A 72,089-nucleotide genomic window follows, 5' to 3' on the forward strand; every position below is an offset into this window, starting at 1 on the left:
CCTGCTTTTGAGTATCTGCTTGTATTTTCTGTATCCTCTTTGGGACAGGCTGCCTTGCTATTACCATGCTGCAGTTGCTGAGGTCTCCATCTGCAGCACGTGTTGGTGTTGGACCACTCTGGTACCTGCATTTTGTACCTCCAATGAGTCAGAACCTGTGTGCAGGGATGGGAAGGAAATGCTTGTCTGGCGCCATGGGGGAAGAACCATGCTGGTAAACTGTGGCTGGTAGTGCATCTTCCTGTGAACTCTCTGGGTGACCTTAAACTATGGTTTCCCTACTCTGGGCCCTGAGCTAAAACACTTGTATGTATTTATCTTCTCGTTTTTGGTTTGGAAATTCTTTGTATGGGGAAATTTTGTATGGAAAAATTAAGGAAATTTCTTTCTGAATCCTATGGAAAATATTTTGCCAAGTGCTGTGTTGTGCCCACTGACCAGAACTTCATTCTTAGTTTCTTTTTACTCCAAGGAACTCTTTTTACCTTCCTTCTTTATACCTCTCCTCTTTTCGTGCAAGAAGTGTATCAACTTTCTTAACTTTTCTCTCTGTCTCTCTGCCTAAAATTAGATGACTGCTTTCCTTATCTCTAATCACCTCTGTAGTGCTATACTTTTCCATTTTTTCTTTTTTTGTTTGTCTCTGTGATTTCTTTCTAGAAAACATGGCTTGCAATGAATGTTTACTAATGGTGGAAAGGAAGATAGGACAAAATAAGAACTGGACTCTGTCTTACTTTCTTTACTCTTCACATTCCAGAAATGCTCAGTTATTTGTCCTTGTGAATCTCTTCCAAGGCCTTATATTTATTTCTTGCCTCCAAATGAGAATTAGAATCTCTGGTTTGAGGAGACTAAAAGCAACATGCCACTGCCATCTGATGTGCTCAGGTCAGTCTGAGGTCTGCGGCAGGGTGCTCTGCGTGTGGATAGTCTAATGGCATTTGGTGTCCTTCGCTGCTTCAGAGGGGTAAGGCTGCTTGTACATGACCCCGAGCCTTGCTTAGCAATTCCCTTGTGTGGTTTTAGGCTTAAACTGGCGATTAATACTGTTCTTCTTTCAGTTCTTTCAGTGCGTCAGCATGATTGTCATGCAGAGAACACTGCTGTCTTGGAGTGGTCCCAGACCTAGCCTGGGGGGAGCAGAGGGGGGAGAAGGAAGAAGGAAATGGGGGTGCTGAGGGTGGGGGAGAGAGGCCAATCACCTCTGGCATTATGAAACTTATGCCCTATAAAATACTGCAATTATATTGTTTTCTAAATCCAGTGGGAACCGTTGTTTTTCAAGCAATAAATATCCTCCTGCAGCATTGGCAGCCATAATATGGCAGCTCTGACAACCTGATAGCGAAATTCATTCCAGTAACATGAAATGAGACTGATGCTAGTGACTTTCCATTAGCCAAGCTGAGAGAAACAGTCAAAAAGGTAAATAAATTGAATGTTCAAATTTGTTTTCCCTTTAAATAATCTCTTTACAAGGGATAAAACCCAAGACCTTCACTAGCAATATCTTTTTGATAGCATTGTGATAATGCAGCCTTGAAAGACGCAGAAGGAACCACTAATGACTGATAGACCCAAACCAACAATTTTTGTTAAGATTGATGCTCATTTGTTTTGTAGTTCAAATATTTCAAGACAAGGTGATGTAGACAATCATTCATCCTTTGAACACTGACAATATTTCCTTTTCCCATCTCTCAGCTGTTTTGGTCTGGGTTATGCAGCATATTCTATTGATATTCCTCTAGCAGAAATTCAAATGAATAGCAAATACATAATAATGAAATATAACAGAATGACATGATTAAACTGAGATTCTGTCGAAGCAAAGCCTTACTCAGCTCTCAGCAGCACTACAGTTAAATGCTTCTAAGAACAAATAGGAATGAATGCCCAGAGCATTTGACTGTAAAACGCTGTGCCTAAGCCACATGCACTACTGTGCTGTTATTATCAAACCGCTTTGTTATGGAAACATATTTAAAGGTTGATCTGTCATTGGTTGAATGACAAGATCAATAAGCTAGGTTTTCATATTTATGGAGAACTTTCCTTGTGCAAAATATCCCTAGTTTGCTGCAACCCTGGACCTTCAGGTAAATCAGTCAGGTCTGGGAATACAAACAAGCCAATTAACACATGTTAGACCAGATAATAAAATCGCAATACAAATGTACCTGACTCCCTAAGGTGATGGTTTTGATATCTAGCATTCCTTGGGAAAACCCTTACCACGGTGCAGATGTTGCAAACCCAGGTGGATCTCACATGTCTTGTTTTTCCTATGGGCTGTACACACTCAGAGCTCTTGGCCGTCATCATTGCAGATCCCAGCCTGGGCTCTGACACCAAAGACAAGGGTGAACCTAGAGGAATATAATCTCATATTATCTAGTTAAAAGGGATGTATTTTGCTCTCCAAACTATTTGTCTCTAGGCTTGAACTCCAGCTGAGTTCCATTGTTCCAGGGACGTTTGTGAAATATATCTGTAGTTCTCGCACTAAATCTTAGTTGACAGGCTATGTGGTGAAGTAGTTGATCCCAAATTAAACCTTTGAGGTTTGTTCCTTTGTGTCCGACAATTTAGAGGCCACAATTGACTTCAAGATGTGCTTAAATGAGAATAAAGTTTGCAGTAAAACCTACCCTACTGCAAGAACCTTGCATATACATATGTAATTATTAGCCCATTACCAGAGATGTTAGCATAGACATAATGAAAGTTTTATTTTATTTTCCTGCCAGCCCATGTGTGTGTCTTAACTGTATATTGAAGACTCTTAGAATCCTCTCACGTAAATATACTCATTGACTAGTAAATATTAATGCCGCACCCTGACTCCAGCTGTGAGAAGATTTTATTGTTGTGTTAGAGCTTTTGATTAGCCTCCGAAAGGTTTTGCAGCATCTACTCTATTTATCTGAAACATACAGAACTGCTGCAAGCAAAGCTTGCTAAAAAGAAAATCATGCACTTTCTTTCATTGTTTTTAATTTAGTCTGTGCAAGTGGAATTATTTCTGCCTGTTAAATGCTTTTGAGTCACCCTCTATGAAATTCCAGAGACAGAGAAGGAGCTGCCTTGTACTTTTTATTTCTAGTTTTCAGCAGACAGTGCTGAAGTGAAAGAAACATATGTTATGTCTTCCCGTTATTCTCCCTAATTGTCACGGCAATTTACCCACAAGCTGACATGATAGCCATGGAGGGAAATGGAGCAAAACCTTTTGCATAACTCTGGGCTCCGGGAAATTGTGGAGGCAGATGGAAGGGGGAGTTCAGTGTCTGCTGGGCTGGGCTGCGCTGCGGGGGCTCTCCCCCATGAGATCAGCTGATGAGCTTGGTGGCCTATCTTGACCTCCCTTCATCCAGCTGAAGGAACAAAATCCTCCTCAGCTGTCCCTGCCATATCCCTTACAGCAGGGTACCTCGCTGCTGCAGAGTTACCCGAGCCGCTGCTGCTGAATGTCTCCCCAGCTGCTGAACTGGTGACTGTGGGACCAGTGTCTACGCTGTTCAGGGACCCTGGTGCCCGTGCTCGTGCCAATGTGGCTTTTGATGGTGAGAGGCATGTTCTGTGGCTCTCAGTTTTTACATGAAGAAGGTTGTTCTGAGTTCCTACATCATAAAAAGCGGGGAAACTGTGCTATATCTCTCCTGGCTCTGAAGGGGCTTTCTGGAGAAATGAGCAGCAATGATGTGCTAATCATCTCCACTCCCTCACCCGGGTCACTGCAGTCAAAATACTGTGCTAGCGTGAGCTCTGGTCTTTGCTTCTTCACAGACAACCTCAGAAGAAAGGGTTTTGCAAGGAGGTATGTCTTTGAGCTGGGGCAATCACTTGTTGGGACAAGCCCAGTTAATCTTGTAGGAATGATATGCCTTTTACCCTGAATTAAATGTGCCCAGTAGGCATCAACTTCTGAGCTGGGAAGCTGGATGCTCTCCTCTGACAGTGGAACATCTGGGACCATTAGGAGTGTCTGCTCTACAGTGAGCTCAATCCAAGTCAGATGAGGTACACACTTAGCCTCCAGCTTCTCCTGAAACTGATGGTGAGGGCTTGTGTCTGTGAAAAACTCAAACCATCACACCCTAGCAGAAAGGAGCTAACTGCTTTTATTTACTGGTGATTAGTTTTGAATTTGAGCCAGTTGCTGGATCTGAATTGCTATTCCCCAATGTCTGGTAGTCCTCTCTAATCTGCTGGATGTTAATTTTCAACATACAGGCTTTTTGGGGGCAGTACTTTTCAAAACTTGATGCATTGGTGGGGCTGAGTTCTGATGGTAAGTCAGTTCTCACGTGGAGGTCACCAGAATCTCTAGCCTCCTTTACATAAACTTTAAATATAAAACCACAGTAACTTTTCATGCTGAAGAATAAGTCTTGCTTCTATTATGCAGAAATTACCACATTTTCAGCTGATCTTTTAAGTGGTTCCTAATAAAATTATTAGGACTGTAAAATCTTCAATAATATTTTTAAATACAGCCCAGCTTCACAGTAATAAACTCAGCTTTTAATAGTCCTCATTTATAACAACTCCAACAGCAAGAACTAATTTTTGCTTTCATAATGAGGCCTATTAGCAGGACTGTTGACACAGAGCTGACCTGGATTCAACAGTCATATGACTTTTCTGTTATTTTGAAGGCACATTGTGTTTAGCAAGTAAACATACAGCTTTCCCTCTTGTCCTTGCCTCTACTTGTCTCTTTAAAGGTTGTTTGAAGGTTGTTAAATGGAAAGCACAGAAGTAAAATGCAGGGATGTTCTATGCAAATAGCAGGTTTCTTCGTTATTCTGATGCAGCTAGTTGCTGAACCCTGGCTACCATGTGTACTTTCACAACGGGAACATTTATCCTGTTCCCACTGGGATTTGTTATGGTGAGAATACACCACTTCAGCTTTTAATATAGGCAAAGGACATGATTATTTTAATATGTTGACGTAATTTATCATTACATGTGCCTTCTGGCTGTAGGTTTCAGAGCTGGAAGATGTTGTCTCCTGAAAGCAGCGGTGAAACTCTGATTGCTTCCCACAAAACAAGGTGGGTGAACAGTTCCCACCAAGCTTCCTGCACTAGAACTGGTGGTGTCCTCTCCTTGCTGGGCCCCATACAGGACCATGGGAGCAGATCAGCATGGTGTCTCTGCCTGTGACCTGCTCCTGGCTCCTGAGTGAGGCTGACTTGGCTGGGGGCTGCAGGACCAAATTGATGCTCCTAGCCCAGGCATCTCCCTGACACCAGGCAGTTCTGCCTACACACATGTCCTTCACTGAGCAACCAACATCTTGCAGAGATGAGTTTTGCACGTACCTCCTTTCTGCTGAAAGGGACATCTCATCCAGAAGTTAGGTTTAGTCCTATTGCCCTCTTGTGGCTGCCCAAAAGAGGCTACAACACTGCAGCTTGATAAAGGCTACAACTGTCACTGTCTCTCATTTGCAGAAGTGGTACCTGCCCATTCAAGCTGACATAACCTTCCTATAACTTAAAAACACAGTATTGGTTCCCTAGGAACCGCTGCATAAGGTAAGGTGGAGCACCAGTCAGGAAATCGTGACATTTCTGAAAGGGATTTAGGGGTGCCATTGCTGTGATAGCAGAAGACCAGGCCCAAGGATGTCTTGGGCCAAGCCTTCCTTCCCTTCTCCTCCCTCATGGTCACAGTTACCTTGTGGCTATTTTTCAGCCACATGAGAATGGGAAAAATGGTTTGTTAGAGTTCTCCAGGGTTCTTATATCCAAATATGACTATGAAAAATGTCCTGGTAGCACTGGCAAGACACTTTTCCTTGCAGTCTGACCTGAAATGAATTAATGCATTAAAAATAAGACATCTGAATCAACCATCACCCTCAGCCAAGATTAGAGACATAGGTAGAAAGATTGAATATAAGTTTAACAAAGTACAAATTCTAGTTCATGGAGCTGTTTATGAATTCAGACTTTATAAATTAGAAACAAAATCTCTCCCAGGATCCAGCAGTCTCCAGTGAAAATGTGTTCATGTCATTTTGTCTGTCTATAAGTTCTCTTTCCCTTTGGTATTACTATAAGGCAAAGCAGACTAACAAAAATATTTTGTTTTGTAAGGCTGTGTAAGCTATTACATAGGTATCTGTTTTGGTAGCAGGATACATACTCGTTATGATGCAGAGGGCTGTCTCCCTGAAGGATTTCTCTTTAGTCCATAGAGCCTAGTATTTCCTTCACTGTGGTGTTGGCCCAGCTTCCTAAATTTATTTTCTGTTCTCTGCTGTGATTTACAGACACTGGCTCAGAGAGATGCTATTGCAACATGATCAGCCTGCAGCAGGTAGTGGAGTTCCAGGGGGATAGCAGATGATGGAGCAGGGCATTGTCCCAGAGCGGGCAGAGGAGCTACCTGCCTGCCTGGCATAACTCTCACATGGCAATAAGCCACAAGTGGTGTGGTGGGAGTGTCAACACATGGGCAAAAGAAGGGCCTGCTCAAAGATTTTTGGCTCTGTCATGTTCCTGCCTGAGAAGTGATGCCAGGGCAACATGGAGAACCAGTGGCAGTGCAGTCAAGCTGGGTGGGATTTACCTGACAGCACTCACTTTTGCCACCTAAAAGTGGGTTATCCTGTTGTCACTGAAGGGAGGCAGGTAACCTACAGAGGAGGGTCCAAAACACCAGGCTCAAGCCCCTCACCTGTGTCACAACTGTATTGGAGTACCTAGCTCTCTACTGTTCACAGAGGGGCCAGAGGCAGTGAAGCACCCCAATTTTAGACAGACAGAAGAAATTAATTCTGACATGGTGATGAAACTGCTTTAATGTCAACCATGCTGCTATTTTGGAATAAAACCTTCAGATTTCTGGGACTTTATGTGCTAGGAAGCAACAGGATTAGAGGGTTTGTGGCCCAGTTAAATAATCTGCATAATTCTCTTTATTTTATTCCATTTCCCTCTGAGGTTTTTTTTGCAAGTCGGTGACAACCATTTCCCAAATGCTTTCAATAAGGAAGTAACTGATGCTGAACCTCATCAGCCTGCTGCAAATACATTGATATTCATGCAGTGACTTCAGAGCCACAGCCACATTCCTGAGGAGGAAGAAGACACTTCTCCAAGAGTTGTTTCTGCAGCAGCCCATCTAGGGACCTATCTTGAGAGCTGGGACAAGCTAAAAAAAAAATTTGAAGGCACTGTTGCAAAAAGCTTTGTTTTGTGCAGTTGGGTTGTGCTCTCTTACTTGTGTGCCCCTTCTTTTTGTACCCTGGAAGGATTTGGACTTTCTCGAAAGAAGCGTTTCACAGTGGTGCTGAAAGGGGATTGTTGGGGTGAATTAACTAATTTTTAAAAACCACTGGCAGTAGGGTATCAGCTACTTTCTGAAATGGGCAATGCAACTTCTGTATTCATGGACTTCAGTGCTTTTCCATTGCTCTGTTCATTTTGAGGAGCCCATTTACTCTTCCAGAGAATTAAATTGAGAGGCAATATGGGTTTCTTTCACCATACCCTGAGCAGCTGAATGACCAGAAGAAAGAAAGGTGTATGGAGGCTGATGAGAGTTGTCAGCCTAACACAGCAGCTTCCTGCACGTTTTGCTATCTAAAAGCAAGGAGTGAGGGTCCTTTGCCAAAGGACGGAGAAGGCATATGGAGAAAAAAATGTATCTAGGATATAGTTCCTGGTTTGAAAGCACAGTGGTCCTAGTCAGAAGCCACATTTCAGCTAGGTGCTGAACTGGTTTTATGTTAAACACAAGTCATCGTAACTTCCCATAAACTAGGGTATAACTGCAATAGCATGAAGCTTGCTTCATACTTTGTGGAAGATTGTGGTAGGTTTAATTAATCATTCTTAATTGTTGGATGAGCAGAACTATGAGGACAATTTCAGTTAGCTCCTGATATGTAGAACTAAATACGTAAAGTTTAAACGTATGAGATGTAAAAATGTTGGACAAACCCAGAGCTGGGCAAAGCTACAAAAAGTAATTTAAGGTTGTGTAGGGAAGTGTGTGGTTGCACAGAAAGCCTGCTGTGATTATCTTCAAAACTTTCTCAATGCTAGGGAAGGGAGTGGCTCTACACTTGCCCAATGTATGCTGGTGGCTGAGTTAATGTGGTTTCCTCTTTTTTTGAGGGAGAGGGAGGGAGGGAGGGATTACTGTGCAGTAGTATGCACAGTCTATAAGAACATTTGCTTTATATTTTCTTTATGAAGAATATGTCCAAAACTACATCAGTACCAGAGGCAGGGAGGTTCACTTGTAGGTTGTAGGCTGGTCATGAAAAAGCTGTGCTAATCTTCTTACAACCCAACCAGAACATTTTACTACTTCAGTGGCTTGGCTCTGAAAATGTGAACTTCGGTTTTCCCTTTCCAAGAAGCTCACTTGTACCCTGGCTAGGATTCAGGGGAATTCTTAAAATTTCTACATGTGAAAAATTTTGTTGTCTCCAGAAAGGAAGAGTCTCTTGGTTTTCATCAGGGAAGCAAGAAACAAGAGAAGAATTCCCATGGCTTTTCAGACAGGAGCCATGGCTAAGGTCTGGCTCTGCTCTACTTGTTGCACAGGGAGTGTAAAAGACAACTAAAAAGCACAAAAACCAGAACAACACAGCACACTAATGATCAGGCTGTATGATGGCAGCCACTGGCATAGCCCTGTGTGAAAGCAAGAGGCTGCTGGGGGGTGCAGAGGCTGTTTCTAAAGGATATTCATCCTTTTCTACTGTGCGTGAGGATGCACTATCTCACTATCTAAGTTGTTTGCAGATTAAAGAACTGTAAAATGGAAGGTGATTTTTGATAAAAGTGATAAACAAGTGCAAGTCTAACATGATAGATCACATATCAGCCTGCAACAGATATTCAGCATAGGCAAGCCTTAGGTCAGAGACAGTGAATAGAGCAGCACCACAGCTAACCAAGCACTAGTGATAATGGAAGATGAAGTTTTCACATATGTAAATCTCCAGAAATACTAAACGAGGAGCCTGGAAAAATCTACAGATTTGTGAATATTATTATCTGTGAACTTTAATTACACTGACATTTAAAATGAAAGAAATGGCACTTTAATTGCACTGTAGCCATACTTTTATTACATACATTTAAATACATTAGAAAGTAGTTAGATCTGTACTATACTGTATAGGACCAGTTCAGGCAGTTAGACATTAAAAATAGGGAAAATAAAGGAGATTTCAGAGCTGCAGCTCACCTAGGGAGAACTGGTTCAATAGTTCTTTCTCAGTATCATAGAGGAGCAAAAAGAAATCTTCTCCCAGCTTTCTGAAATTCTTCAAGGAGCTCTAGGGCACTGGATTCTGAAGTCTGCTTGGATGAAACTGCTTGTGGGCTTTAGACAGATGACCTTCTCTGTGATGCCATCATCAAAACAGGCAGAGTTTCTTCAAGTACAGCTTTGCATATCCCTGCGTAATTATGGCCATTGGCATAGGAAGGAGCTCCATCCTTGGAGCCAATAGACTAGATGAGATGTGTGACGCTTCATATCCAGTTTGAGAGGACTGTTTTGAATTTCCAGATCTGAGGATCCACTATCTGTGAGGCTATGATAGAAACCAGACTCCTGCTGCACTTCCAGTTTTTGGTCAAGAATGCTGACATAGAGGGTCTGACATTGCACTTCTTTGCAAACCTTATTGCTGTTTGTGGAAAGTTGTTAGCAAGGAATTAAAAAAAAGTTCTGCTCTTTGATGAACACTTAGAAGTTATGTTCTGTTAGTGGTTCAGGCACTGAAGAACTTTATTCAATTCTCTAGTTTTTAACTGACTCTGGGCAAGCGACTCCACCTCAGTAGTCTCTACTCAACTGTGCAGCATAAATGATTTCAGAACAGAGCTCTCAGCTCGGCTCTTCAACTGTAGAGTCATACTGGTCCTTAATTCATAAGCATTTTTTGCAATCAGACATGCTGGCAAGATGGACTACATAAGAAGAATTCCTTGCTTAGAACTTCCAGAAACCACTGGTTTGTGCAGCTTCTGTACTACAGGCTAAGACTTTGAAAGTTTGAAATGCATTATTGCAGACTCCTCTGGGGACAGCAGCATTTGGTTCCTTGTCCAACATATTTATCTGGTGCCCCGAATGCACAAACCTGAATTCTGCCCTCATGAAAGTAGAACATTTGACAGTAGTACGAATGTCACCACTCCTTTCATTGAGTAAGCAATCACACTGACACTGCAGATCTTAGGCACTGTTATGCATATGGTGTCATATGACACCTTGCTGGTCAGAAAGTATCTGAAAGAAGTGCATTACTGGCTTCTGAGAAAAATGAATTGTCAATTTAATTTTAACTTGGGAAATATTTATATAGGAGACATTTTTAAAAGATCCCATCCTTGGATGTTTTTTCTGTTTCACGATTCATTGCTTACTTATGCGAGGGTTGTTGTTATGCCCTGCTGCTATTTTTTTTTCAAGATGCCTTTTCAGGGGGTTAATTTTGAGGAGAGTCCCAGTTTCAAAAACACACTCCCTCATCCCACAGGTGTGACCGCCATTCTTCATTGCCAAATATGCTTGTGATCTGCATTTTGACATACTTCTCAGATGAATTTGGTTTACAAAGTTATCCAGATCTCTTTGTGTCATTGATGTGTCATTATTTAGTATGTTGTTGGAGGTGGCTTGGACGAAGAAGAGAAGTTTCAGCAATGGAAAAAGAGATTGCAGGAGGCTCTAGGCTAAAACCTCGATGAGGAGAACATTCTGTGACCAAACTTTGGGCAGATTCAATGGACTGAAACAGTTTTCTAAGAGAGTTCCAGTTTTATTGTTAATGCATGCTTAAATGTACTGTACCTCTACGTTTTTATAAAATCTTCTAGCCGTCTTTCCCTCATGTTATATTCCCCTTTTCCTACTGGTTAATTTCTGCCGCAATGCAGACCTCCCTAATAAGGTTATATCCTTCCCCATTTCCCTTATAAAAATGTAATCCCTCCTATGCTTTTCCTATTAAGTCGAGTTCCCTCCTTTCCCTTCCTTACATGTACTGTTCACACCCCCATTTCTAGAAAGTTCCTCTCTCCCCCTATAGAGAGAGCCATTTTGAATAAACAGGCCTACTTCCTTCGTGAACCTGAGTAGGTTGTCACTCCTTTTGGACTGTGACAGCATGTCACTCTTTGTACCACCTGTAAATGTTACTGGTCATGGCTTTAGATTTTCTTATAGATAAGGATACTAACAACTATTCTGTAAAGAGATGGTATGACGATACCATATCTCTGATCTGTGTTCCCACCGATGGTTTGGTTGATGTATGTGAACCTGTGAGGGACTGCTAACTTGCTGAAGGAAAGGAATAGAAATTCATAACAGTCTTCCCCAATGGGAGGCACAGTCTGAAAATAAAGAGGATCAGTTTCAAGAAGGAGAAATTCAAGGTAGCACACTCGGGTAGAAATACCCCTATACAGGAATATCTAATGGCAAATACTTGGTTTTCAGCAGAAAAGACTGTAGTTTTCAATGAATTACAGGTTCAACAGGAGTTAACTATCTCTACATGGTGAAAAAAGAAAAAAGTGTTACAGTGGGGAATATAGACAGCTGTTTAGCCTGCAACACAAATTAAATATTCCTCCTGCTCCGGTCAGCACTGAAAGGGCCTCTGCTGCAGCTTTAAGATCAATTTCAGATGCTGCACTTCAAAGCAAATGGAATTGGCTGGAGGGAATCCCGAGGAGAACACCACTGCTGACACATCTCAAACACATGGGTTCCACAGGAGGCCTAAACTAACTGGGTCAGCAAAGTGTACAGAATGAAGGACTGAGCCTTCAGATTTGTTAAAAGTGTCTCTAAAGAGAAAGACAACAACTTCCTTGCCATGTCTGCAGGATAAGAAGTGCACAGCTTACATTGCAGCTACTGGGGTTTTTTTTAAATATAGGCTAATCAACCCCTTGTGGAGCTGGTAAATGTATCATTGGCTCTTCCTTGGGATGAGGGTGATTTGGATAGCCTCTCAAGTTCCTTCTTGTCCTCTTCTGCACAACTATTAACATACAGTTCTGTTGTTGATCTATTTTGCTATATTTGCTATAAAACTGAGTTTTGAAATCACAAATGCCTTTAGAAATTGTCATTGGATTGTGGCTCTTTATTTACTACTGATTTTCAAATCCATCAGTACATCTAATGTGTGCTACTCTGACTTGTTCTTGTGTTGACTCTACACTGAATGTCATGGCTGGATAAAAATACAGTAAGTTCCTTTGGTTTGAGACCACTGTTTTGGGGGATTGCCAGTGCACTTTAGAGATATACTCTACATTTTTCTTATGCTCTAACATTGACCCTAAGCTTCTACTGAGCAAGGTGTTAACGTATGCTAATATATGCCTGTACGTCTAAACACCTTGAATAAAATCAGTACTTTCTGAACTACTTTGTATTAGGTCCTTTTTTTTTTTTTAATGGACTTAATTTGCTGTATTTTCAGGGCAAACTACCTGATATGTGGATTTCATGGGACAGAGGCCAAGTTCACTTCTCTTTTACACCTTTGAGTGTGCTTTCTCAAAGTAGCAATTGCATACGACTTGCTCCTGCTACATTATTCTGGGACTTTTGAAATCCTGAGTAGAGTTTTCCATAACTGGAGGCAGCTGGCACAGGAAGATGGGGAAAGAGGGATATCCCAGCTGAAGAAAACACCCCGAGACTCTCACACTTGAGGTGGTTTCTTGGGCTTTCTAGAGCAGCTGCTTCCCAAGGGACTAATTTGATCTGTAATGCCTGTCTTGGGAAGTACTGAACCTGTATTGCTTTGGCCACATGCACAAGGTGCCAATGCTCACCAAACATGAGCTGGTATCTCTGTTCCTACAATATAATTTGCACACATCCAAGCTGGACCATGGCCTAGAGTTTGCCTCCATACTAGCTATGCTTTACCAGTCATTGTTGCTCCTGAAGTGCAGTAGCATGAAGCATCAGGTGGGATGGGGGCATTTTGGGGGCCACTGTATCATTTTCTTACTCATTTGCTTCCCTGGCGTGTTTGCCAGCTCCTCAGGAGTGAGTTGTTTCAGGCATCTGTTAAATTGGCAGTGACTGACACTTATTGCAGGCACCCAGGGATTCCCTGTCACTCCAGAACTACTGGGACCTGTCTAAAAATCATACTTTTCATATGCACCTTCTCATCCAACCCTTCCTTCAGCTGCTGTTGTCTAATGTGATCAAAGCCTTTACCCATCACATACTCCCTCTCCACTTTGTCGCTAGTGAGGTCTGATGAATCTCCATCATTATTATTCTGAGCCTGTAGGTCACCCAGACAGAACACAGTGCTCACACAATGGTAACAACTGAATTATAACAACTTCTTTGCTTCCTTTGCAGCACAGATAGAATATTTATGACACTGTTAGTGCACAGTGCTGTCAAGATTTTTCAAATGAGAGTAACTCACCTGTCCCTGTCACACATGCGTATCCTCCATGTTTCAGAAGTGTCAAGAGAATCCTTATCAGTTTTTCTCTCTTAATAGTCTTCTGCCATGAAGCCCAAGTCAAAAATGGCAGGCTGTAGCACAGGCAATTCTGATGGATCTTTCTGTGGAGACAGCCAGGATAAAACTTTTGGCTGTGTTGCTTAAGCAAGCGACTTAGCCTTCAGGCCATGGGGATGTATAAACACTTTTTTCCTTTATCTCCTGATTTTAAGCAGAATTTAAACTCCCAAGTATCACCACAGATTTGTTCCATAAGCTTACAGGCCATCTGATATTTAACAAAACCAATATATAATGCAAAATTCACTCTTCTGCATCAGAGGGACCAAATTATGTTGGGAGCTTCATGCCAGCTTGGATGCCAGTTTTCTCCGTAGAGTCAGTCATGGATCTGGCATCAACACTGCAGTTTTGTGCTCTGGCTACAGTAGCAGAAATATGACTGATAGTGGGTGATCTGGACAATATTTGTACTCTGAAGGGATGGGAAAACACATGCATTTAGAATGAATGAATATAGCACCTTAACTTTAAGCTCCCACCTCTTTTTAAATAGGACATAGACTTTGCTAATGCATAAAACTCTGTACAGTTGCAAACATATGTGCAAGTTTCTCCTATGGCCAGTGAAGATTAGCCAGTAAAAAGATTTTATTTTGATAGTGTTCCTTAAAGTGCTTCAGAGAGCATAATAATTCCTAGTAGTGAAAACATCACATGTGGGACACAATGAATGCACTGAAGCCAGTCCCTTTGGGGTCCCTTTGTAGTTAGATGAGATCTGATTAACGTAAGTGATGGAGCCTCCACTGTGACTCACCTCAGCCTAAAGTAAAAACTAAAACAGAGCACAGGATTTAGAGTTCAGAAGAGCCTTGCTCTCCAGCAACTAGGAAGGAATGAAACTCACATGGTTACACCTACACTGCTGTTATTGAAATTAGGGGAGGTGCACATTTGCTTCTCCTTAGCCCTGGACTCACGTAGTAAATCCTGCCGATGATTGATGAACTTGTTTGCTGCTCTTCTTCTGGCATGATGGTCCCACATTACAGCCTGCAGAGCACTCCTGTCAAGCCAAATAATTGCTCTGGTGATGGGATTGCCATTCTGTGATATTTCTTGCAATTCACTTAGCTACCATCATACCTGATTTTAAACAGAATCAGCTGATTTTGCTTGGAGTTGAATAAAAGACCATGGTCATGAACTGTTCTGCAGCAATACAGCTGGAGCTGGTCCCCACATTCTACCTGGCTGAGGTGGTAAGGACTTGTATCTACAGCCAGAGACTCTCACAGTAACTTTGCAAAAAACACACTTGACTATTTCCTGCCATCATTGCTTTTCCAGCAGAAGTTTCGGTGACCAGTGACCTGCTCTTATGTTGTTTAGTTACTTCTGGATTGCTCTTCTTTAGCCTTTTGCTGTGGGTTCATATACAGCCCTGGGACAGAGCCAGGAGAAAACTGGAGAGGAAGGGGAACCAACGTACAACTAGCCTTCCTCATAATTTCTTGTAAGAACTTGCTTTTATTTTTCCTCTTGAAAAACTGGTTATTAAATTTCTCTCATGTCTTTGCACTGACCTGGCCAACAACTGAACTCTATTATGGTCACTAAAAAAATCTGGTCTGAGAGACGCCCTTGTCAGTATTGAAGGGCCTTTCATGGCACAGCCTTTCAGTACCCTCCCTAGCCTATCCCTTTTAAAATGACAAACTTGCATTTAGGAAAAGGAAATTTACTGTGACTTTTCTGTGCAGATGGTGATAAGTGTGAGTTAGCATTTGTAAGCTTATAAGCACATATGGTTTTGTACATATCAATTAAAGCAGTTGGCTAATCACTCTAATATCATTACTGATTCATCTGTATTCCTTCAAATAGACATTTATGCTCAGCCTGCTGGTTTTCATACGTATGGACTGGATTGTGCAATCGTCCCTGTCACCATTTGTAGTCAAAAACATTTCCTTGGCACCAAAAGGAGTAAAAGGGTACATTTCAGAACTGTGTGGGCAAGTCGTTTGGCCCATGCCTTATACATAAGGCATGCACATAAAATATTTGTGCGTGTGTGGTTTCTTTTTAAAGGCTCTGCTAGTCATGCCGTGGGTTGAGTGACAACAGCACTATGTCTGTGCACGTGGGACATACATGCAGACTCATGCATGCACTCATCCCGGTGTTTGCAATCCTGCTATGCATGATCAAGCATCTTGATCCTAACCAGCCTCTCCTCACAGCCCTGACAGGGTTCACCACTCTACCTCCACCACAGAAGTCCTGACAAAGCTCATCTTTTCACCCCAATCTCTCTGTTCTCCATGTAGATACAATAAATTCCCAAAGAAGAGCCCACATACCATCCACCACCTCTCTGGATCTCTGTGGCTTCCCTCCAAGCCCACTGTTCCTACTTCCTTGGCCATGGTCTCAGCACGATATGCCTCACTTGCCTCCCTGCACATCTCAGGGCTTGTACCACTCCTCATGCTGTTTCAGTTCCTGCTACTGTCTGGATCAAGCTTCTCCTGTGTCCAGACACAACCCTGAGCAACCCTGAGATCCACATCGTCCAGAGACAGCCCTGAGAGCTGGCAAGCATGGCATGGTTTGGTTGCCCTGTCATTGAAGATTTTATCTGTGCCTTCCCCTGGAGGTAATGGCTCTTCAGCCTCCTTGTATGCTCTTTGAATATGGGATGGATGTACAGTTAGCTACGTTCACTGTTGAGGAAGTTCAGCTCGGAAGATTGGGGATGAAGTTTTCATATGTTGGGCAACCCCTTGCAAATGGCAGCTATGACCTTAAATCCATTTTATTGTCAGTAGCAGTTAACAACCATGAGCCTTTGAAAATCATCGGCTCCTTGAGATAAGTATCTTGATGTGTTCCAAAGTATCAGAGTCTCTGTTTTGGCTTCAGGAAGTGTTTGGGATCCAAAAAACTATGTGAGTTGTAGCTGTTGGAAGGCTTCATGAATTGGATTGTTTTTTCATTGTTCTTGATGAAATTCCCTGGTACAGAAAACCTGCAGTACTGGAGAGCAGTGTGACCTGCAAGGCCACCCATCGACCAGAAAAGGTCCATCCCATCTACCCTGACCTACCCCATATTGTTCTCAGAGCTCGTCATCCTGCCAAAAAAAATGATGCATGTGCATGCAGGCTGTAAAATGACTGCTCTTGTCAAAGATCTTAAAAAGGAGACATGGGGATTTTTCAAAGCTTTAGCTTCAGATAGCAGGTAATATTCATACTATATAAGTGCTCTTTGGGTTTTTTTTCTTCCTTTCACTTTTCAAAATTTCATGCCCGCTTTTATTTGGCTTACAGGTTAATAATGCATAATATCCCAAGGGAAGTGGTGGATTCCCCAACAGTGGACACTTCAAGATTCAGCAGGACAGGATGCTACACCATCTTGTCTAGATCATGCCTTTGCCAGGAAAGGTTGGATGAGACAATCCTTAAGATCCCTTCCAACCTGATATTCTGTGATTCTATAATTACAGGAGTCACAGACAGGAGTTACAGAATATTTTGGGTTGGAAGGGACCCACAAGGGTCATTGAGTCCAACTTTTAAGTGATAATGACACTTCAGAACCAGGAACTGATGCTTTTTAGAGAACACAAGATTTTTTTGAGGTGTCTTTACCTCTGTCTTCAAATTGTTTTTAAACCTCAACAGTACCTTTAGTCCAGGGTTTTTTTTAAAGAAACTGTTTTTCTTCAAAAATTATTTCTGGTTTTGATGCTGAACAGCTCTCACTATCTAGGAAAAAAACCTTAAATTCTCATAAGAAAGAAAATTAAAATGGACATAAAATGAATGAGAAGTTTGCTCTTCCAGCTGTGGTCAAAAGGAAAATTTCTATGGTAGCTCCTCGCAGGAATTTATTTACAGATTTTTGCAAGCCCCAGTGTTAAAACTGCTATGGAGAGGTTGCTAGTCCTATGATGTCCCCATAATCCTCTAGCAGCTGCATAATAGAAACTGCATCTTAGCTATAGCAAAGCAAGGATGAAACAGACAGGCCTGCAAATGTCCAGCATGGAGCTCTGCTTTGAGGTGGCTGTGGGTGAATTTGCCTGTAATGTAGCTTTCCTAGAGTGCCAGCAGTGTGATGGAGCTTGCAGCTCTCCTCATCTCCCCTGGTACTCCATCCTTAGTTAACAGTGCAATCAACTAGATCTTTGTTTGCCTAGAGGGACCTGAGTCCTGTTGGTGCCACACATTTCCAGTTCCTCCTGATGTTAATTGAAACTGGGGGCACACAGTGCTCTGGAGATTGGGCCCAGTAAACGTCTGGACCAGGTTCCCATTGGAACATTTGTCGTGAAACTGAGACTTGCCCTGGGTACAAACTAGACCTTGACAGCAAAAGGGTGTTTTGCTACGACATTTTTCAAAGAAAGTGAAGGGGAGGTGGGCAAAACTGTTCAGTAGAAAATGCTTATGTTTTTGAGAAAAAAATTTGAAATACTTCTGATCTGAGGTAATGGTTAGTGAACAAAGTAGTTTTGATGTGTTGCACTCCCACTTTGGCTCTGTGGGGTGATCATGTCTCCGTGGGGGTGTCACGTGGCACCTATCAGAAGAGGTTTTCTGGCTGGTGGCTTTGTTTACACAAAGCACAGGAACATGAGAGAAGTGGTCTGTGTACAACACTTTAACATCATTTCTGAATCAAAATACCTTAATTGTCATCTAAAAGAATAGTGTACTTGCTCATAAGTTTTTGCAACACTAAATTAAAATCTCTGTGGAAATTAGACAGTGGTAAAATATTTAATAGAAATTTAATTCCAGCAGTTTTTCATCAGAAAATTGATTTCATTTCATCCCAGAGCTAATCTTACTGTCTTGATTAAATGAGGCAGAGAGAATACTTGCTGGCTGCATGCATCTCTCTGGTCCCTCATTTAGCATTGTGTTTTTGGAGGGAGGAGGCTTCTTGCACAACATCTTTCCAGCTTTTGGCCACTCTGGCTACTTTGTGACACAGGGCTGAGGCCAGCTGAAACTGCTTATTTTCTCCAAGATGTCTATGCCCCATAGTCTTCACTGGAGTGTTTTGGAGGAGACATGTAAAAATCACAGTGTTGACAACTTTCCAAGGCCACTGTCTCCTGGTTTCCTCTCATGTAAGTGTAGCTACTGAAGCACAGGGCACTTCATCCAAGGTAAATGACTAAACCTCCTCTCCAGCCAAACAGAGAGGGGCACCTCTCAGAGATCTGGCTCACTCATCTCTTTAGGAGGGGTTAGTTGGAAGTGCCTCTCTTCATTGCCAGTAGGGAGAGACTGACATATAGATGGATGATGTCAAATGAGATAAATCATACTGAAACTGGTCTGAATTTTGAGCCTGTGCTTTATTCTCACAGTGGCCCCTTGTTCACTTCTTAGAATTCAAGGCTGACTGTATTACCCTGGAAAAGGGTGCATTTTAGTAGACAGATGGAAGGGATCTGAGAAATGCAAACACACTGTCATCAGAAATAACTTAGCTTTCCTCACCCCCTTAAAAGTTGCATCATCTTCAATGGGTTAATGCATTAACCACAATTTTGGCATTACCAGATATGAAGAATTTCAATCTCGAATTGGAACGTTTTCTTGACAGAGTAATTTGTACAGAGCACTCACAGAAAAAAACACCTGCTCACTTTGAAACTGCATCTCACCGATGCTTTACTTTACTTTGAGCAAAATTAGTATGCAGGAGAAATCCTGCAGTCAAGTAATGGAGAACAAAAGGGTATGTGGCCTCTATTGCAGTTTAATTTTCAAAGGTTCATCTCATACAGTTATAAAATAGTTTTTGGCATTCCAGAGGATCCAGTCAGCCCCAAGGCTGCCCCTTGTGATCAGGTTCATTGCAGCAACATTTCTCTGCTGCCATCTCCCATCCAACGCCCATCCCATGACCCAACAGGACGGGGGCAGGCGAGCAGTGGCTGGAGGACGGAGAAGCAATTCCCACCTGCCCAGGACTTCTCCCCTACACTCACAGTCCCAGTGGGAAGGACCACTGTCCACCCCCAACCTCCCTGAGGCCAGGCCAGTCTGAGAGGAAATGTGGCTCCCAGTGCTCTGCCCTCTGGCACTGAATTTTCAGCTAAGATTGCCCATGCAGGGCAGCTCTGCCCTCCTGAAATCCAGACTTGCTCCAAAAGAGCTGTGAATTTTCACAAAAAGCCTTCAGAGATATGCTGTATGCTGACCTGATTTCGTGGCTAATGTATATTTCATGTTAGGGTTGCTACACCTCAAGTATCCGCACAAAACCCCTGAGCTTTTTTCTCATGGTTACCAAGGTGTCCACTGAATCCTTCAATAAAGTACATTATGGTGGTGGCTACTGGAAATATTATACCTAAACTTTAGGAGACCGGGTCATTATCATGCTCTGGTTTCACTGATTTCCTCACCCTCCTCACAGGAAAAACAATTTCTTCTGAGCTGAAACCTGTCTCAGAGGATCTCTCACAGAGACTGAATTCGATAATATTCACTGCAGACATTTTTGACTTAGAGAAATACAACATAAACCAGGGTTTGACAGGTTTGCATTTCTTGGGGGATGCTTTTATATACTCACAACTCTTCTATCTTGAAAAATTAGTTCTTTTGAAGAATTAGATCATCGATGTATATCTTCTTTTATTAGGGAAAGAACCAAAGATGTTAATGATAAAACAATAATAATTGGATTATATTTTAATTATATTTTAATTACCTTTATTTTGCTTTAGAAAACAGAATTTTTCTGGAAAAGAAAAGCTGGTTTTGGGTATTTTGCCACATTCAAGTCATGAAAAGCACAGTTTCTGGTGACTCTGGACTGCCATAAACCATATTGCTCATGTAAATAATTTGTCTCAAAAGCTGATTTTTCTGACTGATTAAAAATACATATTTTAAATCCTTATCAGAAGAAAGGTCATTCATACAGCAATGTGATTTTACTGGTAGAGATTCCACTTAGTATAATGTCTGATGAAAGAAATTCAATCTAACATTTTGAATGACTTTGGGAACCTGAAGAAATATCATGGCGCTATTTCCTTTAGGTGCTGTCATCTTCAGACTCTTTCATATCCCATCTCAGCTACTTCATCTCCCTGTAACAGTAGCCTATAAGAAATATGCTTGCTTTCCTTCACATTCTTTGTTGGCATTTAAAAAATATATATTGAGCTTTAAGAAGTTCTTGCTTCTGTTTATCACTGAATTACAGAATGGTTGGGCTTGGAAGGCACCTCTGTGGATAATGTAGTCCAATCACTCTGCTAAAGCAGGTTCACCTAAAGGAGGTTGTACAGGATTGCATCCAGGCAGGTTTTAAATATCTCCATGTTTTGGTCAGCTTTGCTAATAACTCATCCAATTCTCCGTCTTCCCTGCTAAGTGTAATGGCCATGTATTTTTTGATAGAGAGAACACAAAACTGTAAGGAGAACAGGGGTTCAAAGAAAGGAAATTGACTTTCAAGAAAGCTTTGCACTTCTTCTCCAGGTAATCACACCATTGCTTGTGGGTTTTGCAGCTTGATATTTTAATAGGTCTCTCTTCTCATTTTTTTCAGTGTTCCAGGTTTACAACAGGTTGTGCCAATAGAACAGATGTTATCTGAGTAGCCTCTCTTCTAATCTTTTCTAGAAATTATATTGTTGCAGTCACTGATCAAAACGGATCATCTCCTTTTTCCTGTTTACCAAAGATGGTTTTTTCATAGGCATTGTCCTCACAGGAACTGCAGTGCTGTCTGCTGAAAGTCTCCAATTTTTGTGTGAAAACTTTCTGCTTACTAAAAGCATCTGTAGTGCCTTTAACAGCTAAGTAAATGGACTGTAAAGTCCAAACTGTTTTGACAATATGCACTGATTTGTACTAGCCGAGCATCTCTCTCTCCAGCAGCATACCACAACAATACCAGACAGCCTCACTACTCTAAGCAATGGAAAACAGATCACCGCTGCACTGCCCTGAGCCCCTGAAACAGCTCTCCATGGCTTCAGCAGCTGTGAAAGTGGCCTCTCAAGTTGACACTGTCTCCCTTCTTATAGCTATGGTGAAAGAACAGTAATTTTTAGCCCATGGTCAGAGACCCTTATGGGGGTTGTGGTGTACTTCAAGGAGTATGTTAAAGCCAAACAAGAGAACTGTCATTTGCAGTTGACTTACACCTATCTTCTGGGCTTCTGCACCTTCCTGGAAATCTTGGAGGGATCTGTGGTAAATAAAATTCACAGACTGAAAATCACTGGAACAACTAGTTGGCAGAGGTCCCCATCTTCCCCTTCCCACCACTGCCCTCCCTTCCTCCGCCCTCCCCCCCTTTTTTTTTTTTAATGTTTCCAGAATTCTGGTGTATTAGTAACATATTTCCTCCTTTGTGCATGGGTGAAAAGTAAATCCTGGGAGCAGGGAAAATGAAATCCACTAAGTCATTTTGGACTCTGTCAAGTGGAAAGAAACAAGCTAGGTACTTTCCAAGGGCTGGCAGTGCTGCCCAGCTGCCCCCTTTGCCAGGATGGGATGTCACTGACTGGAAGGTTTAAGGAACTACTTGCTCAGTTTTATTTTGAATTTACAAGTTCTTAAATGCCACTGAGTGACCAGCAATTTCAGTGTGTCTCCAGAACTGGTCTGTTAAAACCCTTGAGCACCTGAAGGAGTAAACACCAGTCACTCCTGCCCAGCACTGCCCACAGCAGTCCTCAGTAAGGTAGCTTCTCTCACATGCCTGTGGAGGTAGCACATTCCCTGAGAAGGGCAGGCAGGGGAACCACTGCATGCAGATGGAAGTCACTTTTTCATTTAGACTGTCCAAGGGAAAAGAGCATCAGCCTTCTGATTACCCAGGTGTCTGACCCATCCCCATGCAAGGAATCTGTGGCCCTTTGATTTTGGGAAAGGCTTCCTCCCCAGGCCCTTTTGTGGTTCCCCTCCTGGTTTCCTACACTGTACCCTGGTGCTCAAAGAGCAGGGACACTAATCCAAACTTTATTGACTACCCTTGTAGCCATTTCTTTCAAAATACTCTAAGCACTAAATTGCATATTGCTCCTGCAGATGGGGGACAAGTGGTACTGCTGAAAGTATTGCTGTCGTCACTACCGAATTTGCCCAGAGACTTCCAAGAAAATTTTGTCTGCCTACTCCAAGCTACATTTAGCACAAGCCAGTCATTTGTGACTGTAGCTTATAAATACTCTTAACTACTGGGAAATAAAATACATCTTATCTAAAGGCCAATGTTCATTATTTATTACAGTCATTCATTTCCATTGTCATTACTAAGGGGGCTTTAACGCTAGCTGGGCCATTAGCCCAGCTAAGGGTCCCAGGTTTCCTTGGCATAGTTATCATCTGTTTTATCTGATATGTGGTTCCTGACAGGTACCTACACAAAGGGGAAATGGGCATCACAAAAGGAAATTCACATTTATTATTATGTCCCAGAGTTCATTGTAATGCCCTAGTTAATTTTTTTCTGTTTCCTTCATCAAGTTCCTGGTAGCCAGGTGAGGATCATTAGCTTCTGAAATGAAACATTTTTATTCAGCTGATCTGTGCTGTGCCTTCTGACTCCAGATAGCATTGCCAAATTAGGAAGGCACAATCACTTCTGTGTTTGTGTTTAATAAAACACAACTTTCAGTGCTGCTGGATAAGGCTGACACTACTGCATGAAGGGCACTTGGAGCCATGTCCCACTGACTCATGGCTCTGTTTCTTCCCTTCAGAAGGTGGCGTGTGAGACTGAATCACACCACTCATGCTGTGTGTACAGAGGGCTGAGCAGGGAGACTGCAGCATGCCAGGCATGTCCCTTATTAATCCGATGGAGTAAAAAAGTGGGTGATAATTAATCATATTCATTCACTGCCTCCAAAACCAGTCCATGAAATTGCTGTGAGTTTAGCTCCTCTTCCCCTCTCTGAAAGTTCAAAAGATAAAGAAAATGCCTTTTGGCATGAATGTGATGGGAAATGGGTCAGCCACAAACTGATATATGTTCTCCAATGGCTGGACTGGTGTTAGCAGCAACTACCTACTTTACTCCTATCCAGGGGTTCATGAGAGCTCATGGCTTCCTGAGGTCTGCTGATTCGTCTTCCTGTGGGACCGTGTGTAGAACAGGCACAAAGATGGATCAGGCTAAAAAAAGTCAAATGAAAAGAGCAGAGGACTATTCTCCTTCTATGTAGGCTTGCAAATAACCACTCCAGAAGAAATGTGGGAGTGCACCAGAGCTGGGGTGGAGTGGTTGGGTTGAACTTGAAATGCTTAGAGGTTGTTTGCAGCCATGCCTGAAAGGCATAATTCCTTTATTCCCTGGTTGTACAGAACCATTTATAGCTGACATCCTGCCATCCCCATAACTGTCAGCATCTTCAAGTCATTTTACACAGCAGCAGGGTGCTACGGCGAGTGTAAAATGATGGGGGCCAGGCCTTCACTTCCAACTATAGTGCACAGTTAGGGTTTGCTCAGTTCAGGGATGGCAACCAAGTTAGAATTAGGTCATGGCCAGAACATGAGTGGGACCAGACAGCAATGGGCACAAGCTTGAATATAATAATGAAACATCGAAGTGTTTTCAAGCCCAAGTGTAGACATGACTGGTATCTCCTATCTGTGGGGTTTAGGCTGGTCATTTATCTTTTGCATGCCTTTGAGATCTTTCTTCAGCTCCACCCCTGAAACATCTGCACATCTTGAAAAGAGCCCAGACAAAACTTTGCTGGAGTACCTTGCTGAACCCAGGAAATAGGATTCTTGCTGAGGGACTTGATACTTCGTGTGTCTCCCAGCAGTGCAGTGGGAAGCCTCTCGCTGCAGTCCCTCCAGGGAAAGGCAGAAGGAGTATCCGCTTCAGCGAGCGGTGCTGGCATAGCTGCACTGAGCTTGAGCGACCATCACACACCCGGCTTTCACTGCTGCTTATTGGTGGGCACACTCAATTTTACCCATTTTGTCAATACTAGTGCTTCCCAAGTGCTACCATTGTGGCCTCAGACGTACAGAACACGGAGGCAGGTGTTGTATCTTTGCTGGAGACTTTGCGTTGTTAACGCTATCATGCCCCTGCAGAAGTGAACAATATATACTGTCTCCATTTATAACTGTCTCCAGAGGGAGTAGAATTAGGGACATGAAATCACAAGAAAGAAAGCGAGTTCATAGACTATACAATCCAATCATTTGCAATCATAAGCAAATATATCCCTTAAGTGATGTCCGACTCCACTCTGAAATCAGACACATTTCTTTGCCATCTGTTCCAGAATCCAGAACCAGTTTAATTATAAGGGAAAGTCTCTAGCTACTCAATGATATTTTGTACCTTTACTTAATCATCTTTCCAATTCTCTCCATGGACTGGAATTTCAGGTATCTTGCTGCTGACATTTCCACTCAAAACTTATTTGTGGTGCAATAATGCAGGCATAGTTTCTCATCAGCACTTGCAGAAATGGAGACTTGATCAATCCTCACTTGAAAGTCAGGTTCTGAGGTCCTATTCTACAAACTGGCATGTACCAAGGATGGAAGCCTGTTTACTAGCTCTCTGAAATACCTCTTCACATTGACATTTGCTTAGTGTTTTTGTCACCCCAACTGTTTTTTTTCTCTCTCCAGTGAAAGATTTATGGACTTTGTTGTTATCAAAGAAAAGTCTTCATTTTCAGCATGCTGTCAGGAGAAATTACTTTGAAAAATCTTAGGTAAGCCTTTCAAATGAAAGCAAAAACACATAGCATCACTCCTGCTTCTGAGGTTTATAAAAACAGAAAGAACTTTTTACATAATTGTGTCCATCTTTCTGCTGCTATAGGACTATCTGTTTATTAGTATTATCTCCAGGGTCAATTCTATAATTATTCATAGTGATCTTTCTAACATATTCCTCTTGGGTGAAAATTAGTCCATAGGCTGTGGTGGGCTCCTCTTTCCCTGCACAGAGCAGTTGACAATTATTATGTTTCCTTCCTAGGTAATGTCCATTGCATACTTTATTCCGCTTTAGTTTTTGTCATTTAAAAACTACCTATTTAACCTCACTAACCTTCCCACAGGCGTCAGTATGTGCTAAGAATAGGCTATCATCACTATATGTAGGATTGGGAAGTAACAAAATTGGCCTGGTTTTACTGGACTTCTCACTGGTTTCATAGCTCTTCTTTGAACTCCTCCAACTACTTATCAAAAGCTATTTTTTTCAGAGAATAAGTGATCTAAACTAAAGATCAGTTGCATTAAGAGCATCACTCTGCGCGAGCAATTACGCGTGGTAATTTTCTGTGTGGAGAGGGCACATGAGAGAAAGCGGGTCTGTTACTGTGAAAGAGAGAAAATATACTGACTTACAACATAATGTCCCTACTGAAGAAGGCCAAAATGATATGAATCTGTATTTGTCTCTAAAATTCATTGTAGGTTAATATGCCCTGAACATTGTCACTGCTTGGTCTCTTGGTATTGCTGCCACTTCACAGACTGCTTCTTCTGGTGGGATGTTTTTATTATGCATAACTGAACCTCACTATGTAATTGCATCCTGCCTCTGACTGTTCCTCTTGATTAGTGAAGAACAAGGATTGGAAAGGACCGTGTGGGTCACTAAGTGCAATCCTTAGCAGTTTCAGGCAACTGTGCTATAGACATAAATGTAGAGTGCTGAATGGTTCCAGAACTTGTGCCTTTCTGTATATGCCTTCCAAACAGCCTCCAGCTACCTAGCAAGGGAATTTTAAACCCCAAAGACCAATGACTGTTGTGTGACTGAGGCCAAGCTATAAAAAAGGCAAAACTGGACACTATGGTAAAAGCAGTGCTGGACAACTACTCTGCCCTCCAAAGCAGAGTCTAAAAGTTCCTGGGTGTTCATGGACTGAATGCTCCAAACAAAGAGCAGCACAGAGTGCTCACGGTGAAACAGGAGGGACCACAGTTTTCAGTAGTTGACGGTCATTCCAACCTGTCCATCCAACATGACTGTGGGGTTGGGGAGGCATTAAAAAAGGGAAGAAAGAAGTGTAACTTGATTAATCCTTCCCAAAACACCCAAGGATGCCAATGGTTCCAGAGGTCCTCTGGGACACAGCATCCTGTGGTATCAACAACCTCACTGCTGCTTGCAAATGGCTTTTCTGGTGCTCATGCTGTGGCCTTGCTGCTGTCTTCAGCAAATAAGGAGATCTAGCAATGGGAAAATAAGTGGTATTGCTATGAAATCACTGGTTACAGTCATGCTTAAAAAATGCTCTTAACTATCTGCGATATAAAAAGCAAGTCTATTGCAAAACATGGATGTGTTTCAGACTTAATGAGCCTTCCCTGTGTAGAAGAGTCTGGGGTGCAGGAACAAGTTTAATACAGGTGAAGTTAGACTTCAGCTTTGGTCTGAGGGCTCCCCAAAGTTTTTAGCTTGGCTAGTGAGAAGGTCAAACACAAAATGTTGTCACTGCTTTGGACCTGGGCTGGTTATTTCCAAAACATGCACAAAGCCCTGTCACTCTTAATGCTGCTGGTATGGTGAAGGTGAGAAGAGGATTTCTATGCTGAAAGGTCTTTATTCCTTCCTCATCCCAAAAACTTCTTGGTCATGGTGACTCTGTAAACCTTTCTCTAGCGGGTCCTTGCTTTCTCTGACTGCTTCAGTGACATTTCCTACCCTTCTCGTATATCTCTGTCCTCTTCTGGACTGGTGGGATGAGGTTTGCTTGGAGGTGATGGACAGCATTGCCTCTGCCTGCATAGGATGCTCATGGACCAGGCTGAAAACCACACTATGCATCTGCTCAGCTTTCTCCTGCTCCCTTTATCCACTTCCCCTGCCTTCATGCGGGAATGGGTTCTTGAACCTTCCCGTTTGGCTCTGACAAAGACCCTGGCTGGGTGTTTGCATTTGGCCATATGGAGACCCTTCTGCTCACACCACCAGGTCCTGGTATTGCCTTGCTAGGTGTTTCAAGTGACTCCCACAGTTAAAGCTATTTCAGCTCAGGCAGGAACATTTCAGCCTCTGCAAAACACCCAAACAAAGTGTGACTCTTGCATCCACCAGTTTACCCAGTTGCTGGTAAAACAATAGCTTTTCTTTGTGGTTCATTTTTACTGCCCTCCTGATAAGAAAAGTTGTTGTGGTTTAACTCCAGCCAGCAGCTAAGTATTACTCCCCACCCCTCAGTAGGGTGGAGTGGAGAATTGGAAAAAGGTAAAACTTGTGAGTTAAGAACAGTTTGCTAATGGAAATAAAGTAAAATATAATAATAATAACAACGACAACAACAACAACAACAGTAGTAGTAGTAGTAGTAGTAGCAGCAGTAGTAGTAGTAATAACGAGAGAGAGCAATAAACCCCAAGAAAACCAAGGGATGTACAATTGCTCATCACCCGCTGACTGAACCCCAGCCCATCCCGCAGCAGTGATTGTCTCCTCCCAATCAACTTCTCCCAGTTTATATACTGGGCATGATGTTCTATTGTATGAAATATCCCTTTGGCCATTTTGAGTCAGTTGTCTTGGCCTCGCTCTGTCCTGGTTTCTTGTCCATGAGACACTAAAAAGTCCTTGACTTTGGGTAAACACCACTTAGCCACAACCAAAATATCAGTGTATTATCAACATGATTCTCCTACTAAATCGAAACCACAGCACTGAACCAGCTACTAGCAAGAAAACTAACTCTATCCCAGTCAAAACCAGGACAAAGGTAAAACTTAGTTGTGTGTATTTGGGGAAACTTCAAGGCAGACCACAAAGTGATGGCTCCCCACACTTCAGAGTGATTGCAGTGGGTCGTTTAGCTTCTGCAGTTTCTTTAATAAACACTCCATAGTGTCAACCAGCAATTTAATGCTTTGTACGCTAACATGCTCATTGCCAATAAAAAGCACTTTTCAGAAAAAATCCCTTTGTTAATGTCTTTCTAACTTACTGAGAAGACAAAGTGACTTGAGTCATGACCTTGTCCTGCACACCTCAAACCTGACCTAAACACAGGAACATAGTGTCTGGGCAAATGAAGAAAAAAAAAGAAAACACTGAGTAATCAGTCTCTCTGTCTTACCTTTACCTCACCCAGCTAAGTGCTCTGAACCTAAGAGGAAGGTCATCTGCCTTTGCTCCTTTTCTTAGTTCTGGAGCTTCTGTTCCATCTTGTTACAAAGCCAGGCAGCAAGAGATGGAACAAGATGTGGGCTTTGACTGAGCTTAAGTAATTTGGGAGAAAAATAAACGGGACCTTGGAAAACGAAGACAGTCTATAATGACATGAAACTTTCCAAACATCTGGCAGCCTCAGGAAAGGCAGACCTTCCAAAGTGGGAACCAAATCCTGAGGCATTTGGGGCCAGCTGATGGTGTTTTTTTACTCATGTTCCATGAAGATTAAAACTATTGGAAATAGTTGATTTGTTTACTGTTATTTTTAATGATAATGTTTATAAACTTGTTTGGTTTAAAAAGTTATTTCATTTGGTTGATTACGTTGTCCTAAGCCTGTGATATCCTAAGGTTTAACAACCACACTGTGTTGTCACGATTTTATATTCATAATGAATTTTTGCATGCTAATAAAATACCAGTGCTTCAGCTTCCAGAAACCTCAAGGCAAATATTTTATTACATCATGAAATTAATTTTTATTGCCCTTCTGTTCTGTGAAGCAGGAACACAAAGCAATATGAAAAAAATCAACCAAAGTGGCCTTTTCAGCAACTTCACATCCAGAATTTGTTTGTTAATCTCTAAGGAGATATGCTCCTCGGATTGATGATCAAAGCTGAGGGGGTAATGACACATTGTACAGACTGAGTCTATTGAAAAAATGTCCCTGGTAAGGAAGCATTAAGCATTATGGGACCTCACAGACCATCTTGCTGACTTGCTCAGAATCACAATGGAGTTTCTGCCTCACAAGCTCGCAGGAGATGTAGATGTTAGTGCCTGCTTTTGCGCCTGGTCACAGTGAGAGTTGACCAAATACTGCACTATTTGTTGGAACAGTGGAGTTGGAGCCCTGCTGTATCATCTGCTGCAGTTTTGTGATCTGACAGCTGCAGTGTAAATGCTGAATTATTTGATTTAAAAGAACTGCTTGTGGTTTGTCCTCCCTGTTTTCAGGAGGACAGGAGATTTCAGTCAGAGAAATACATCCACAGGCATCAAAGCCGTGCTGGCATTTCACAGACGGTGGTCAGGGGAGGTTGCAGCTCTTAGGGACATCTAACTGGATGTGGCATGGACAGACGGCTCAAAAAACCAGCTGGATGCTGCCAGGAGGTGATGTCTGGCGGCTGTGGCAGACTGGGAGCTGCTGCACTCCCAGATGTAGGCATGTGCTGCCAGGTGAACTGGCCATTTGTGTAGCTATATACTCCTATTTATGTAGCCATTTGCCACAGACTGTGGCTCTATAGGCAAAAGAGAGCATGTGTTTGCAGCATATGAACAATTAGATGTCTCTGCATGCAGATGGGAGCTCTGTGCGTCCTGCACTGCAAACGCGGCAATTTGTGTGTGCTCACGTGTGTCCTGTCAATGTTTGTTTAATGCTTCAGTTGCACTCACTTTTTCACTTATAGTTTGTATTTCAATATGCAGGCACTTGTCAAAGTGTATCCACTTAGCAAACATCTGGCCTTGCTGGGTTTTTAAACGAAACACACATTTTAACAACATCTGACTTCTCAGTCAGTACCGAGAAAATTAATAGATCCAATAATCTTACCTTTTCTCCCATGCAAGGCTGGCTGGTCCTTCTTCTCTAGCACACTCTCTTCTGTGTGCCCTACCTGGGCCTGGAGGTTGCAGCAGTTGGACCCAGCCAGCACCTTGCTTCACAGAAGAGTGTTCGGTGCTTCATAAAACTTGCAGGAGCCCTGAAGCTCACTCATGGCCTTTGAAATTATGAGCTTCTAAGGTCAGTTGATTGAACATGGGAAGCCTGACTCTTTTTCAGTAGAAGAAGGTACTTTTATTTGTTCAGCAGACTTTAAAGGCTCACCTCAAATTAAGAATTTAGTTAAGGATTTAAATTAAGTGAAGATCTAATCAGTACAGTTATGCATTATCAGACAAGTATCAGGGTTGAGGTAATTTGCTTTGTCAGGTTAGTATTTGTACCAGTTAATGGGGAGTAAAGTGGCATTAATGAACAAACACAAGATCCAGTGAAAGTCAATCAGGGAGCCTTCGTTAGACAACCAAAATCTCTCTCTCTTTGCTCAGTGTGATGTAACACCACCTGGCCTTCAACTCTTTCTTTACAGATTCCTAAAGGATCAAATAACTGAAACTTTTACAGCCTTGTGCTCACCATCGTGAGGTTATGTGCCAGAGATGACCCTGATACACTCTGTCTTCACACACTAAGACAGGGTAAGTGATATAAGAGTTCTTCATCCTAAGCCAGTGATGTCAGGACCAGCTCCCAGTGCCACGACCCGCTGGGACAAAGGGAATGGGGTCGGGCACTGCAAAGAAGGGTCTTTCACACGGTAGAGGTTGGTGAAGCAATGCCGAAGTTTATTAGGGGGACAACAACTTATATAGGGTAGGTTTCAGGGTGGAGTCTGGGCTAGGGAGGAGCATGGGACTGACAACTTGGGGAACATGGTGATTGGGCAGCTGGATAGAGAGGGGAGGAGTTTAGGTATTACCGGGGGAAAGGACCAATGAGAGCTACCTCTGCACTGCACCAAACTCTGACCAATGGCAGGCAGAGGAGCGGGAAAACAGGGAAAAGGCGGGAAAACTGAGGGAAGAAGAAGGGGACAATATGGTGGACAAAATTTTAACAACAACAACAGGGGTACATAAAACAGCATAACATTACAACCATAAACTGGGGATAACTGGGGTACAACGGTCATGTCCAGAAAGTGTCATAATCAGTATTATAGGTCAAATCCGGTGTATTAAAGTCCTTTCAGGGACTATAAATTCTTCTCCAAGCTTCGTATCTCTCCCAATCGTCTTTATTTCCTCCAACATCCCAGCTACCTGGAATGGTTCAGCATGCCCATTTCCAGGTCTGTTCTGTTTTTTTTCCAAGCTAGTGTTTTTCTCTCAAAGGTCTTTGGAGGAGGACTTGCTGCTTCTCACTCCAGCATCACTGCCCAGCTGGGGGGACCAGACCGTGGGTGCTTACCATATGAATGGTGACATGACTACATATGGACTTTGAACTCTAACACCTGCACAGCCCAGTTTCAAACTCTGCTTCCTGGGAATGCTCATGTGTGCAGCCTTGAAACACTGCCTTTACAAGGCTGAGTGCTGATAAAAGCCTGTCATATGAATATGCAAGACAGCAAGTACCAAGAGAGGTTGCTGGCCAAATTCATTAAAATCTGTGAGTGACTGTGTCTGGGAACGTTTTGGCAGAGCTCATCCAGCTCTCCAACTTATTAATCCTTCCAACACAATCATTAGATGTGGAGTTAGGGAGATGCTGATGATTTGTTTTATCACCGTTTAACAGTCAGATGAACTTTGCCAATGTTACACTGATCTAAGACCTCATTACATGCAGTTTAAGAGAACCAGATGAAGAGCTTCTGCTGGAACATGATCTGGCTACCTCCCCTGATGCAGAGAAGACATCTAGGTTTCCCTACTGCTAGAGATGCTCTCCTTTCTCCTCTCCTGTGTTGCTGGAGAGGACCCTGGTAACCAGTTTTCTCACTCAGGAGCCCCTGTCCCGCACCTGCAATTATCTGAGAAGACTCTGGGTCAAAACAAGCATTATCAGCTGCATTGTTGCTCTCTGAAGTGCACTTTAAAGGAAGGGTGAAGGAATGAAAATCCTGGTCCAGGATTTTCCGGGATGAAAATAGCCCAAGATGGCTACTATGGATGAATGGTGTAGGAGTCTTTATAGACATTGTGCAGAATAGTCCTTGGAGGAGTCTGGAAGGGACTGAGCTCTGGGCAAGTGACAGGTGCTGGGAACAGGAATCAGTTGCCCCAATAAGATGCATTAACTGGTTTTACAGACATTTCCAGGAGATTAGAGCTTTGTGAGTGAAAGGTGAGAGCTTTTTGAGTGTAAGACAGACGTTTGCAGTTCACCTGCATGAAGGCCTTTTCAGCATCAGCAGGGGAAATGAGAAAGATACCTTTGATTCACGTACAAGATGAAGGAGGTTGACAAGGATCTGCAGCAGGAAGATATACATATATAAATAAGTGAGCAGAACAAGCAGACCTCTGGGTACTAGAGGTCTGTGCAACTCTTGAGAATTTTATCCTTTCCATTTTCACAAGTAGGTCATAGAAAGTTGCTGAAGGGGTCAGCTTTCAGCTTGATATAACTCAATATAACTGATTCTAATGGGTTTCTTAAGTCATAAAAGGTGATTTCGTTTAGGTCTTCATCCTAAAGGCAATATTTCCAAAACCCTGGATAGGTAAAAAATGCATACTGAAGTGATTCCTAATACTCAGGACTTTAATGTGACTGCTCTCAGTCATTTTTACGAGATGATGATGAACAAGCACTCCAATTCCCACTACTTCTTTTCCCCAGTATAGGAAAGTAGGGGTACATAGCATTATAGCTGTGAAGTATCAATAGAGAAGCATAGGAAAGCTAGAAGTTTCCAGAGTATGCACTTCTTTGGTATGTAGAGCTAAAGGAAACTGTCTGCAAGGGGGATATCTCTGCTGACAGCTCAGGCTAGCCCAACCCCACTTTTACAATGCAAACACAGTCATGCAAAGTCCTTTTCTTAGCCCAAGGTGCAGGGCTGACAGATGAGAGGGACACCAACCCTCTCCAGGTGCACTGTATGGCTTACTTCATGGACTACTGTCTGTCAAGGGCTTCGGTGGGAATGGGGCATGAAAAGACCAACTGCTACAGTATCCTCCACCATCAGTGTCCTGCTTGGAACTCCCCAAGGCCAACAGTGAGTATGGCGTGAGTATGAGATGCTCAAAGGGTAATCCTTTCTTCCTCTTCAGTCAAAGTGAAAGGGCGAATTAACATGGAGAACAACTTAAGGAGAGATGTCACCCCTCAGAGACCGGGGACCTCTGTAGGGGAAGAGGGATGCTGGTGGGGTTGTAAGACCGGTGGGATAAGGACAGGGCTACTGTAACATCTATTACCACCGAAGATGAGTTAGTGCCCCGAGGAGGGACATCCCTGATGCAAACTCAGATGATCAACATCAGGGTCATAGTCTTGAGGGACTCTGGACCCTGTACTGTATCAAGGAGCAGAGCTGAAGACAAGCCTGGCAAGGGAACAGCACGAACGAGCACTAAAGTGTTACCTCAGCATGACCAACCCCTGAGGTTTAATCAATGTCACGCAGCAGTCATCTCAGAGTATCAAGGGATTAGTTTAAAAGCCATGAGGTATTTTCCAAAGAGGTTATGACATTTATTATATGCTATCTCTCTGTCCATTAGGCTGATCCACAGGTGCTAAAAGAAAGAAGTGGATCTAAAAATAGTACTTGGTTCACAGGCTGCACAGAAATGCAGCTCTGCCTACGCTTCCCTTGGAGCTAGCAGTGCCCTCCTGTAGTGCTCAGCACCTCCCTGGAAGCAGTATTGCTGCCCATCTCCCCAGTCTGCTCAATGATACAACCTACATCTTACTACATTATGGAGACCCGTTTCACAGTAACATCCTCCAAAGTCAGAGCAGCCTTGCCAAAGTTCCCATGTGGTTTCAGCCTGCCTCTGATGCCCCTCTCTGTGCCTTGCCAGAAACACATAAGTAGACCATGGCCCATACTTGCTAGCCCTCCCTCCATCATCTCTGCACTGCTGAGCTTTGCTTATGTGTGTGGGCATGCAGCTGTTACTGTCCTCATGGGCTTCTGCCACCAGCTTTCCCATCATCCCTTTTGCTTCTCCTATTCCAAGGAACAAAGATTTTCCCTCTAATTCTTCTCTATGGGGCAGCAGAACGATGGTGTTAACTGAACAAAACTCTGACCTTTTCATTTTACGGAAGTCCTTAGACCCAGGGCATTATTCCTGTGAATCTTTCTTTCTCTGGACTATGCAAGCCTGGGGACATGAAAGTACATACTTGGGGACACACATTGTTTCCTGCTACAGGGAAGGAGCGGCAATACAGGGTGGGGATGCTGAGTGTGAGGGGACAGATGTGACATCCACACCTCCCCAGACAACAGCCACTTTGCAGCAAGTCCTCTCCTGTCTTCCCACAAGCATCCCACATCCCACAGTGGGTGGTACCCTGGGGAAAGAGCCACATGGTGAGGAAGAGACATGTCTATACAGAATGGTGAGTTGATGTTTCCAACAATGCTGCCTTGGTGGGATGTGATAGTCTCCAAGGGGGAAAGAGGAGCTTAACCATGAATAGAAATGCCACGTGCTCCCAGGGCAATTTTTCTAGGTCGTTTAATGCAAATAAACAAACCCACAGCAAAGTTAAAGGCAGCCCAAAGCCTGGCCACAGCTATGAAAGCAGTAGGCTTAGGAATCAGTTTGCTTCCAGAGCTGCTAAAGGTTTGGAGAAATTAACTACAGTATGTTGATGTGAAGACTTATGGGAGGATCAAGGAGATATAAAAATGAAAGAGTCAACAATATCAGAGCATGACATGAGATAGTGAAGTATTTTATTTCTATTGCTTTCAATATTATCTCTTGGTTAGCAGGAAATAATTTGAGCAGGGAGACTGCATAGCAGAGGTACGGAAAATAGATGTGATCATTTTCCACAGACGCAATGAGCACCACTCTAGATATTTTATAACTTGCTAGTGTTTTATGTCATTTCTTCAGACATCTGTGCATTAGAGTGACTGGGAACTGCAAATGATGTATAGTTAAGATATCCCCCTATAATTAAGCTGAAATAATGCTGGATTATTCTAGCATAATTATAGGGGGCTATTTTAACTATTAGCTCATTAAAAAGCTATGATGCAAATATCATTCTGAAAGAGACAAAAAAATCAGGGTATATGAACAAAATGTCAGTGGTCCTCTGCTGAGACCAGATGGAGAGGTATAACTATATTCAATTTATCAGTCAATATATTTAATTATAGCCAGGCTTGGATGGAGCCTACAATGGCCTTTTATTATATTTAGTGTTTGCAGATGGATGTGGTGATTCAGAAATGCTTGGGAAGGGAACATGGTACCTATGCAAAAGACTTTAGCTGAATTTGGTCTGGGTTTCACAAGAAACCCTGCCACATGCTCCTCTCTAGATGGGAGCTGTCCTTTTGCCCACCTTGCACTTCAGGTGTGGCACAGAGGGTTGCAAAATCTGATATAGAAGCGATATTTCGGTCCCACGACAAGGCTGGTCCCAAAAAGCTTGCAAGCAGCTGCAGCCGTCACAAGCACAGCCAGAGCACAAGGCACTCCTCTGTGTCTAATTTGCTTGGGGTCAGAATTGGTCAAATGTTATGGAGCAGCAGTGTTTGGGTAACAAAGGGGAAGCAGTATGCTTGGCTAGTCCAGTCTCTGACAAAGGGCATCCTAGAAAGGGAGCTGCCTGCCCTCGCGTGCTCTGTTCCAGAGGAGAGGAAGTTATTCTCCATCTTGTTACGGAGGGAGTCCCCATCTCCCTCTCTCCCATGAAGGACCCCACGGGGGCTGAGGGACCCCAGGCAGCTGAAGGGAGGAGCTGTTTCCCTGCTCCCCACACTCGTTTGAACCCCAGCTTGGCTGTGCTAAACAGAAAAAATTGTCCTGGGACAAGACCCTAATCCCACTGTGCTTATAAAAATAAGGGTGTCTCTTGCCTGGCCCTGCATATAGAGTGGGATACAGCTGGGGCACAGTCTAACCAACCATTGAAACTTCATGTTTTGGGCTTTCTGAGACTTGCAGGATCCTTACCTCCAGAAAAGGGGATCTGTGCTCGTGAGGATCAGTCCCTGGCCTGTCATTAGGGCATCGTTTTATAAGGGTCAGGTTTTCCCTCCCCGTTCAACTGCTGCTGCTGCCTTGCTCAAAGTGATTTGATTTGCAAATATGGTTGGGTGTGACTGCTGTGCCCAAAGGGGCATCTCATCTTTGACATCTGACAGCAAGTGGCAGGGCAAAATAATAGAGCAGAGGCTAAATAAGAAAAATTACTTCTTGCCCTCAAGCATTATGGCAACAAATGGTGAAGAACATGCCCTCAGGGAACAGTGAAATGAATGAGATGAAGGCCTAATGTCCAATAACTACGTCGCATCAAAGAGCAGACTCTTAAAGCACAAAGTTGGCAAGGGCTGGTGAATGCAAGAAGTAGAGAGTCATCGGGGAAATTTATTGTTGCACAGGATGGCACAGTATGCAAATCTTGCTGGAGAGTTCTTTATGGTTGCTGTTATCTTTTGAAGAAGTAGATAAAGAGTGTAAGACTTTGTTTTATGGGAAAATAATGAAGGACAAAAAACAAAAGAAAGGCAGAAATGGCAGCTCAGGTGAAACTGAGGTCCTACCCAAGTCTCTTTGTGGTCTAGGACTCAGCTCCAAGGGCTGGAGACAAGGAAAGGATGGTTTCCAATGGAGAAGAAGGGCGACGAGGACTGGGAGAGGGAATGGAGCTGGCTGCAGCTGTACCTTGTCATTTCTTTTTCTCCCTTCAGCTTTTCCCATAGCTGCCTGCTCAGCTCAGGAACAGCAGCATCAGGCAACATGGACAAGGAGACCCAGAAAGGGGCAGGGCCTTAGCAGACACTGTTTTTATACTTGACTGAAGGACTCACGGTTAGATGTGGTTGGGAAAGGATGTTCCAGATTTTCACCCAAGGAGATTTCTTTCTTTATTTTAATTTGACTAAAGGCTGGTTGAGAACTAAGAATGTAAATATGTGCCCGGGTGACCTGTCAGAAAGCATTCACATGTGCATATTGGATGTGAGCAACTGGAAATGGTGCACATGTAGGATCCCATTGCCTTGTGCTAAACTCGGCCACACCCTGAGACTACAGAACATGGTGAGTGAGTGACATGGTTACTTGAGTGAGCCTCATGGTTACTTGAGTGAGCAAGTGATGTGGTTACCTGCATCAAGGTCTGGAAAGAGCTTCAAAGGATGTTGCTGCCTCGACCCCTGGGGAGCACTGCTCTGTGCTGCCCGTGCCCTTGGCTCTGGGATGATGTTTCACAGGAAAGGGGCTTTGGGCACCTGGAGGGACTATCACTGGTGAGATCGGCACCCAACGTCTCGGAAGCCACTGGGTGGCGTATGAACGCTTGCATACATAGAGGAGCACGATCTGTGGAAAAAACACAAGACAGAAATACACATAGCTAATTATGTGGGCTCTCTGAACTGAGGCGAGAGCAGGTGAAACCAACCCCGCATACATTAGGAAAGTGGTTATATGTCATGCTTCCTTTAACAAATAAAAGTCCAGATGATCAAGTATTAAGGAGTAAAGTTCAGAGGCTGTAAAAGCAATCAGCTAATGAAAAATCACAGTGCAGCCTTGCTTTTGCCAGGCAGGGTAGGAATGGGGGACTGACTACATGGGTAACTCCAACTGCAAAGTCTGTCAGCAAAGCAGCTGCTCAAAGTCATTCCTGGTGTTTAAATACCTGCTGGCATTGGTCAGGAGTTTCTCTTGTTTATGTCTTATTCATCTGGGCACTGGTCATGCCACAGCTACATTATTTCGGTTGTGCACTCCTCCCGGGTGCTGATATGGCAGGAGCACTGTGGGTCCCCAGGCACAGCCCTGCTCAGCTCTGCAGTTCAGTGCATTCCTTTCTTACAGAAACAGTCTCTCCCAGGACATTGCCTTTGCTCACAGGGGCTGATGTCAGCTGGCTCTCCAGCAGTTGGCTTCACAAGACAGCTAAAACCAGGAAGGAGTTTTCAGCAGGACTCAGGAGATAGTAATACTTCAACTCAGCATCCTCCAGACTCCTCACATTTTCCTCCCCCATCTGGTTTGTCCCTGCCTGATCTACAACCCTTGCTACATTTCATGGGCTCCTTTCCCTCTGATTGTTTAATGTGATTAAGAAAATATTCATAATGTTGCTATCCCAGTTTTGCTCATTGCCTGTAATTCCCCTTCCAGGAAAGCAAGCTATCCCAGCCTCATGCAGCTGGACCTGTGAATATTGCAACAGAGTGATGCTCGGAGGGGTTACTTGTTCCCAGCAGGGTAAGGCCACGCAGTGATAGAGAATAGGAGACACTCCAAGCTGTGATCAGTGTTTTGAGACACATTTAATCTCCTTTTACCAACTGTCAGTAGGAATGAACAAGAAGCCCGCTTTGAGGATGTTTCTTTCATATGATGCTGGGGCTGGAACAGGAAGGGGCGGGAGGGGGAACAGTGCTAAGATAAATGATACTATTTTCAACTAATTCAGACAAGCATTTTTTCTGAATTCAGCAGCATCACTACGAACAGTCTTCAGCACCTCTAAGAGCCCCATATTATAAACATGAGGCACCGACATGCTTTCATGCCGTTCAGGCATCAGCACAGGCATCACGCAAGTGGCAAAAGGCTGGAAAGCAGAGTTATCAGCCAGGTCTGGGCTATGTTTGCTTGTGTATTAGCCATGCTCAGTTGCCCACCTTCCCCCCTTTGTGTGATGTGGGATCATGAGGTATATTTGCTCTCAGCTGCTGGTGGTTCATCGCTGCCAGCCACCACCAAGTCATTGGCAGAGAGTGGCTGTCCCCTGCCTGTAGATGTTTGCAGGGCCAAGAAGGGGACTTTGGTGTGCAGGGGAAAAGAGGAGTGGTTAAGCAGAGCAGTGTGATGATATCCTGGAATCATACTGGCTCTCCTCTACCAGTTAAGGGAATTGGTTTTCATCCAACCTGGAGAAAAGAAGGGAAGTAGAGGTGAACAGTCCTCTGCAGTTTGTCCATCTCCCAGCAAACTATGGCTAGGGTGTCCTACATGGTTGTGGGAGGTTCACGTCCCACTTCCATGACTCAGTGTCCCTCTGTGAGAGGAAGAGTATTCCCCCCTTACTGCCTGTGACTTGTGATAGATTGTGGTCTGTGAAGGAACAATGCTCTGTGACTTTCATGAGTCTTGACAGAGCAGTAGGTTGATGCCATGGCTGCTTTGCAAAGGGATTCCTGGGATGGGGCCAAGTTACTGGGATATAGCTGCCCTTCCAGAGTAATGGCCTAACGGGTGAGCCCTAATGGAAGAACAATGCTCCTACTGTGAGGGGAAGATCTCTCACCCCTAAGAAAAGGGCTAGGAGGGCATCTGCAATGTTGTTGCCTTCCTTCAGAGGCACAAAGGTGCTATCTTCTCTGTTCTGCAGGTGAGAAACTGAGGCAGAGAACAAAACTTAACTGATTTTCATCCATTACAGAGGAAGTCCTTGGTGGAAAGGTAACTGGGGCCTTCATTGGAGGTTATTGCCCGCAGTATCTCCACTGCAGGGTCTCACAAAGACTCCTGTGGTTTTGGGGAAAGTCACTTTATCTTCCTGATCAAGCTCAAGAAGCTTCATGATGGATTTCAAGTAATAAATGGCAGCAAAATAGAAAAGGAGAAAGCAAAGCCTAGCCCCTGAGCCTCTGAACAGAGAGACATTTACACACATCCTTATCTGTGAAGTTTTCCCCAGTATTCAGCATCGATGTAAACTCTTTCCTCTGAACAGCACCCAAAATGCCAGCTGGCTCTGGCAGACTTCAGGAGGCACACGAGTGAAGTCTAATGAAAGCCCAGGCACAGCATCCCAAAAGTGACAGTCACTCCAGTCTCAAGTAGGATTGTGAGCTGCTGATTCCTCCTGGGTTTGCAGAGAGCAGCACGATTTCAGAGGTTTTCTGTGGCTTTGGGGTGTCACTGTTTAGCGAAACATCCCCTCCAATTGATTGCAGCCTGCCTGTGGTTGCAGGGTTGATCATGCTGTATGATCTTGAGCCAGCCAGAGAAGAAAAGATCATTGCTTCTTCCTTTTATTTTTTTCTTTTTTCCTTCCAGGATAATAAAGTTCTTCCGTCCCCAGTTTTGTTATTCATACAAGATCCAGCAATCCAGGACACTCTGTCCTTAAAGACAAAATGTAAAAATAAGCAGAAATATTATATAAGTCAGAGAATATTACAGTTAATCAGCAGGACTGCCTGCTTGGCCTCCCTCTGCACTGCCCAAGAAAGTGCCGATAAAAGTAGATTGATATGTAACTTGATGCTGGTGCCTGAATACATTAGTCAATTTTAATCTTTTTATTTTGCAATAATTAAGGCATCAACTGTGCCCTTTCTGTCTGAGGGTAAGTTTATAATGCTTGGAAGCACCCGGGTAAAAAAAAAAGGGTTTTATTGATGTCTTTCTAGATTACGCTCTGGCACAACATTGCTTAGTGCCTCAGTGCCCCCAGAGGATGCATTCCCACCCAGTGCCAGCCCTGGGCTCCCAGCACCTCAGAGGTGGGTTTGTGGGAGAGCAGGGCTGGCCTGGCTATAGTGCTCACACAATCCTCCCTTCCTTTGCAACTTTCATGAGCAGATGGCCTTGTTTTTATTGGGCATTTGAATGCCTCTTCCCTCCCATTCTGGGGGGAATGCAAGCATTCTGAATACGGCCTCAGGAATAGATGCTATCCAAAGATCTTGGGGACCAGGAATGGGCATCATTTTGGGTGAACTAGTGGAAAATCTGAGGGGCTTCTCATGCACCCTTAATGTCTCTGAACTGGGCAGCATTCAGGTTAACCTGCATTTCTACACTGCCATATAGCACTAGCCCTCCACCCTTGAAGTCTGAGATCTACAGCTCTAAAGACTGTAAAAGGAGATGACTGTGATAGCAGAATTTCTATTTGCATGTCTCACGAAACATGCAGCACAGTCTCCTATTTAAATAGCAAACTTTTGCCAAAGCACGATTGCCTCCCACAAGACTTGGGGTGCCCTCAGCTCACACTGAAGTGACTCGCAGCTCAGGGCACTCGCCACCTCCTGGAAGGTGCTGAGCAGTGGGTAGGATGGCACTGGAAAATTAGGCTGGGGCAGCAGAGGCGGAGCTGGCCCATGCAGGGTGTTTTAAGTGCTGCATGCTGGAAGTGTGGAATAGCACCTGTTTCACAAGGTCTGGCTGAAATTGTTGCTATTAGTCCCCTGCTTTTGTGAGTACTAAACGCACCCACACAATGTGAAAGTAACATCTCACCAATCAAAGTCAGCTCTGTTGCTTTTGTATCCACTTTGCTATTATTCACACTTCACAGCTGGATCAACGTGTGACACATTGCAGTCCTTCATTTTTCTTCTTTTGGATTACAACTATTTTTAATGTTTACCTGCTTGGAGAAATAACACATTTTACCTAGTGATAAATCTACTTTTTATTTATTCAGAAGACCAGTTTAGATTACTAATCCAAGATGATGAATGAATTAACTATTTGATGGATCAAAGTAGAGAAATATATTTTGGGCATTGGCTACACCAGGGAGAGTACATAACATGTCAGTCCATTGAAATTGTTACATTTGTTTTATTTTAACATTTCTTGATTTCAAAACAATAAAATACTGCTCATGGGTAAACTTCCTAAACAAAGGAGACTGCCAGTGGGCCTGACAACGTTTCCTTGGTAACATTTCTTAGCTTTTACCCCAGTGATTGATATCCAAGGATAGCCATTTGCTTTCTGCAGAGAAGCAAGAGAATATGGCTCAGTGATTCCTTTCCTGGCTCCTGAAAGCAGAAAGAGGAGTTGCAATCCATTACAGCTGATGTGGCTTTACCCATTATTAAAAAAAAAAAAAAAAGGAAAAAGAAATAACAAAAAAACCCCACAACAGTAACAACCAAGGGAAAAAAGGAGACAAATTGCACTTAGAACCTGATCCAAAAAACTCACTTTACTTGACAGAAAATCCCTGACTTCACAGGGCTTCAGACTAGATTCCTGATGTGTGTTTAAGACTGACCTTAATCTGAATACACTTCTATGCTATGGTCTTTGCCTTCCTTGTTTAAAAACCTTTTGTACCAACAGTTTTTCTTTTTCTGTTTGTGCTGCGAGCACCACCATTTATGGGGAGCTCTCAATACCACCTATCTTGAGAAATAAGCAGTTATGGGAGATTGCAGTAAGATATCCCCGAATTTAATACAAAGGAGGAAAACTGCATTTACAAGTCCAGTAAGAGTTAGTCAAGAAGTGAGTTCGGGTGTGTGAGGGAGGCAGACTGGACAAGTCACCCTTCACAGATGAAAAACCCTGTATTTCTCCCTCCTGCCCATTGCCCTCCCACTCCTCTCCAAGAACTGTGCAAGGGTCCTCTCTGTTTTATTTGCAGAAATACCCCAACAGTGCTACTCATGCCAAAGCCCTTTGCAGTCACCCAAGCAACAACACTCATGCAGTGACTGTGACTGCTAACAAAGGTGCCCAGCTGCCAGTGGTCCAGAGGTGCTGCCAGCTTCAGTCAATAACAGCTCCACATGAAACATCAAAATGAGCATCAAACTAGTCCCAAAGACCCAGAAGACAGCTTTCACTCTGCAGGCATGCTCATGACACTCCACTGTGGCTTAAGCTGAAGAAGGCTGTGCATCTTTGCAGCTCCTCAACACGATCGAAGGATTTGGAGAGAGATCTCGGAGGGCAGCAGTGCTCAGGAGGAGCAATGTTTTTGGCCCCATTTACTTCTCCTTGGCCCCATTTGTTTCTCCTTGGCCCTGCCACCAACACAGTCCCATTTGTGGAGGGCTTGAAGCTGTCATGCCCACTATGTGCTGTTTGTCATGTCCTCCCCAGGTTTCTCTTCCTTGCTAAGGATTTTCCCACATCTTTCCCCTTTTTAGGGTTTGAAATGAAGGAAGTTGCAGTTCTGTCCCTTAAAAGAGGGGCTGTCAACTTCAGCAGGGCAGCAGCAATGTGCTTCTTCCACAGGATTATGGGAAGAAAGGGGATATGGTTGTCTGGACACCTCAGAAATCACTACAGCCAAGCAAAAATAGGCAGAATCATGTAAGAATACATTTGGGTTTTGGAAGTTGGATACCTGAGAGGTTCATCTTTCCTTTCTTTCTTACAGTTTATCCTTTGTGCTTTTATACGTCAATTTTAGCTTACTCCAAGCTTCCCCCAACCACATACCTCCTTCTGATCATGTCTCCTAAATCTATCACAGTACATACTCCGTCTTTTCTTTGTCTCTGCTACAGGACCCCTCACTCCTTTGTGGCCCCCCCAAATGTCACCATTAAACCCGAGGCCCTTGGCTGACAGCAGGAGAGAAGCAGAGGGTGGTGTGGCCAGCTAATGGCCTTTCCCCTCAGCCCAGACAGCAACACTCTCGATGCTTTCATGGCTGCTGTGGTCTGAGGTGTGTGCAGCAGCCAGGAAGCTGGGGGAAGGACTGATGGACAAGTGAAGGACAAGCAGTGGGACCACAGCATGCTTCTCTTCTGTCAGGGAAGGGGCTAAATCGATGAACACACAACAAATCAATGCTGTTGGGTGGTGGGGTTTTTTTGGTAATTTGATCTTTTCCATTAGGATGCTCACCAGTGCTCCATTAATAGCTTGTTCAACTGCCAGTGCTGGGTGATACCCAAGGCCTGAGGAAATGCACAATTAAAAATAATAGGGAGTAATTGATCCAGCAACTTATATAATCATATGATACAAGTGGGAGATTTTATTTTTGTAAGCCCAGTACCTTATTTCCTGAAGCCTGAGATACATTCACACACTACAGAGGCATTATATTACTTATAAAATTATCCAGTCCTTTTTATAATCCAGCATCAGTACAGCTTGTCCCAAATAACTCTTTTTAAGATGCACTCCACAGGCATACTGTGTACCTAATTATTTCTCTTTGTTTTTCTCCACTATTTGTTTCATCCAGTGTCTCCCTCTTTCCAGTGACGAATTGTCTTTACTTGCAGACATAAATAAAACCGATTAGTCCTTTAAAGATACCCTCCATGTCCCAGCTTCAGCACTTCTGTTGCTGTTTCTCTTTCCTAAATAAAGTAAAATTCAGTGGATGCCTTTTGAGGGTTTGGTATACAAGAGGGGGGATCTGTGGATCCTCTGCCTCCCTTGTTTGTGCAGGAGAGAGGCAGATGAGGGGCCCCACACTGGGGCGGGTAAGGAAGGGCCAGGATCCCAAGAGTTTGTGCACAAATCTCCTCTTCAGGGAGAGGGGCTGCTTTCTCCTCAGACAGAGGCTATCTTTTTCCTGAGGTCTTGGGAAAGGATGGCTTGCTGGTCTGAGCTGTGACATGATGCTGGGCAGCCAGCCTGGTCCTTCCCACTGACACCTGGCATCCTGCTTGGCAGCAGGGAGAGAAATCTCACTGGAGTGACAGACATGAGATTTGTGGTCATCTCCTTCCCTTTTCCCTGAAGGGATCACCAAGCACCCTAGCAGTGGAGGCTGGATTTCCAAAGTGGTGTTTTGCGGTAATCCAAATGAGAACATGGCAATACCCAAACTAGGGAAGCCCGTAGCCCTGGGGAGGGCAAAATAAAAACAAATGTGGTAGAAATCACCCCCCGCCCCAACCCTTCCTGGCCAATCAATCCTTCCCTTCATGCCTGCTGTGAGGCCAGCAATTTTCAGGAGACTCATAGGTCTCTCCTCTACAGATGAAGCTTCTGTCTACCTCCACCTTCTTAGAGGCCCATCCATGCTTTGCACCCTCCGCAGGACTCAGTCCCCAGTGTCACTGCCAGGCCCTATGGCCAGTTCTCTGCCATGTGCCTGGTCTCACCTCTCTCTCCAACTACAATTACCAGAAGAACAAACTGAGCAGCCTTCTGCTCTGCCACCCAGCTGCCCCTTTCAGCATAAGAGCATAACATATGCACAATCAAGTGCAGACAAATGCATTGCAAAAGATACCCACCCACAGCAGACAGTGTCAATCCGCTGACAGCACCAGACTGAAATTTTGCCCAAGTGCCACAGAAAAACAGGAGGTTGCTGAAAAGCTTCAGACTCTGCAGATCCAGGCAAGCATCCTTGCATCATCTGCTCCATGCTTCACAGCTTTACGTGCTCTCGTACAGATGGGAGTCATGTAGAAAATTAGCCTCTAGGAGCAAAGTACCATCTTCAAAGGAGATGTTGAGCATCACTGGCTTGCTCCAAGCCCGGCTAGAACTGATGTGGTTTTGTCTTATGTGTTTATAAATTACTGCTACCACTAGTTTTTAAGGGAATGGGCAGCCACTGTCCTGAGAAGACAACTCGGTCTTCAGTGACCTAGTCCCAAATGTTGCAAGGCAGAGAAGAATCACCCCAAGAAAAGGCAATATCCAGGAAGGAGACTCCTCATTGCATTTGGACTATTTCCCAGGGCTTTGCTGACCTGGAAGGTGGTGTAAGGACTTTCTAGCTTAAGCAGAAGGTCAGACTGACTACTCAGAGAGAGGAAACCAAAGTAAGCCAGCCCCTATTCATATCTGGGCAAAAGGATATGTGCTCTCAGCCTTGTGTGTACAGCCTGAATTAGTGAAATAAGTATTCTGTAAATCATTCCCTTCCTTGCAGCTCTGTTTTCCTCCAAACAATAGAAAGGAAAAACTGTAAACATGCTGATATGATAAGTAGGAGGGTGGAGGAAAGGCAAGGTCAGATGTACTCTTATTACTGTCTTCCTGTAGACATACACTCCTCACATCTCTAAAAGCCAAAGAAGTACTTAGATACTTTAAAGAGCTGTACTAGATATGTCAGATCCTCGTCCTTTCTACCTGGATACATGTGGCATGTAACTAAGGAAACTAAACACACTGCAAATGCCTTGGTTTGAAATGTCTTTGCTGAGAGCTGGTTGAAATGCAGGACTTCTATTCTGCAAGAAATACTGACATTTGCAAAAGTTTGGTTAAACAGAAAAAATGAGTCATTTTCCCCCTGAAAAGGAAAATCTGTGGGGAGGGAAGAAAAGAGAAAAAGAATTGCTTGGATAAATCAAACCATTCCTATTCTTTTTACTTTTCCCTCATTGAAGAACAGAGGAACAACTGTCTCTGTCTCCTGAGGATCCCCCCAGCCATGAGCTGAGTAGATTCAAATCCCAGTGAGCTTCTGCCTGTGCCAGAGCTCCTGTGGCTTTTGTGCTTCCCGTGGCAGATCTCAGCCAGCTGGGGCTGAGGGAGACTGTCCTCACAGCAGCATCACCTCAAGCTGATGGAGAACCAATCCTGCTGCAGCCAACCTGCTTCTGCTGGCCAATTTCAGTTTTATCTATCTCCCTCTCAGCTTTTAGGCAAATTTGTTTTGCTGAAAAATTCCTCACTAGCCTTTCTTGACATGTTACATGTTACACAGGCACACCCATGGCTGCTACTGTAAAAAAATAGTATTATTTATCTGCAGGGAGGAAATAAACCCCATCAGTGCAAACCATCACATCGTTGTGTCGAAGTCCTGAGGCTCAATCCTCATCTGTTGAAAAGGGCTGTAGTGATGGCACTTCTGTATGCTGAAAGGGATTGTACTGAGACACTGGAAAAAACAACCTGTTAAGATGATTGGCTCACTGCTCTGCCTGAAATGGCAACATTTGAACACACAATACGCTCAGAGATGATTAAGCCGGGGAAGTGTAATGATATGTGAAACCAATTTTTATTAATACCAGACTGAAACACACAGTCTTGTACAAGGAAGAGAAATCTCCATGCTCCTAGTAATGGGGATCAAAGCCTTAATGATCATTACACTACTAAAACTGTACACTAATACCACAGCAGGTCATGGGGGTCAGAGCAAATGCTTCTTTCTTTGTATTACATGCTTTTATGTCTTCATTTACTCCACCAATTCTCCATTATTTTCTCCTCATCTGCTATTCACAGGCATAATTTCTTTGGCTGACATTCCCCTCCTCTCTCACTAAGAAACAATCGATATTACATCATCTGCCTCACCGCAATGCCTCATACGCCACAAGATACATTGAAGCAGGTTCCTCTGGGACTTATTTTGCAGCCCCACTCCATCTGAATTAGTAAGGAAAGGAGGATGCTATGCAAAGCCCCTAGGTGTGGCTGGAGCACAAGCTTGGGCAGCATGGTGACTGCTGCTTTAACCTCACCGCCTGCCTGTGAGAAATCCATATGTTGCCATTTGCTCTTGTAGCCTGTTCATTTCGTACAGTGCTGTTTGGCTTTGAGGTGTTGTCTTCTGCTCTCTCATGTGCTGCTGTCTTGCAACAAGATCATGTGAAACAGGGACCTTGTATCATTTCAAAACATATTGTCACCTGGTTCAGGAGGGAAAACTCTACTGTTTCTTTTTCCTTATGTATTTTTTTTTCATTTTGTTTCCTGATTCAGTACTGCCTGCCTTTCCTTGCTCTATCTAGACAGCATTTCCTACTCCTGGGCTGTCTGTGAAGGAAAGCTATCTAACTCTGGAATTTAATAAAAACCTCTTAAGTGATTTGGGAGTGTATAGGAGAAAGAGAAATCTTTAAAAGCAAACATTACTGCTAGAGTGTACATGTAGCTTAATAGGATTGTCTTTGTTTAAGAGAATCTGAGCTCTTAATAAGAATCTTCTGTGAATCTGATTTTTTAATAAGACAATCTGAGATTTAGGAAGAATGGGAATATTTTATTTACTTAGGTACATACCTAAACGTGTGTATGGTTTTCAGTGAAAGATGTGTCAAAAGATATCCCACATTCTAATAACATTATGTTAGGATTGTAATGTTTTTCAGCAATTTATTTCTGAATACCATTTCCCCATCCTCTCTGCTGTAATGCCTGTAATTTTGCTTTTGCCTTTACCCAGTCTCTCCTCCAAATTCCTTTCCTTTTTTTTTTTTTTTTTTCATTCTACAAGGCCAGGCTGCTTCTTTCTGCAGGATGACTGAGAGGAGTGTGAAAATGAATAGCATAAGTCTTATTCACAGTTTCCTCTGTGTTTGCCCTGCATTACTGGGACAGACCAAAACTGTACAGATGAAAAGGAGCCCACAAGCTACTCTGAGTAAGCTCCTGTTTTGGATACTTTAGTGCAGTACATGTTTTTTTCCTAAAACAGGATGCTCTAAACCAGCAGCCCTGGTAAAAGATAAGGAATGTAATTATAGCAACGAGATAAAAGCAGAAATGGCTCTCAGACAAAAACCCCGACGATTAGATCAGAAGTGATGTGAAAGGACACCCACTGAGGAAAAAGGAACTCGGCACTGATAACGTGAGGCACTACCACATAGAACTTGGAATATGATTTCTTATATTTTTTTCGAAAATAAAAAGCCCAGAAGCTCATATCAAAAGGGCTTATGGTTCTGTGTAGCAGGTGTTTCTTCCCCTTTTCAGGTCCTCCTTGCTTCCAGGCCTGATCATGTTCTGATATCATGTAGATGAAGTGTAAGAGAATAGTGGAAAATGGCATATTTTAAAATACAATTACCACAGCATGTCAAAACTAGAGAGAATTGCAAGGAACATCATAAGGGGCTTGACACAGCAAGATAACTGGGCAACATTATGGCAAATGATATGGAGTTTAAAAGCTCCAGGAGGCAATGCAGAATGGAAGAAATAATTGACTGTAGTCACTCTGGTGAAAGAATATACTGGAATCATCAATGGAAGTGAAATGAAAGTGGCTGGTGAGTGGTGGTCCAAAAAGTAGTTGGAGAGTTGCTAAACGGTAGATGTAAAGTGTTATTGGATAATGCTGACACAATGGTGTAAATAAATCGTGTGACTGGCCCTTAGATGCTGCACATATATGTGGTCTTTCCAATTAATATAGCAAACAAAAGAGAGTTCAAGAACACTGGAGGAAAGGAAGGAGCAGATTTCCAAAGAGACCGAAAACATTAAAACCGCTAGTTGCAGAGTGAAGGTGACAAGAGAAAAGAGAGAAGAGACATAGGAGAGCTCTTACTTATTTGTTCTCAAGACTATATACACTAAGAGGGAGCACTTGAAGAAGCTAAAACCAAGTTGAAAAACACCCCTAGCCCATCACACAGCTCATCTTGAGAATCTATTTGCCTTTTGAATATCCCAGAGTTTACTTGCTGAGAGCCATGTGATCCATGTGCTAATCTCAGTAAGGAAGTTGCTTGTGCAGGAATTTTAAGTTACCACGTCACCTATGTGACAACAACCATCCCAATTCTGCATCACTGCAGGCCAGGGCACAGCATTTGTCCTGTTGCAGTTTGAGGTGCAGCACTGGACCTCTCCTGGAGAACCTGTGCCCAGGGCAGCCTTTGTCTGCAAGAATTCAGCCCCCTGACAGCCTGAACCTAGATGCACAAGAACAGTGTGTCACAAACACTTTGAGTGAGGCATGGCGAAGCTGTTGGAGCCTGAAGGAAAGCCAGACTATAAGTGCTCTGAGTTCTTTTTCAATGGGGGTATTTTGGGGCATAGCCCCTGGTCTGGGTCCTGAATAATCCCAGTGCTTCTGGGGTGACTCAGGTGACACCACTGACGTCGCACTGGTGGCAGCCACCAAGTCTTCTTGCTAAAAGAGTGCAGCAAGCTGATTACTTCTCTGGCAACTGTCAGCATTATCACAGGGGCAGTAAATTTTGTAGCTTATTTTTTGATAAACTGCATAAGCCCATGGCACAATCTGCCAGCAGGGGCAAAGCAGGCTGTGATCTCCTGAGACCAGTGGTTGCAGGAGGCAGTAAGGTGGAGACACACAATTCTTTGGTATTTGCTGAAGGTCCAGCACTGGTTGTTTCTTCTTAGAACCTGAATGAATGCCTCTTGGGTGCCTCTTTTTCTCAGATTACATTTCAAGAGGTGCAACCACATTAGCAAAAACATTTTTACTTCAGAATAGAAAGGAAGAGGAAGAGGAAGAGGAAGAGGAAGAGGAAGAGGAAGAGGAAGAGGAAGAGGAAGAGGAAGAGGAAGAGGAAGAGGAAGAGGCGAGGGGAGGGCAAGGGAGGGGGAAGAGTAGGGGAGGGGAGGGGAGGGGAGGGGAGGGGGAGAGGGAGGGGAGGGGGAGAGAGAGGGGAGAAAGCTTGTATCCTGGACTCCACCACAAAAAAAAAGAAATGGATCAAGGGGATGCTTCAGTGTCAGCACAGGGCTTAGGAGAAGGAGGTTGTTTTCCTAAACTTCCAGTAATATCTGAGGCAAATGCTAGTTCCTACTAGGACTTGCTTGTAGACCACAAACTGCATTTTAAGGTGTGACCCAGAGTCTCTTCGGTTGTACCCATGCCACCAAGCTGGGAATCCTGCTTTGTACTGGGACCCTAGTCTCCCAGTCACCACAATTTTTCACAGAAGCTTTGCACTGAAGCGTACAAAGTAGTGACCATGGTAAGAAAAACTCTGGCAAAGGAGATAGGATTATCTATTTTGGGTTCTCCCTCTGCAAATTTTGTTAAATTCTTACTCAATTCACCCGAAACCTCAACAGTGTGACCCAATCAGCATGTGCTGCACTGCACTGTCTGGGCAATGCAGTGTGTGCTAAGCCACAGCATCCACAGGCACTGAGGGCACTGCTCCTGGGCACCCACCTGCAACTGGTGCTGCTGAAGCTGATAGAGCTGTATCACTACACAGAGTACTCTGGAGAGAAACACAGTGAGATGTCAGATGCTGAAACCCAGCTCCTCTCTGTAGACCGAGGCCAGAGAGAGGCCCCATGCGTGCAAAGGCCAGGTGTTGTCCCAGACACAAGTATGCACCATACTGGGGCAAGGTGGTGCTGTGGGAGGAAGGCAGATGACAAAATCTATGCCACCCACTTCTTAGGAGATCGGCCACCATGCAGTTTTCTAACTGCAGTTGTGTTTTTTGCCTCTTTCTTGATAACTCACCTCCCTGCCTGCCTCCTCCATCACAGATATTCCACTCTCTGATGCAATTAATTTGCTAGTCTCCATTTCACAGGCTTCAGATGCACTTAAGCCTTAGAGTAGTTGCCTTAAAAACAGTGAAAACATTTGCAAAAGTGAGAACTAATCAAGTGAAGAAGAGTTAGCCTATAATTTGCAGGAATTGCTTGCATTTCAACTCTGGACTCTGAAATCTTTTGAGCCAAAAAGATTTAGATGCTTTATATGCAAGACTGTTGCATTCTCCTAAAGTAATGAGTGATTCATTCCAGTCGTGACTGAAAAGCTTAGGGCTTGCCTACAGTTGGAAATTTACCAAAATAGTTATTCTGGAAGAAGTCTTGGGGTAGCGGCTCTTCTTCTGGAATTAAAATGCCCACACAGTGTTTGATAACACTGTTGTTATTCTGAAAGAGCTGTTCTGCTACATTTGCAAGTGTTGACTTCTTTGTGTCAGAGGCTGCCAAGCAGGTTATCCTTGCTGTAGGATTTAAGATGAGAAGGTAAGAAAGGGTTTGTTTTGGTGTCTGAGCATAACAGTAGATCTGATCTGCAACTATTTTTCAGAGACCCATAAAACCAAATGGGTGGAAACAACATAGCAGATTACTAGCACCAATGTTCTCCACCAAACTGGAGGCGTAGCAGTGCAGTAGAACTTATGTTATGACATAATTTCTAGTTTAAGTTTTTCATCAGAAATTGCCTGGGACATAAGGACACATTGCCATATTTTAGTAATACTTCTTCCTGGTTTCATGTAATGGTTGCTAGCAAAGAGAGAGTTTTCTTTTTGGCCCTTGCTACTTCTTAAAACCCTCATTTCACCACTTGCCCAGCCAAACTGGTGCAGTGAAGGATCAGAGTACCAACAGGCCAATGTGCTGCTTCCCTGGGAACGTGAAATCTGGCAAGTCCCTTGGATGCTTTATTTTTCCACAGTGTTACTGAGGGACTGAGTCCAAACCCAGAGGGGGTTGTCTTCCCTGCAGGTGTGAGGTCCGCTTGTGCTAATCTGAATCATCAAGAGGACTACTGCCCAGCTGCACCCTGTGCTACATGATACTGATCTTCATGGTCACCAGATTTCTCATGCTCGGACTTCCATCAGGTGAGATGAGGACCACACACATGAAGTGCCACTCCAGAAAAAAATTGGTGCAACATCCCCATACCTGAGGGTACTGCCTCCAGCCCCCTGCTTCCCAGCCATGTGAAGACTTGCAAGGCTTCTGGTATTACACATGCCACAACAGGAGGTGCTAAATTCAGTGGGAAGTAATTTTGACCCTAATTTTTGGGGTTGAAGCATGTGTTTGCGTAAGAGTATTTTGTGGTTTTATTAATGCCTGAAGATGCAGCTGACAGGCAGCCTCTGCTGTTAAAAGGGCTCTTGCCCCTGGTATGGGTCTTGCCCTGTGGAAGAAAAGCCTCCAACACAACAAAGAAAGTGATATTTCTACATTAAAAATGAACAGTAACTAATAAAACAAACCAAAGATTTTAGATCTTCAAGATACATAAATAAGAAGGCCAGAAGGCACAATTCCTGCCTTTTGCAGCCTCTTCCAGTTCCTTCTAAAAGCCAGCTGCCAGCAGTGCTATGGCAAAGCACAGTCTCCAAGTGCCACTCTCCCCCTTCCATTTGGTGGACACACTGGAGCTGATGCTGACTGGAGATGGAATGAGAAAGAAATAAAACACTTTATTACCTGTGCCATAGCCTTTATTATCTGGTTCTTAAAATATCCCCATGGCCTAATGTATGCCATAAAATTAGTTTAAATTCTTAATGTACAAACAAACATAAACAGCAATGCACAGGCAGGATTTAAGACCATCCACAAACAGTTCATTTTCAGGCATTGTCAACTAGCAGGAACACATTAAAATCTATGCATATTGCTGGAGTAAGTATAACTGGGAAAGGTGCCTAGAACATCTCACATGTTTCTGCCCCAAGACAAATGTGTTCTGGGCGAAGATTACCAAAGTAATGACTAAGGATTACATCCATGCTTTGAAGAACTGCTACCTATCCTCCAGTGTGGCAAAAGAGACAGGAAATCTCTGTGAACAGAGGAAGGGGTGCTCTGACGTTTTCTGCTCCAAAAGTACCGCATGAGAGATAAGAGGACCAGAAAAAGCCTCCAAGCACAGAATCATAGAATCATAGAATCATAGAATCATAGAATCATTGAATCACAGAATATGCTGAGTTGGAAGGAACCAATCAGAATTATTGAGTTCAACTCCTGGCCCTGTGCAGGACACCCCAAGAATCATATGAGCCTGAGAACGTTGTAAAAATGCTTCATGAACTCTCTCAGGCTTGGCACTGTGACCACTTCGCTGGGGAGCCTGTTCCAGTGCTCAACTACCTTCTGGGTGAAAAACCTTTTTCTAATATCTAACCTAAACCTCCCCTGGCTCAGCATCATGCCATTGCCTTGAGTCCTATCGCTGGTCAAGAGGGTGAAGAGATTCATACCTGCCCCTCTGCTTCCCTCAAGAGGAAGTTGTAGACTGCAGTGACATCTCCCCTCAGTCTCCAGGTTGAACAAACCAAGTGATCTCAGCTGCTACTCATACAGCTTCCCCTCCAGACCATTCACCAACCTTGTGGCCCTTCTTTAGATCCACCCTAAGAGCTTAATGGCTTTTTCATATTGTGGTGCCCAAAACTGCACACAATATTCAAGGTGAGGCCACCCCAGTGCAGAGCAGAGTGGGACAATCCCCTCCCTCAACCAGCTAGAGATGCTTTGCCTGATGCTCCCCAGGACACTGTGGGCCCTCTTGGTTGCCGGGGCACTGCTGACTCATATTCAACTTGCCATCCACCAGGATCCCCAGCTCCCTTTCTGCAGCACTGCTTTTCAGCATCTCATTCCCCAGTCTGTACGAACATTCAGGGTTGCCCCATCTCAGGTGCAGAATCCGACATTTGCCCTTGTTAAACTTCACATGGTTGGTGATTGTCCAGTCCTCTAATTTGTTGAGGTCTCTCTTCAGGACCTCTCTGCCCTCAAGGGAGTTGACAGCTCCTCCCAATTCAGTGTCATTGGCAAACTTACTTAGTATTCCTTCAAGTCCTGCATCCAGGTCGTTAATGAAGATGTTGAAGAGAACTGGGCTGAGGATGGAGCCCTGTGAAACCCCATTAGTGATCAGTTGCCAGTCTGATGTTACCCCACTCGCTATAACTCCCTGTGCTCGAATTGTGAGCTAGTTGCTCACCCATTGCATAACATAGTTATTCAGCTGTATGCTGGACATCTTGTCCAGAAGGCTACTGTGTGGGACAGTACTAAAAGCTTTTCTGAAGTCCAAAATATTTCTTCTACTGGCTCTCATAGATCAACTAGGTGGGTTACTTTGTCGTAGGAGGAAATTAGGTTTGACAAGAAGGACTTTCCACTCATGGAGTCGTGCTGGCCGTGACCAATGACTGTGTTGTCCTCCAGGCATTTTTCAGTACCTCCAAGAATAATATTTTCCATGATTTTAACAGGCACTGAAGTGAGACTGATAGGCCCGTAGTTTCCTGGGTACTCCTTCTTGCCCGTCTTGAAAATTAGGACATTATTTGTTGGCTTCTAGTCAGCTGGGACCTCTCTGCATTCCCAAGACTGATCGAAAATCATAGAGAGAGGCTTTGTTATGACATCAGCTAGGTCTTTGAGGATTCTGAGATGAATCCCATCAGGGCCCATAGATTTGGAGGAATCCAGCTGAAGCAGCAGATCCCGTACAAGTTCAGGGTCAGCTGAGACTTGATCACTCTCGCAGTCATGGTCCTCCAGCTCAGGGCACTGAGACCCCCTTGGTCCATCATCCATGTTGAAGGCAGGGGCAAAGAAAGTGTCAAACACTTCTGCCTTGCCTCTGTTTGTGAGGTGACCATCCTCTCACCCTGTAATGGGCCAGTGAAGATTCTATACTGCTTATTGCCATTAATATATTTGAAAAAACTCTTCTTATGGTCCCCCACATTTCTGGCCAGCTTCAACTCCAATTGAGCTTTGGCCACAAAATTTTCTCCCTAAAGTTGCAAGCAGAATCTCTGTATTCTTCCCATGTCACCTGACCTTGCTTCCACTGGGCATACACTTTCCTTTTTTCCCTTATTTCCAAGGGAAGATCCCTGTTCAGCCAACCTGGCCTTCTGCCTCACCTGCTTGATTTCCAACATTTGGGAATTGCCTGCTCCTGTGCCCTGAGGAGATGATGTCTAAAATGTGACCAGCACTGATGGACCCTAGCACCTGCAAAAACATTTTCCCAGGGGACTTTGCTCACTAGTTCCCTGAGCAGCCTGAATTCTGCTCTCCTCATGTCTGGAGTTGAGGTTTTGCTGGCACTTTTCCTCCTGTCGGCAGAGATTTTAAACTCGATTGCTTCATGGTCACTGTGGCCAAGACAGCTGCCAATCTCTACCTCTTTCATGAGATCTGCTCTGTTGACAAGCAGCAAAACAAGAAGGGCATCTTTCCGAGTCAGCTCCTTTAGGACCTGTTGCATAAAATTGTCATCTAGGATTTTTAGGAGTCTTCTGGCCCAGGTTATACCAGCTGTATGATACTCTCTATCAATTTCTGGCAAGCTGAAGTCCCCCATAAGGACAGGGGCAGTTGACATGGAAGTGTCCCTTAGTTCCTCGAAGAATAATTTGTTGGTGTCATTGTCCTGTCTTGGGAGGTCTATAGCAGACTCCCATACTTGTTTGCCCCTTGATTCTTACCCGGAGGCTCTCAACTGTGCCATTGCCAACTGTGAGCTCCATACATTCTAACCCCTCTATTACAAACAGTGCCATTCCTCCACCTCTTCTGACCTGCCTATCCCTCCTGAAGAGCCTGTAACCATCCAACAGGGCACTTCAGCCACAGGACTCATCCTACCAGGTTTCACTTATGTCAGTGATGTCAAAACTCTTGGACTGGGCCAAAGCTTCCAGCTCATCTTATTTGTTCCTCATGCGTGCATTGGTATAGAAACATTTCAGATGTGGTACATTGTAGCCAACACTTTTTGAAGCAGATTGAGGGACCCGTTAGCGCTCCTTTCTTCAAGTTTTGGCACACTATCTCATTGCACATCACTGGCAAGCCTAGTTTTGTCCCTTTCCCCTGTCCAAGCTAGTTTAAAGCTCTATCAACAAGCCCTGCTGGCTCCTGTGTTTCTCCCTCTGAGATAGGTGCAAGCTTGTGGCTCCAGTATGCATGGGGGGAATTCTGTGGGGCAGAGAGTGGAGCTGGAAGCAGGATCGGCTCTATCTCCCTCTGGGCAGCCACAGCAGCAGCAGCAGCAGCAACACTGCATGCAAGGTTTGCACAAAGCATGCCATGATATATTCAATGCAACAGCAGCAAGAGGACTCTGTACCTGCAACTCAAATGCCCAAGTGAAATCAAAACCCTACATTTCCCAAAGCCTTCCAGCAGTGCTGCCTCCCCAGGCGCTGTGCACAGTACGTTGCTTCATAGCAGCTCAAAGTAGCCCCAATGTTCAACAGCCTTTTCTGCAAAGCGCAATTACTTTCCATACCCTCTGTCCTATGAGGGCAAGCAGCACGGCTGTAGCATTTAGAATACAGAGCTGTGACTGCCCTGCAAACAGAGGGCCAAATGCAGTCCTGGTGTAGTCAGGGAAAACTGTGTCAGTTTTAATGAGACACCACAGTTAGATTCAGTCATGGGACTCTTTAACAGCCAAACTGCAGAGAGCACTTTTAGTCCTGCTCTGTTGTAGGGTCTCAGGAGTCACTACTGCATGAGGAAAACATGCCTTCATCAGTAAATGAAGGCTAGGAGGGTCTTATTTTCAAGATATGTTTTAGCTGATTGGATTTTTCTGTAAGCCAGATACAAGCATGATGAGAGACAATTCGTGAGAGAATGAGATATAATTCACCAGTAGATTGTAAAAATGAAGACTTAGTTTCTATGCAAGTGTTCATTCTAGGAGTTGGATTATTGGAGCTAGTATTTTCCTAATCACCACTATTCTTTGTGTACTCTCGTTCAGAGCATTGCATTCCCTTGAAAACTGATGCTGGCTCATGAATACGCAATTACTTGTTTCCTCCTTGTTTTCCTCCTGCCTAAAGGAGGGAAAGGAGGAAGATGCCCCAAGTATGCCTTTTCACTTCTGGAATATGGTAGCTTGCAAATGCAAATGATGATTTTTTTTGGTTTTATCCTTCAGGAGACTCTGGGTAGAAAATACTTTAAAAGCAACCTAGTACAGGCTTGCTGCAGAAGTTAGGAGTGAGACGTATATGTTGATGCAAGGGTTTTTAACAGCAGTCAGGAATTCATCAGGTTTCAGGAGAAGACCATCAGATCTGGAGAACACCCCTGGCAGTACACTGAGAGAGACCAACCATGGCTTACTAGAAGAGTGGGATGGAGAATCAACAGGTGATGAAGATGCTCTGAAGGGTAGCCCATGACATCGGCATCAAAAGACTGGTCAGTCAATAGAGTGAGAGGGCATGGGGTAAGTGTTGATGGAGGGTAATGGCCAGATCCTGGGGACTGCATGGGGGCCCCATGTCACGCTTTCTGGCTCACAGGGGCACAACAATGGGGGCATACCCCTCTTTCAAGTGGCAGGCTGAGGGAAAGGAGCATCACTGCTTCTTGCCAGGAGTAAGGCTACATGGGCACTGGCTATTTCCATTGTGTTGCAAAGCACTTTGCCCTGGGAGTTATTATTTACCTCCGATGGATGCTTTTATTTGCATTTTCTGCAGAGCCAGCTAGTCAATGTGTGGGAAGAATATTTTAGTTTTATTTGCAGGAGCTAGTATACCTGGAGGTTTGACTCCAGCTTGCTTTGGCAGTCCAATAACAAGATATTAAAACTGTTATGTTTGTTATGTTAACAAGCTGTGGTGTTTGTTTTAGTTTAAAGCTTACATTTTCTATAGTTCAGCATGAAGCTCACTGTACTTTATGAAAAATTTAAAAAAAGCCATCAGCTCTCAGTGCTCTGTTTATGTATTGTTCTTTCAATCCTGTATTAAAGTCCTATTAGAAAATAGGAAGTTGCATAAAAGAACTTGGATCTCCTTATTGTAAATGTGCTGAATGGGATTACCAACTCAATGAACCTTTAAAATACATTTTCTGACCTGTTTATCTTTCTGAAATTTATGTATGCTTTATATGCATGCTTAATTTAATTTCCATATTAACACTGTTATCTCTAAATACAAAGGGCACAAAGTCTCCCTTTAAGAGAAAAAGTAATAGATGGAGTTGCATGAAATGGTAGCAGATGTTATTTTTCTCAAAGAAATTAATTTAAATAAATTGCATAGAAACCTGCAGAAAGAATTGCGGAACTGAGCCTATGCCTCTTTTACAAAAATATTCTGGCAGATGTGTTCTGGAAACATGGCCTATTATAAAATAATTGAAAACTCCAGTTTCTGTTCTGAGGGGCCCATTTTAAAATACAATTGATTTGATGGTGATGTACCCAACAGACTGAAGAACAGTTGAAAGCAAAGTCATTTTCCCAACCTGCAGAGAGTCTTGCCTGGATCTCAGAGGCCATTTGCTGTCAGATGACTTTCAAGAATTTTTAAATCTATCTTTGGCATTGCAAGGGAAAAATACAACTGCCCCAAGCACTCAGCCATAGCTTTATCAGCAGGTTGAAGACTGCATTTCCATAGCAGAACTTCTCTCACTGAACAACTAATATATCTTTCAATGACATCTGCACACATACATCCTGTGGTGGTTTCACTGAAATATCACTTCTGCTCAGGTGAATATTCATCAGGTTCCAATTTTCCTATGCCTGTCTGGTCTCAAACTGCAATGATTGCTTTTTTTTTTTTTATGCCTGAAATATGTTTTCACAATGTTGCGTGCAACCTGGAAGAGAGGTGGCTCTGTGTGCAGTCAGCTCTTTTCTCTCCCATCCCATGGCTGCCAGGAATCTCAAATATGACTGCACCTTGAAGACCAATTAGTGCAACAAGAAATACAGAAAAGAAAGATATGGTCTGCAGATCATATAAGAGGGGAGCAAGTCAAAAGAATGCAGATATAGGTTGATTTTTTTTTTCCTTTCCACAATAATACAACCTGACATCCAACTGGACAGGAAGGAAAAAGGCAGGAGAGTTGTGTTGTTGAGAAAAAACAGATAGAGAAGCAGATCTAACAGCCCATCTATACACCACAAGGGAAAAGATCCCATCATCCTGCTCCCTGTTAGTGTTTCTGATCTGGGCCTCAGCTCTCGCTGACTGACACATCTCTGTTTATTCAATTTAAAGGTCTCATCACCCTAAGCAGAAGCAGAGTACACTCCAGAAATATCCTCTCTGTCACTGCTTCACAAGACTGATGAGAAATTCACCCCTTCTTGCCTAAGATCGCTTTCCCATCCTTTTAGCATTACAGGCAGATCCAGAAAGTAAGCTCAGCTGTGTCAGCTTCACAGTTCCTTCTTAACATCAGTACTTGTCAGGGAAATAGAAAGTGCAGATTTCCTGGTGCTTATTACAGGAGAGAATCCTCTGGTAGCCCATCAAGGCCCCTCAGAGGAGTCTCCAGCTAGCCCACAACAACTGCCCTCCCTATATGCAGAGAACAGTGGCAAAGAACTCAGTCCTTAAGTGGTAGGATGTACCAAAGCCCCTCAAATCACAGTATTTCCAAAAAACCCAACAAAACTGACTTAAATAACCTATTCCCTGCAATAAAAAGCATATGCAGTGGGAGAGATCCTCAGTGGCACTTCAACAGACCTCTCTTGACCTCAGTGAACGCCTGTTTCAGAGCCTGGTTTAGAGAGTCCTTTGCGAGGCAGTCCTGAAGGTCAAAGGAGTCCAGGCAGGTTGGACATTTTTCAAGGAAACCTTACAGGCACAGGAGCAGGCTGTTCCCATGTGCCTAAGGATGAGCTAGTGGGGAAGAAGACTGGTCTGGCTGAACAGAAGGCTTTGACTGGAAATAAGGAAAAAAAAGGAGAGTTTATGGCCTTTGGAAGAAGAGACAGCAACTCAGGAGGACTACAACGATGTCATGAGGTTATGCAGGGAGAAAATTAGAAGGGCCAAAGCCAACTAGAAATTATTCTGGCTCCTGCTCTAAATGACAATAAAAAATGTTTGTATAATTGCATTGGAAACAAAAGGAAGGCTGGGCGGAATCTCCATCCTTTATTGGATGTGGTGGGGACATAGTGGGAAAAGATGAGGAAAAGGCTGAGGTACTTAATGCCTCCTTTGCCTGAGTCTTTAGTAGTAAGATCAGTTGTTCTCTGGGTACCCAGGCCCTGAGCTGGAAGACAGACGGGGTGCAAAATGAAGCACCCATAATTCAAGGGGAATTGGTCAGAGACTTGACACACCACTTAGACACACACCATGGGGCTGGATGGGATCCACCCAAGGCTTCTGAGGAAGCTGGTGGAAGAGGTCACCAAGCCACTCTTTGTCATTTGCTGTCAGTACTGACTAACTGGAGAGGTCCCATCTAACAAGGAACCATAACACGTTGCGATTGCTCCCCTGTACTCAACAATGATGGGGCAACACCTTTAATACTGTGTTCAGTTTTGAGCCACTCAATTCAGGAAGGACACTGAGGTGCTGAAGCATGTCCAGAGAAGGGCAACAGAACTGATGAAGGGTCTGGAGCACAAGTCCTGTGTGGTGTGGCTGGGGGAGCTGGGGTTGTTTGGTCTGGAGAAAAGGAGGCTCACAGGAGCAACCTCTACAACTACCTGAAAGGAGTCTGTAGCCAGGTGGATATTGGTTTCTTCTCCTAAATAACAAGAAATAGAAAAAGAGGAAATGGCCTCAAGTTTCACCCCACGATGTTTGGGTTGGATATTAGGAAAAAAATTCTTCACTGAAACGGTTTTCAAGCATTGGAACAGGCTGCCCAGGGAAGTGTGGAGTACCCACCCCTGGAGGGATTTCAAAGACATGAAGTTGTGGCACTTAGGGACATGGTTTAGCGGTGGACTTGGCAGTGCCGGGCTAATGGTTGGACTTGATGATCTTAGAGGTCATTTCCAACCTAAATGATTCTAAGAAGATTCTTAGATGTGGCACTTTAATTTTTTTTTAACGTACACTTCTTACTATATATAAAGGTAGACTTACTTTAGCACTATGGATCACTCTATAAAAACCTGTAAGGAAAATTCAATTGTCTTCAATAAATGAGGCCAAGAGCTGTTCTGTGGATGTGTGCAGCTGTAAGCACATGTGTTTGACAGGACTGAGATGAGTCCTAATTTGGAGGCTATCAAAAGGTCCCTATGGCCTGCAGGGAAGAAGAGATCTTCCGTGCAGCCTGTTGCAGAGCTACGCATGACTGCTTCCAATCCCTGTGCCTCCTCAGCCTGCCCTGAACCAATGCAGCCCCACCAGATCCTACCTGCCACCTTCCTGAAACCTGGGCTTAACCTGCAAGCGGCTTATTTTGCAGCAAATGTTAATTTTGTGGCAGCTGTATCAGCCACTGCTCTAGAGTTAGTGCACATTCCCCTGGCTTAGTGACTGAGATAAAGCATGGTTGGAGAAATTCACAGAGTAAAAACATCTACTGAGGACCTTAAATGCAGAAATGGAAAGTCCCCTCCTGATAGTACTCCCTGGGCATCTCCTATCAGCTCCTGTCAGGAGACCATAAAGTATCAGTTGTTCTTTCCCACCCCAAGACTCATGTCTGCACATATGTAGGTGTCTCCAGCTTCCAGCACTGAGACTTATCAGTGAAGTCCTCTGGTAAATCTGAGGGGCAGGGAGACACATGGCATAAAGAATGGCTGCCTGAACCCGTTCCCATTGTGGCTTGAGACATCTCCAGATGCCATTGAGTGGAAGCAGTAGGCATCCAAAACCTCAGCAGCATGGTTTTAGCAGAGGTGGTGGAGAGGGAGGGACAATGGCTGAGGAGGTCCTGGAATTGGAGCTGAAGTGAAGGGGTTGTTCTCCATCTTCACTAGCAATGGAAAGTGCTGTTGGTACCTCGAGTGTCCTAGAGGTAAGCAAGACACCAGGGATTCCATTTTTGTCCCTTGGCAGTGGTCTTCCATGAAGACTTGCCTCTCCTCAGCTTTCTGGTTGTGGCTCCTGGACACGCTTGGGAAAATTACTCCCAGGGACAAGATGGCGGATCGTTGCTGCTCTACATGGGAGGTGAGAAGCAAGTTCCACCTCTGGAGGAAAAAGAATGGGAGAAGCAACCCAGTGGGACCGCAGCAGGAAGATGCTGCCTCCACCGTCACTACCAATGGACTTTCCTCTAGAGACTGGGAAAGGATTTGTCATTCCTACCTCTGAGATCTGTAAATCATCAAGAGCTTGCTATAGGGGGAAAGCAGCCAAAAATGTGCAATCAAATATCCCACTCTTCTTGTCTCAGCTGCTCAGGAATAGAGGACTACAAAGAGCATCACTTAGGTCCCATTAAGGGCACAGCTGGCAGGAAATATCGTGTCAACCCTGATAATCTGAAAGTGCAATGGACCAGCTTGGGACACTTCAGGCCTTTGGAGCATGTAAAACACTGACTGACTCAGTTTACTGCATAGTAGCAGCAGTTGCATAGAAGGGGGCAAGAGGTTAGGGATGCAGTTTCTGTTTTAAAAAAGTGATATACTTAACAACTCCGTCCAGAAAACGTGGGGTAGCATAAAATTGTGACTTGTCATTTATTTTTCCAATGTATTTTGAACATTGTCCATCAAAACAGCTTTGCAGTTTAGCAGAGGTTTAAAAGCATTTTATTATATGTCATAATAAAGATACATCTTTAGCATCTTGTCACATATTCAGAGGAGATAGCCTCAACCTTGACTTTTCTTTCAGCAGCACCTCATTCCCTAATGGCATATTCTCTTTGTTCACATTTTAAAACTGAAGTGCTTAGCAGCATTAGAGACCAGCAGGAGTAGCCTCAATCATAAGTAGAAAGCAATAAACAGGCTCAAGGATTTGGATAGAAAGTAAGGGATCAAAAGGGAAAAAAAATCTTTTAGTACAATTGGAAATAGGTTTACTGCATTCCTCTCCTTGAAACTGGATTATCACATTTCAGAAACAGCATTTTCAGACCTATTTCTAATGGCATTTTTCAGTCTTCTTGCTAGGCTGGGACTCAACTTCAAGGTAAAGTCTTGGAGGCAAAATATATCTCATGCGATACAAGTTAATTTTTCTTGTTCTCTGGTTCCTCAAGTGTGTTTAATGCAGTATTCCCAACTAAATCCCAGTATCTGATTTTCTTAAACTTGTCAGTCTCTCGAAGGCACAGCTCAAAAGATCTCCTCCAGCAAAGCATGGCTTAAAAATGTGAGTAATCGCAGTGACTTTAGCAAAAGTTCCACAAGATTAATCTGTGATTTCTGTGATTTATGCGATTAAGGCCTTCATGTGCTTACTGTCTTACAGACTTCAATACCACTATATGGTCCTGAAATATATGAATTGCACTGTTTTCAAGCAGAGACATGGCAAATAAGTATCTGACCAGACCTATTATGGAGGAACACAGTGTTTTCAAAGTCAATGGGGCTACCCAGACTCATCTGACTTTTCCAGCTGTGAGTTGTTCTGCTCATGCACAAAAATGAATTAACTCCTAGCTCTAAAAATGCAGTGTTCTTATGAAAAAGAAAGAGGTCTCAGGGTTTTGGAAGGTTTGTCTAAGCCTGCAGGGCTGTTGGGGTACAAGACCTGGGTGGTCATGCCCTGCGGCTTTGCTGCGTGTTCCCTGAGTGCTATGACCAGAGCTGACTTGGTACCAAGGGGAGAGGGTAGCATGGAAATTACAGCAACCTAATCTGTATTGCTTGCAAATAGGTGAAGGGGTTGCCCTGAGCTGAGTGCCTGAGTTGCTGCCTGTCCCACAGGTTTCTCCTGCTACTACAGGCAGAGCTGGGCAGGTCAAGTAGAGGAGGTAGCAGCCCATGCAGCAATACCCACTGCCAGCCCATATCCCTTGAAACATGAGCAGGGAGCCCTGCATACTGATTTTCCTGCAGCCCCTGGCCCAGCCTGGCCCTCTCTCCTTCCTCTCCTAGGAGGCCTGGCCTGTTAGTCCATAGGAGGATAAGGTGTTGATGTCATCAAAGATGCGTGAGACAGAATATACATACCCAGCTCCCTGAGCACCTCAAATTTCTTTCAGCACCACTTCACTACAATGATCCCCCTGAAGCACCTTGCACACATGCACCTTACCCTTTCCCACAATCATTCTGTCCTTCTTTTGCCCCAGGCATCATGACTCAGAGTCCACTGACTCTCTCCCAGGTCTCCTACTCCCCAGTATTCCCAGCCTTCCCTGTTTCATTTTAGCACTGGCATTAAACTGCATTTTTCTTGCTCTGTCAAGAGTTGTGTCTGGTTCAGATAAAATCAGTTATTTGCACTGCCTGAGAAGAAATACTCTGAAAATAATTAGTTCTTCCTTATTTTCAACCCAGATAATTCTGCACTGAGTTTAGGGCTCAGTGCTCAATGTGGTCCTCAGTCAAAGGCAATTTCTGCTTCAGACTGGAAAGTGAAAATTCAGTTCAGCCTTCATGTGAACCCATAAATTATCCCAGATTTAGAGAGAAGCTTTATGGACCATTCAATCCACTGGGCTGCTGAGCTAGAAAAATGTATAATTTTACAGCACTTTCAAGCAAGATGAGGTTTGTCTGTTTTGCCTACAAACCTCTTACACAGCTTTAGCAGTAACACAGAGTCCTGAACTAGTGGAAACTGTTGCTGAAGGAATGGCCTTACGCCAGTTTGTACCATCTGAGATGAGCTCTGTCCAGTATATATAATAGCAATTATAGTGCTGGGTGCGCCGTACATCTGACAAAATGAGCTGTGGCATAATCAATAAACTTAATTACCTATCACAGCCTGCCCGCGGAGTATACAATTTTAATTCAATTATAACTACCAAAAAATGATACATAGCAGAGCAGATATATTTATCATTGCGGTCTAAATCAGCTGTGCGTGTCAAGGCTGACACTTAAAAATGAAGACATTTATAGTTTCTGGAGCCCAAAGAAACCCAAATAAAAAGGCACATTCTTTTCTTCTCAAAATAACTAAAAATGATGTGTCACCAGTGGAGAATTCTCTGCCCAGAAAATGAGTCCAGAACCACGGTAAGCAGCACATTGCCTCCCCAGAGACCTGAGCATACAAATCAGAGAGGGGAGGAATCACATCTCCAATGAAGCAGCCAACAGAGTCCTCTCTGCCTCCACTGCCCTGGTGTTCAGGATGCAGCAAATAGGAAGATGCCTTCTAACCCAGTGGGGCCAGAAACAGTCCCCAGCCGTCCTAGCACAATATTAAAACCAAGAAGCCTTGGTCACAGCTATACCAAGTGCAAAAACTTTCCACATTTGTTCTCACCTGGGAGTTTCTGGGTTTCATATTTAGGGATCATATTAATCTGTACATCTGCCCCTGAAGGTAAGCAAGTTTCAACAACTGCCTCAGTTTTTAATGTTCATGTAGCATTTACTGTGAGGTGTGATTTAGACCCTTCACTTTTTTCTCATCTTTCTCTCCCCAACATCAGGAGCAGCTTTTGCCATCTCCCTTATGACTTGGAATGTGAGCAGGAGTGCGGGTTACGTACTCTTGCTCCAAATATGTCTTTCCTATGACAAATACACCGGGATGTTACACCCTGAGGAGTTAAAAATGACTAGCTGGCAAGAAGCATAAAGCTAATATCAGAAAAATTAATCAGGACCAACAGCCAGGGGATTTGCTGCACAACTTAAAACCAATGGTGTGTCCTGGCCACCAAGGCAAATTCTTAAGTATTGCAGGTATCATGTCCCATAATCATATTCACAAATGTATTCATGGCCTGTTCATACTCTTTTGTTCTTGTGCAAGTGCTGTCCTTCGACATAACAGCTGTTTTCCTTCCCTGGTTTCTACACCCAATATGTTTATAGGCAGCAATCAGATCCTTTGTTTTGCCAGCTTTAACAAGGCAAGCTCCTCCTCCTTCTTCTAAGTGAGGCTGTCTGTTTCCTGTAGCACATTCCTGGATCTGTTTCAGTTGATTTTGTCTGTTGTGGATGTGGGATACCAGGTTGGCATGGATGGATTGAGGTCTTACTGGTGCCTTCTACACCATCATGGATCTTTCTCTTTCTCTTGTGAAAATTATCTGGTGTCTGAAATGCTTTGACTTTGGTTTTTTTTGCTACAGAACTAGGTGGTTACAATCACTGTTAAGTCCAGTTTGACAGAAATCAGCCCACACCATGTCTTCAGACACTTTCCATCCCAACCCCTGCTTAGGTCATTCCAGAAGCTGTTTGCCTGAGATTTAGTCTTGCAAGAATGAGTTAATCTCCAGATTAAAAATGTCACCTTGTTTCTTTCTTCACCCCTAGGCAAAGCCTATTTTAAATCTATTTGGGATCTCTGGCATGGAAGTGGATATCATTTGCTGGTCTCGGTTGTTGCTGTCTAGTGCCAGTGATTGTAATGCTGCAACACTGCAGCCACCCTGGAAGGAGCCATGGCTGCCCCATAGAGGTGGGAATCCAGTTCTCCAACTGGCATTGTCTTTTGCTCCTAGTGTCTTAAACCAAAGCCAATCTTTATCCATGTTCTACTCCCATAAGGCTTGACTCATCCCTGCTCCTGCGTCTGTCTCTGTGGAGAACAGACTTTTCTGCATGGGACAGATATATCTCATTTTTTCCTGCTCCCACTCCTGAGTTGGCTGTGGGAATAGAGGAAGCTCAGCAGCTATTTCTGCTGGAGGACTCTGGATAGGGCTTCTGAGAAACTCTGCCCAATGTGCCAGGAGCTGGGACAGACAAAGGGCCCCTGAGTAAATGAAGCCAACGGAGGCTTGTTCCCTATGATTTCCATCTCTCCAGGACAGGGGTACCAAACACCTGCCCTGTTGGCTCACTGCGTAAGATGGTTTATGTGCTTCATAAATTCACCTTCGTCAAGCAAAAAGGCTGTCTTCCTGCTATGTATCAGCTGTGGATGAGGTTATCAAGATGGTTTGTAGAATTTCAACAAGCCACCAGGGCAAGACACAATTTTCTTCTTCCCCATTCTGTTAGTTTTGAGATGCAAACAGACATGAAGGCTACAGATTGTCTTGGCTTCACCCAGGTGAAGCCCTCAGCAGCACTGGGCATCATGGCTGGTGTAAGTGAATGGCATACCTTTCTCTCCCTTGCAAATCCTCTGCTTCTGCAGAATCTGAACTGTCATTAAAAGAAAAGATGAAAAATAAAAAAGAATTTACAGCCTTTTTGATTACAAATTAACACACAAATATAAGCAGAGCGTAACTGATGCTGTGCAGGCTTCCTGCCACTCCTGGGAGCCTGGAACAATGGCTTGGAGATCTATGAAATCTGCTGACTTTGTTAATGCACTGGCAGCACTAGCAGGAATGCTCAGCAATAACCCCAAGCCTGCCAGCACCATAGTTTCACATTATCAGGAGGGGTGTGAATGGAAGTGGAGCTAGAGTCCTATGGAGGGGAGGGAGTCCTTGCAGGGAAGGAATGGCAGAGGGAAGAAGGAGAGTGGGGGTAGGTGTCTGAAGGATTGGCATTGCTACTTCCTCTCCTGCCCGAGTCCCCTGGGGCTCTCTGTCTGGAGGGTATGTCCTGTGCGGTTACACTTGATCACGAGAGCGGACCTAGTGCTAACAATCAGTTACTGTGTGGTTGCCCTGTTACTCTGCCTCATTTCTCTGACACCAGCAGGACATGATTGCACCTCCAAGATTAGGACAAAGACTGATACTTATGGAACACTCTGCAGGCATGGACCCAAGGACCATCCGAAAGCACCTGGTGGCTCAGACTCGAGGTCTTCCCCATTCTTTGTTACTATGAACCAATATGCTGGATGCAGACTAAGATCTAGAATAGTCATGGTCCTTTCTAGATACTCTAGGAAGAGGTAAAGACAAAGCAAACAGGAAAACCCAGAGAAGCATTCTACATTGCCATTTCTTTCATTTATTCACCTTTCATCTGTGGCAAGTAGAAAGGAAGGAGATGAAATTTGGGGGAAGATCTCATTGGTGACAGTTGAAGTGTGTCTGTAAGTCCTTCCTTGCACCACATGCTGTCCCAAGAGAGGTACAAGGAAAGGAAATGAAAGAGGCAAGAGGTACTTTGATCTGTAGGAATTGGAGGAAAGCTGGGAAAAAGGATGTGATTACTTTTATGTTTATAAAGATTTTATGCTTGGACAGTATCAGTAAGATTTTTAAACAGAGGATAAAAGAAGATGACGGGTATATTGGGGAGGGCTCAAGACACACTGAAGCTTGAAAAACATGATACCGTTAAAAGCTTAACAAAATCCAATATTTATTACCAAGAGGTGGCCAACAAAACGAACAAACCCAAAAGGGAAGAAGAAGGAGAGAAATAAGCCCCCAGCATGACCTCCCAGTTACCCAGCTGTTGCCCATAAAGTTATCTTACCGACCTAGCATGCCTATAATTACCCACAGCAGAAGCTGCATCCTTGGAGAGTCAGTAAGTTCACAAACTGGCAGGCATCCCTGCCAAAAGGCAACGTTGTCCTTGGTGTGAAGTTAGCTCCCCTCCAAGAAAGCACTATCTACTTTTATACAATTAATTGAGTGACCACAGCCTCCCAGGTGTGGCCAGCACCTCCCAGCCAGAGGCCCTCAGTCCCACCTCCTTGGTTATATAAGTGCATCTCTTCTGCGCACGCGTGGCTTTCCCTGCGCCTGCGTACTGTTTTTTTTCCAAATGAGTCTGGGGGCTCCTTCATCCTCCTCCTCCTCAGTCTCTCCTTCAAGCGACCTTGGAGGACAACTAGCCAATCACAGAACATCAATTAAAACAGTTTATACAAGAAGCTCTCTTCAAGGACAACTTTCCCGTTTATCAGTGTTTGTTTTCCCATAACTTGGCAGGGAAAGAGCAAAGCTTTCACAGGTGGCAGGGCCAAACACAGACCAAAAGTATCAGCATAAATTCACCCTGGTACAACAGGTGACAGTCTAAGAAATGTATTTTGTTCAGAAGAATTTTCGATAGCAGGTCATATGGCAGAGAGTCTGGAGTATATAAAATAGCAATGGTATGGAGCCTGGGATGGCTACTCTGAGATACTCTCAAATCAGAGGTGGCTGGAGGGGTGTCTCAACAGACTTTGGGCAGGAAGATTCAAAATGTGTGCAATTGCAGAAAAATAAATGTACTGGATGTGTGATGGGGGAGGGAAGAGTCAGATCTACCCAGAGCCTATCAGTCTGGTAGCAGATGAAATGGCTGGGAGACATTAGCCAGGTTTAAAAGAAATTGTGTGAAGAGACCTGCAAATAAAACTAACCTGGCACTTCTGCTCTCAGATACAATGATATATTTATGATGATTACAGTGGATGAGCAATGAATGTTCGGGTTTTATATTTTCTCTCTTGACATCTATTCTGATTTGTAAATGATAGACCAACACTCTATTGGTTAGAGGATTATATGACCAACTTTCATCAGAAAAAGAAAAATCTGTCTTTTTTTCTGCTTGAGATGGAAGTAAAGTCATCAGCACTGAAGATCTGGCATCAGGGCTCTAGTTTATTTTCAGATGAATATTGAGAATTCTGGGCAAACTCAGCACAGTCCATCACATTCAGATCATTTCTTGTTAGATTTTGCAAGATTCATGGCACTGATGGAATAGAGGAGAATACAGGAATTATTAATGTCAGCAGTATTATGTAGTACTTCGTACCTACCTTCAGGGAATAACACTGCTGACACACAGTACAGTTTTATTTATTTTTCACTACTCAATCTGTTTCCAAATTGTATGAATCCCACTTGCTAAGTCTGAGATGTGAGGCAGGATGATCTGGGGAGTGAAGGGGGAGGAATCTTTGTGCAGATATTCTGTGTAAAATATGCCTCACTGTGATGTCCTGTGTGAGTCCTCAACCCAGGTGGGACTAGCATCTGCTGCTTCATTCGATACATATGCATCATGTCCCAGAAGGATATGCATCATTTGGAAATCCCCTGATGGTCCTGAGGACAGCTTTACCTCTGCTTCTGTCTCTGCATGGTCATTACCTAATTACTAGTCACTAGCTTTCCTTTTGCTTTTCCATAAAACTACTCTTAATAACATTTTGAGCATGTGCTGTGGGGCTAAGGTCGATGATACTGGAAATATATGCTGTAACCTTATGACATAAAGAACTCCTGGGTGTGCCATGGGTCTAGTTAGGGTTAGGACACAGGACCACATCATCAGACTTTCAGCAGAAACGTCCCTGCTCCTAAGTGACACCTACAGTCCCAAGAGCATGATGTGAAGGAACTGGGAACAAGTAAAACTCTCATGCGTGAATGTAAGACAGGAACTGGGGGACAGAGCAGAAGGGGGAGCTGTCATCCTTCCCAGTCCTTATGATAAATCAGCACCAAATATTCAGCTCCTTTGCAAGCCCACTGTGGTGATCAGAGTTTGTGCCGTTCCTGGAGAACTAAATGTTCCAGGTAAGTGCTATTATTAGGTGTCCTGTGAGCACAGGAGCAGAACAAGCGAGCAGACAGTTTTTTAACCTACGGATACTGAATTTAAAAAGTCAGGAAGGGCAGAAATGAGAGAGACTGGGAAAAGAAGATGCTCTTTCTGCAAATACAGAAGCTGCCCTGACAAGGATGTGCATATAAAGTTGGCAGAGACTCAGAGTAACAGCAAGGTTTGTGCTTCAGCTTAAGTGGTCTGACTTCTGGATCTGTAGAGAGCAGCTCTGCGGAAAGAGAAATGCCTTGGGATGCCACAGAACTGTCTCTGTTATACTTGTGGAGAGAGTCACACCTAGGAATTCAGAAAAGATGCATGGGTAGCAGTGAACAGGGAGCATTTCTTTGCTTTTTCTTGTAACACAGGGCTGCTGTTTCCCCTGAAACAAGAAGGCAGTGATCTAATGCTCACTGTGCATGTGTGTTTTTCACTCCATGCATTGCTAACTTACTGAACAATATTTAATGCCCCTCATATTTAATATATGATGATCCAGGTACAATACACTGTGGAAGTGGATGATTTGTTCTCTGCGTGTGTGCTCTGTTTTGTATTTGTAGCACATCTTCTGCGGGATGAGTCCTGGTGTTCATCCCAAATGTGTCAACATGAGAATGGGTAAGCATGGTGAGGCAGAGCGAGCCATTCTGCTGGACCTTTGGGGACTGCTGCTGCTCTGGTGTGCTTTGAAGCTGTTCCTCTGATGCCCTACACTCATTTCAGAGGCTGGCAGAGCTAGACCTAACCCAGAGCCAGATCCTCCCACACAGCCTGTCCATCCTCAACCTGCATGTGTCACTGCTGAGAAACTAGCCTCTGGCAGGACGATTTACAGTGAGTGAAGTTGCTTGGGAAAAATCAGACCAAGGGAAGGTTCCATACATACTCTGCCTAATGTCTCTGCTCTTGTGCAGTAGCAAGCTCAATACTAAGTTTAGTCCTGACTTTGGACTTAAGCTTGGTTCTGAGTGGTCCCTAGATATCCTCTAGATCTTGAGCTGACTGGCAGAGAACATAGCTCTCAAGAAAGCTGCTGGTTAATCTGAAAGTACAATTTGGCCTTGGAGGGGAGGAATCTAGCAGGTGTCTTGCCAATGCAGATAGCCCAAAAGGACCTGGGGAAATTAAAAGAAGGATTCCTTCCCCCAGCAAGCCTTACAGCTGATGCTGGCTACTCAGCTGCTGCCCAGGCAGCAGACAGCAAGCCTGCAA

At 43.8% G+C, this 72,089-nt stretch overlaps 1 protein-coding gene across 1 annotated transcript; it reads right to left on the reverse strand.

Annotated features, from left to right (window-relative positions):
• Window positions 1-9,102: 9,102 nt before the first annotated feature.
• LOC113999848 lies at window positions 9,103-56,121 on the reverse strand. The gene is made up of 7 exons (XM_039388115.1): window positions 56,047-56,121; window positions 54,680-54,871; window positions 30,276-30,382; window positions 21,712-21,757; window positions 14,494-14,579; window positions 13,469-13,611; window positions 9,103-10,670 (listed from the first exon to the last, which is right to left on the reverse strand). Exons 1-7 carry the CDS (start codon window positions 56,119-56,121, stop codon window positions 10,408-10,410), a joined length of 912 nt encoding a protein of 303 aa, XP_039244049.1. The 3' UTR covers window positions 9,103-10,407.
• Window positions 56,122-72,089: the final 15,968 nt, after the last annotated feature.

The sequence above is a fragment of the Pipra filicauda genome, unplaced genomic scaffold (assembly GCF_003945595.2).
Source record: "Pipra filicauda isolate LSUMZ 115617 unplaced genomic scaffold, ASM394559v2 scaffold60_size3304689_pilon, whole genome shotgun sequence".
NCBI lineage: Eukaryota > Metazoa > Chordata > Aves > Passeriformes > Pipridae > Pipra > Pipra filicauda.

Coding starts and splice junctions, on each gene's coding strand:
- LOC113999848 (XM_039388115.1), bottom strand. CDS start 56,121: ATGGCACTGTTTGTAATAGAGGGGTTAGAATGTATGGAGCTCACAGTT. Junction 30,383..54,679: donor TAATTTCCTCCTACGACAAA/GTAACCCACCTA, acceptor TCTTCTGTGAAG/CAAGGTGCTGGCTGGGTCCA. Junction 10,671..13,468: donor CGCATGTGTGACAGGGACAG/GTGAGTTACTCT, acceptor TCTTCGTCCAAG/CCACCTCCAACAACATACTA.